The sequence below is a fragment of the Eulemur rufifrons genome, chromosome 1 (genome assembly GCF_041146395.1).
Source record: "Eulemur rufifrons isolate Redbay chromosome 1, OSU_ERuf_1, whole genome shotgun sequence".
In the NCBI taxonomy this organism is placed as follows: Eukaryota; Metazoa; Chordata; class Mammalia; order Primates; family Lemuridae; genus Eulemur; species Eulemur rufifrons.
This window is the reverse complement of record NC_090983.1, coordinates 71176122-71234288: the sequence shown is the minus strand read 5'-3', so window position 1 is coordinate 71234288 and position 58167 is coordinate 71176122. Positions and strand designations below refer to the sequence as shown.

The following is a 58167-nucleotide window of genomic DNA, read 5'->3' as shown; positions in this document are numbered from 1 at the left end:
CCGAACTTCCTGGTCCAATAATCAAACATCACCACCTCACTTCTGGGCACTCACCACTTCATTTCTCCAACTTGATCTCTCTATACAAACCTTCCAGCAAGCTGGCAGATCTACTCATTAATACCCAAACATACCAAATGCAATCCCACCTCAACACCTCTGCCTCAGAATGCCTTCTTGGAATATTCCCTCCCCGAAACCTGCCTGCACACCCAGCAGAATCCTACTCTTCCTCCAAACCGGCTCAGCTCACTCCTCCTCCACAGAAATCCTCCCTGACCACTCCAGCCCTGGATAAGTTCTTGTGCTCCTGAAAAACTGGAGCATTTATTCTCTGGGCACTTAACATAGGCTGCATTGGTTTATTAGTTCTCTTTTTGTGAAAATCTTCTAATTTTCAGAATATATTTTTAGCATTTTATCTTCTATTCTTGTATCTTACATATAGTAGATACTCCATGGAGTGTATGGGTAATGGTGTGTCTAAAAATCCAGAAGTCCCTGCTTTAGTTCCCATTCATATTTAGTTCTGAGCCATTTTCATAGTTGATACTTAATAGGCATATATAGAATGAATTATTATGTGGGCACTGGAATTTGAATTGTCTGGTTTTCTATTGCCCACAGTCTCAGTGACTTTTGTTTATCGAAACAGAATTTACAGAGGCACAATAGCACAAGGAGCTCTAAACACCTGCTCCACAGTCAAACTGGTGAAAATTATTAAAATATACACACACAATCAGTTAAACCTCTGGAAATGGTCCTAAGGGTACACAGCAAATGAAGAAACATTTATTCAAGAAAATCTATCAAAACTCAGTAAGAAAAAGGAGTCTGGTATTTGAATCAAAACCTGCTCCCTCCTGCCCAGCTCCCAGCTCAGAGAGGGAAACTGCCCTCCACACTGGTGCAGCCAAGAACACAGGGCTCCCTCTCCCCTCAGCTCCCAGTTGGAGAGTTATCTTCCTGGAAGGGACAGGACATCAGCATTTATCATCCTGTTTCCCAGCCCCTGGCTACTTAATGCTGGGGCTAAGTTTTAAGCAAGTATGGCAGAGAGGTGAGGGCTCCCTTCTTCTGCCTAGCCACTAGCCCCGTGGGATGGAGGCTGTACCTTGGCCATAGCACCATTTAGAATACTGTGGCCCTGATTGCCCTTGATCCTGGCTCACGGAGACAGGGGACTGCAAACCAAGAGACCCGGGACTGCTTGCCCCTCCCTACTCAGCATCTAAAGTGGTGATGTTACTCAGAGAGATTGTCCCCACTCCCAGCCCCAGAGCAGAAAAATGAAGTTGGATCCTTACCTCACACCATATACAAAAAATAAACTGAATCAAAGACCTAAGTGAAAGAACTAAAAAGATAAAATATTAGAAGAAAACATAAGGGTAAATCTTCATAACCTAAGATTTGGCATGGATTCTTAGACATGACACCAAAAGCACAAGAAAAGAAAAAATAAATTAGACTTCATCAAAGTTAAAAACTTTTGTGCTTCAAAAGGCACTAACAAGAAAGTGAGAAGACGACGCATAGAATGGAAGAAAATATTTGCAAATCATATATCTGATAATGGACTTGTATCTAGAATATATAAAGAATTCTTACACTTCAAAAAGACAACCCAATTTTTACAACAAGCAAAAGATCTCAATAGACATTTCTCCAAAGAAGACATACCAACAAGCACATTAAAAAGTGTTCAACATCATTAGTAATCAGTCAGGATAATTATAGTGAAAATCAAAACTAGCATATGAGTTAATGCTATGGTTTGAATGTCCTCTCCAAAACTCATGTTGAAATTTAATTGCTATTGTAATAGTATTAAGAGGTGGGACCGTGAAGAGGTGAGTAGACCATGAAGGCTCTATCCTCATGGATGGGGTTGGTGCCCATTTGAAAGGGTGAGTTCAGCCACCTGTGGCTCTCTCTTGGCCCTTTTGCCTTCTGCTATGTGATGATGGAGCAAAAAGGGCCTGGCCAGATGCTGTCACCTTGATCTTAGATTTCCCAGACTCCAGCACTGTGAGAAAATAAATTTCTGTTCCTTATAAATTACCTAGTCTCAGGTATTCTATTATAGTTTCACAAAACAAAGTGAGACAGCTACCACTTTACATCCACTAGGACAACTATAATTTTAAAAATCAGATAATAACAAGTGTTGGCAAGAATGTGGAAAAGCCACAATACACCACTGAAAGGAACGTGAAACAGTGCAGCCACTTTGAAAAACAATCTGGTAGTTATTCAAATGGTTAAATTACCATATGACGCGGCAATTCCACTCCTAGGTATATACTTAAGATAAACAAAGGCATATGTCCACACAAAAACTTGTACAATTCCATAATAATTAAAAATAAAAATAATTAAAAATAAATTTAAAAAAACCCAAAAAAACTTGTACAAGAATACTCATAGTAGCATTATTTATAATAGCCAAAAGGTGGAAACAACCCAATTGTCCACTAATGAATAAACAAAATATAATATATCCACACAATGGAATATTATTCCTCTATAAAAAGGAATGAAGTACTGATAATGCTACAACATGGATGAACCTTAAAAACATGCTAAGTGAAAGAAGTCAGTCACAAAAGGTCACATGTTATATGATACCATTTATCTGGAATGTCCAGAATAGGCAAATCTATAAAGACAGAAAATAGATTAGTGGTTGCTTAGGGTCGGGGAGTCTGGGGGATATTGAGATGATAGGTAAAGGGTAAAGGACTTATTTTTGAGGTGAAGAAAAATGTTCTAAAAATGATTATAATGGTGGTTGCACACATTTGTGAATATACTTGAAAACCAACGAATTGTATATTTTAAATGGATGAATTATATGGTATGTGAATTATATGTCAATAAAGCTGTTAATTTTTTTTAAATCCTTTAGACCTTACAGAAAAATTAACTCCAAATGGATCACAGACCTAAATATAAATACAAAACTATAAAAATTCTAGGAGAAAATATACATGACTCTGAAGAGGTTTTAAATAATACCACCACCAAAAGCATGATCCAAGAAAGTAAAAATTGATGTTGGGCTTAATTAAAATTAAAATTTTCTGCTCTGTGAAAGACTCTGTTATGAGAATAAAAAGATAAGCCACATACTAAGAGAAATTATTTACAATTCACAAATCTGAAAAAGAACTTGTAAGCAAAATACTGTATATACATAAAAACTCAACAATAAGACAATAAGCAACCCAATTAAAAAATGAACAAAAGATCTGAACAGACACCTTACCAAAGGTGATACATAGATAGCAAATAAGCATATGATAAGATGCTCAACATCATTTATCATTGGGAAATGCAAATTAAAACAAGAATGCAATGCCACTACGCACCTATTAGAATGACTGGAGAAAAAAAAATGACACCACCAATCTCTAGTAAGGATAAGGAGCAACAGGAACTCTCATTCATTGCTGAGGGGAATGCTAATGGTATAGCCACTTCGGAACACAGTGTGGCAGTTTCTTAATAAGCTGAACTGTCCTACCACACAATCCAGCAATCGGGCACCTAAGTATTTATGCAACTGATCCACTGTTGGATAAGCAAGGGGAGGAGGCTAGAATAATCCATGTGGTAATGGATTAGAGTCAGAGACATCTGTATCAATTCAGGTGTAGCTTAATATAGATACAGAAGGGTATATAGAAATATTTATAGATATATGTATATACATGAGTTAGTATACTCCCATATATTTTCTTGCTTTTAGCTGAGGGTCTTGAAGCAATGACCCTTAGTAGCAACAAACACATCTAGTACGAACATCTTGGTTTCTACTACCATCCTCTAATAAAAGAAACCAGGGCAACCTTGGAGAAATGGCTGCTTCCAGGACTTGGGCAGGAAACATAAGAGATGGACCTGGAGCAGGTTATATTTCCAGAAAGTAACGAAGTGCTTTAAAAACCACCACCCAAAAAACAAAACCACAATGACGGGGGTATGTTAAAGAGACATTGGAGCAAACTGAAAGAACTCCCAATGGCTAAACCTGGGATAATTTGAGCAATAATAGTAGTATTGAAATACAACCCAAAGTATAAAATAAATATCCATGAGTCCATAGTGATAAAAATAAATGGCTAAATATGTAAATGGGGGAGAAGAGACAAATCTCCCATTCCGAAGAATTCCAAATAATTTATGTAGACACTCTACCCTCAAAGAAGGGAGGAGTAAGTTCTCCCCGCTTAAGTGGAGGCTGCACATAGTGACTTCCTTCCAAAGAGTACAGTATGGGAAGGGGAAGTAGAGAAACCTGACCAACACTACCTGAGCCAGGTGATCAAGATCAACATCCACAGTAAAGTCAGGTTGATACTATGTTCCCTTGATATAACGTGATGAGAATGGCACTTTTCCTCTGTCTTCTTTCCAAAACCCACAACCTCAGTCTAATCATGAGAAAAATGTCAGACAAATCTCAAATGAGGGACATTCTACAAAATATGTGACAAGTACTCCTCAGAACTGCCAAGGTCATCAAAAACAAGGAAAGCCTGAGAAACTGTCAGAGCCAAAAGGAACCTAAAGGGATGACTAAATGTAATTATATCCTGGATGGGATCCTGGAACAGAAAAAGAACACAAGATAAAAACTGAGCAAATCTGAATGATGTATGAAATTTAATTAATAGTAACGTATCACTATTGGCTCATTGATTGTGACAAATGTACCACAGTAAGGTGTAGGGAACTAGGTGTGGAATGCTCTGTACTATCTTTCACACTTTTTGTATATATAAAACTATTTCAAATAAAAATTTTTAAAAATCCCGAAATTTTAGAGCTGGAAGGGAATTCAGTAACCATTTAGAACAAATTCCACATTTAGAAAATTAGGAAACTGAGCTCAAGAGAATGAATTGCTCAAGAGCAAGTGACTGCTGTCATACTCTGCCTTCTTTGCTAAAACTTTGAACACTGCTCAATCACTTTGTCAGCTACAAATACCCTCTTCATAAACTTTATTGTTACTTAATAAATACATTTTTAAACTATTTTCTACAAAGTCTTGTCCAAAGTGATTTTTTTTTAAAAGGCATGATTTGCAAAAGTCACAGAGCTCAGGATCATAAAATGACAGTATCTTTCTTAATTAAAAATCAACACATTTTGTCTAGCATCCATGCATCTAGAATACTGTTTGTATTTTTAACCTAGAAGCAAACAAAATCACAATAATGGCATGTGTGTTTAATTGCCTATTATGGGTTTGTTAATTGACCTTTTATGTTTGTGTCCAAACAATTGTGGCATAAATTTCTGAGTTTTCAACTTAGATGTTCTATTTTCTCTTGTTCTAAGGAATTTCTCCAGAATTACCTCTCCCCCATCCCCAGTGTTCTGTTCCAAACATTGAAAATCTGTTCAAAAGGCATATAAGCCATGAACCTTCAGGATATTAAAGATTAAATTTTCAGAAATTGGATAAAAAAACTGTTTACTTTCTTCACCCTACAAAACTTACATTCTGGCTGGGCACGGTGGCTCACACCTGTAATCCTAGCACGCTGGGAGGCTGAGGTGGGAGGATTGCTTGAGCTCAGGAGTTGAAACCAGCCTGAGCAAGAGCGAGACCCGCTCTCTACTAAAAACAGAAAAATCAGCCGTGAGTGGTGTGGTGTGCACCTGTAGTCCCAGCTACTCGGTAGGCTGAGTCGGGAGGATCCCCTGAGCCCAGGAGTTTGAGGTTGGAGTGAGCTATGATGGACGCCACTGCACTCTACCCTGGGCAACAGAGCAAGACTCTGTCTCAAAGAAACAAAAAACAAACAAACAAAAAAAACACCCTTACGTTCTATAGAACCCAGTGAAAATGCTATTCTCTCAGTATACTTTTGAAAGGTACAAATGATTCAGATGGTAATGGAAATAAAATCCAAAATCTATCTTGTAAGTATAATCACTGTGAAGATGAATCACACTTACACATCTTTTAAATAGTGAATTATATTGAGATGCTACCAACTAGTTAATTTAAATTTAAAATCTACATTTCTTTTCCCAGGCATATTTGCCATCTTTGCTATGGCAACAAATAACTCTAAAATCTCAATGGATTCCAACACCATGTAGCCTAGTGTTCTGGTCCAGGCTGTGGCTCTGTTCTCCTTGTCTTCCCATTCCCAGGCCCAGGTTGAGAAAAAGCAGCCCCAATCTGGAACACACTGGCCCTGAATAGAGCAGAAGCCAGAGAGCTACAGGAAGTTCATGATGTCTCTTAGGCTTCTGCTCAGATCTCTTTGCCCAACACATAAGACCAATCCCCAAAGCACTGAATGAGGACATAATACTCCAGGAGTCAAGAACGTGGGCAGACACATACAATCCTCTTACAGGAAAAGAGGGGAGTAAAAAACTGCAAGAGACAAAACGATCCTCCACATAAAGGAAAACTTGCTTAGACAGTCATAAAATCTGATCACCTCTACCCTTCCTCATCTTCATTCTGCCATTTTGGGTGGTTATCATAAATTATGCAAATTCTTTCTACAATGTTTAAAGGAAGTAGTCTTCTAAAAATTCAAATTAAGGTGCTGAAATATGTGAATTCCAGATATTAAAATTCCTAATTTTCTATCTTTCTGAGATATATTGTGTCCTGACATACAGAAAGAAATGTTCACTGTGCTTCTGCCTCTGCTGCAATCTCTGGACCAGTGCAGAAAGGAGCATGCTGTTTTGGAAACCATCCATGAACACTGGAGATGCTAAGATATTTAAAAGACAAACAAAACAAAACAGAGCCATTGTCCTTTTCGACACTTAGACCAGACCCCTAGCCCCCTTTTGTCTCTTGTTAAAAGGAAAACCATATGCCTTTGATTCTAAGACAGCTTGGATTTTCAGATGTATCAATGATTATAGAGCTTTAAGAGAATAAAATGAAATCCTACAATACATGTTCATCTACTATCAAATACATCCTGATTTCAGAAATGTTAGAATGGAATTATTATAAACAAGCACAAGGGTAAGAAAAATCACATATTTATTGAATACCAGGCACTGTGAGGTGCTAAATCCATTTTCATTCTTTATTCAACAAACATTTTATGTGCCTATGCTGTGCTCTAAGAATACAAGAATGAATAAAAAGCAGCTCCAAGATCTGAAAAATTCTATAGACCTAGTAGAGGTAGAAATGCAGATACAAATAGCAAACCCTATTAACAGTAGTTTTGACAAATAAATGTAACAGATAAGAGCTTTTCTTACATATGAAGACAGTCTAGAACTGGTACAGCCCCACAAAGATGTCACCAAGGAACCAGAGACATCTTTACCTTCCTGAGCCATCGTATCTTTCTACCTCATGGTCACAACATGGTTGCTGTATCTCCTGGCATTCCATCTGCTTTCTAAGCCAGAAGAAATGGAAAGTCTTTTCTTTCAAAGTTTTTCCTTTCATCCTAGGAAGTCCTCCCCAGGAACTTCTTCCTAAATCTCAGTGGCCAAAACCCTGCCACATGGGCACCCCTGGCTACAATAGGAGCCCAGGAAGGCAAGTACTATTATCTTGTTTACTGATTTCCATAGAGAGAAATCTAAACAAGGAGAGAGTTTGAAATGCATGTTGAATGAGCCAAACTATAGAGTCCAAAGCAGAGGCCGTCTGTAAACAGATCATTCCAATGCAGCAACAAGGTAACCACTAATGATAACATAGTTGTAAGATGTTTCACAGCATAGCATGGTTTGGGGGCCAGGGAAATTTGGGCTAACACTTGAAAGGATAATTTATTAGGTGAACAAAAGCATTCCAGGGAAAAAAATAAATAAATAAAAAACAGGGCCAAACAGGTACCAAAATGCCAAATTGGCACTTGAGGAACTTTGGGTTTGGAGGTAGGGTCTAGAGTGTGTATGAGAGAGTAGAACAGAGTAGCAGAGGTAAGATCACGAAGACTCCAGTATGTGATTCTAAAGTGTTTGGCTCTCACCCACAATGTGACAGAACCCCAAGCTCAAGGTGGATACTTTTTCTCGCCAAACTTGGTTCTTGGAGAAACCAGGCTATGTGTGTGGGCCCTAAGTCCTCAGGCTTCGCTCAGAACTACTCTTCCTCACAACCAAATGAGCCTCAACTAGGTGTCACCTGCTTTTTCCTCACAGAAATTCCTTGAATTTAGCTCTTTTATGTTTAGAAAACACAGTTCTCCATGTTTCCTTGAGCTCCTGTTTCCCCCATGTTTGGCCCATCTTGTGTGAAAGAAACACAGACTCGAAGGCAGGAGGACTGCTTAAGTCCAGGAGTTCGAGACCAGCCTGGATAACATAGTGACACCCTGTCTCAAAACAAAAAAAAAAAAATGCAAAATGGAGTTAGATATTTTTCTAAAAAAAGATATACAAGTGGCCAATAAACACATGAAAAGATGCTCAACGTCACTGCTCATTAGGAAAATGCAAATAAAAGCCATGATAAGGTATTAACTTCACACCCACTAGGATGGCTAAAACCAAAAAAAACCCAGAAATTACCAAGTATTGGTGAGGATGTGGAGAAATTGGAACCCTCGTGCGTTGTTGGTGGGAATGTAATATAGTTCAACTGTGGAAAAGTCTGGTAGATCCTCAATAAGCTAAATGTAAGGCGGGGCATAGTGGCTCACGCCTGTAATCCTAGCACTCTGGGAGGCGGACGAGGGAGGGTTACTTGAGGTCAGGAGTTTGAGACCAGCCTGAGCAAGAGTGAGATCGTCTCTATTTTTAAATTAATAAATAAAAATAAAGTTAAATGTAGAATACGTCCCAGCACTTCCACTCTTAGGTATATATCCAAAAGAACTGAAAACTGGTACTCATATACATGTACACACGTTCATACCAGCATTATTCATAACCACCAAGGTGAAAACAGCCCAAGTATCCATCAACAGATAAATAAATTGTGATATGTACGTATAATGGAATATTATTCAGCCACGAAAAGAAATGAAGTACTGATACATGCTACAATAGAAGTGAACTGCAAAAACATTTTGGTAAGTGAAAGAAGCCAGACACAAAAAGGTCTAGTCTTGGAACTAGAGGTGGTGACTGCACAACATTGTGCAGGTACTAAAATGTCACTGAATTGTTCAGTTTGAAATGGTGAGTTTTATGTTACGTGAATTTCACCTCAATCTAAAAAAAAAAAAAAAAAGGCAGCTGGTTCCCTAAACCAAAATAGAATAGGTCACTAACTTACTATGAAGATACTGGGAAGCCTTTATTTTTCTCATTAGGATATTAAACGGTGTAAAATAAGAACAAAACCAAATGCCCTTTCTTCAGGAACATTTGTAGGGGAATATCCATCTAGTTTTCTTGTTTCTTCTTTGTTCTTGTTTGCCTTTGCACATTTCTCCTGTCATTCAATATTCACTACTCAAGTAGAGGAGTGGATAAAAATAACACCTCTGGCATAAAGAAATCAATTATTGAAATGTAGATGTGGTATTTAAAAAATCAATAAAATAGGATGATGGGATTAACAAGGGTCTTAGTTTCATCTATCCATGCAATTCATTAGTTTAGCAAAGATAAAGACTGCTACTAGACTATAGAAAAATTTGTCAGAATTCCCATGCCAATTTTAAGCAATCATATAAAAAATTCTGATGCCTGGTACTCAGATTTTGCTGTACACTTTTACCCATGGGTATTAGTTTCCTAAAAAGACATTTATTCTCTCACAGTTCTGGAAGCTAAAAGTCTGAAATCAAGGTGTTATCAGGGCAGGGCTCTGGGGAAGAATCCTTTGCCTCTTCCAGCTTCTGGTGGCCCCGAGTAGTCCTTGTCTTATGGCAGCATAGCTCCAACTTCTGCTGCCATGTTGGCATGGCCTCTTCCACTGTGTCTCAGTGTCTTCTCTTCTTCTAAGGACACCAGTCATTGGACTTAAATCCAGGATGATTTCACCTTGAATCCTTAACTAAGAATGGCTGCAAAGACCCCATGTTCAAACGTAGTAGTCTCCCCTTATCTGTGGCTTCCCTTTCTGCAGTATCAGTTACCCACGCTAAACCCTGGTCCAAAAATATTAAATGGAAAATTCCAGAAAGAAACAATTCATAAGTTTTAAATAACTTTATGACAGTATATTGTTATAACTATTCTACTTTATTATTAGTTCTTATTGTTAATCTCTTACTGTGCCTAATTTACAAATTAAATTTACCACAGGACTCTCTATGCAGAGGAAAAAACATAGTATACATAAGGTTCAGTACTATCTGTGGTTCCAGGCATCCGCTGGAGATCTTGGAAGGTATCCCTGCAGATAAGGAGAGACTGCTACAAGGTCACGTTCTGACATTCCAAGTGGACATGAAGTTTGGGGGGACACTACACCATGTAAGCAACATAATTTCTCTTTTGACAAAGTATGGTTTTTTAAAAAACTCTCAAAATCAAAATTAGCTTGATAAAATTAGAATAATTCTTTTTCCGGGGAAAACTTATAAACTTTAATTTTCAAAAGAAAACTAAACCAAACCAAACAAAAAAAAATATAAATCCCTAAAATGGAGTCTTCCTCTTTATTTATTGGCTAAAACTGATGTAAGATAAAAAATATGTTTTGACTAAAACAAAGCATGATAGATCAGTGCTATATCATTTATAATTTATTACTTATAAAAATAACTTTAGCTTTCTCATCATAATAATTCAATAAACCCTCTTCCTAGAACTCAGGAGCCTTAAAATTTATGTTTTTACTAATGAAAACTTTGTAAGAAAAAATTCCTAAGCCATATATTTTTAAAACATTTACAATCAATTTTTTTAATTTGAAAGGTGAAACTTTATAACCATCTTCAAAACACACAATAAAATTTATTACATGGTCAAGTAGCAACTACTTGAAACAGCATAAGATAATGTATCTGCAAATAATTTCAAATCCTAAATAATACATGTTTTAATTACTTAACAACCACGGGTATTTTTCTACATTAATAAAATTAATTCTATTATAAACTTTCAGGAAATCTTTCTAATGTATGAAGATTTCATATAAAAAATTATTTATTATTTTTGATATAAAACAGTATGAACCCAACACAGAAATCTGAAGTTAGACTATTCCTTTGGCAGAAAATATTTAATTATAAACAGGTCTTAAAATAAATACAATCCATAAGATCATAGAAAGGAAAAAAAAAATAACAACCCTGTATTTCTTAACACTAACAAAAAATCAGTACACGGATTTAATACCATTTTTATACTATCAACCTGCAACACAAAATTTATTACATATGGCAAAAATAAAATTACTTTTAATTTAAGAGAAAGTAACTTCTGCATGTATAAAATTTCAGAGATAAATGCCAATATACACTATTTATATATATATATGTCATGTTTTATTATTCCAAAACTACATGAGTTGAACTTAATTGGCTGATCCCAATTTAGTGGGTGTGCAGTATCTATACTGGCTCAAAGATTTATGCTGAATTAAGTTTTTACAATTAAGATCACAATTATACATGAAATATTTACACAAACATTAAAATAAATTTATTAAATATAGTTTGGGAGAAAAAATGTAAGATTTTCCATATATATGTGAACACTGAACATTAATTACCATCAAGAACAGCTTTGGATTCTTTTTACCTTTTTTTGTTTTTTTCTTTTAAAGAACAGAAGCTTTGTTTCTAAAAAATAAGGTGCCATTTTAGAATACTTTTTGTAAGTATATAGTTGAATTCACATGAATGGAAAATACTGGATGAAAAACAGAAAAAGAGACATTAAAGGTTAAAACTTTCTTTTCAGTTACCCATATCTGAAGAAGACAATGACAGAAATTGGGCTTTCCAATACTGCTTGTTTTCCTTTTTAAATGTAGACCAAGTATTATATAGACTATTTTGTTTTAGGATAAAGTCTCTTCGAAAAAGGAACATACTTATAATCAAATTTCTGTAGATAAATGACAAAATTTCCAGAACTGTCTTCAAATGGATTCTTAGTAGAAAGAGTGTTTTCTTTAAAAAACAAATATAGAAATCTTGCTTCCGTGCAAGTAACTTTTTGAAAACTATGGTCATTGTTTTTCCCAGGCTAAATATCATGTATCCATATGCATATGTATTTGCATTTTTTATTTTGTGTTATATACAAAGTTGGTAGATGATGAAGTAGTGTGCAAATTTTAAGGAGAGAAAACAATCCTTATTGGTTTACTACCAAACTCCCACAGTGTGTGGAATCTATTAGCACTATAAACTAATTAAAATGTAGGCTTCAGAAAAACTGCCTCCATAGCCTTCCTATGAATCCACAGACTTCTATCAAGTCATCACTCACTATTATTCCATAGGCTAAGCATTACCTCTGAAAGAAATGGCCAATTTTTTCAACAGCTTGATATATGCTGACAGCTTTGCAATGATACTTGGATCACTTCTTTAAAGAAATAACACATTCTCAAAACAAACACAAAAAACCAAACACATCACTAAAAACACACTTACTCATGCTTGGTATATATCACATTAAATTATTAGGAATGGTTCAGAGTGACATAAAATCCATAAAAAGGAAATGCCGCATCTCTGCAAACACCACAGTGCAGGAAGAAAAACAAATGGACCATATCGCCATTAGAGAATGTCCAAAGTCACTTGAAAAGGTCATTAATGGCAATTCTAAATACCAGGAAAGGAAATGTTTTTCCCCAGGGAATGAAAATGTGGGACACTCCTTAGCCCACTGTTGGCATGACTGTTTGGGGGGACTGGCTAAATGCTTTATCACACATCTGCATTTACATGGTCTTCACTGCTAATAACAGAAAACATTTTTGCTCCTTCCAAATTGCTTTTGCTTCTTCTGTAGACAATTACATGCTAATTATTACTCAACATAACACCGAGAGCAAAACTGACAATACTGCAAACACAACTGCAATTTAAGGAGCCAAAAGGAAATATGTTGGCAAGCTAAACGCTTACACAAAAAGATGTTTGCCTTTTAAAAGAATAGTGTGTGGGAAACTCTGAAAAAAGTTATCTAAAGTTCTTCAGCGCTGTTATCGTGACATTTTAGGGGGAAACAGTGGTTGCTTTAAGGTAAAATTTTTACCTCCTATCTCATACTGTTTAGTATCATAAGGCTACTTTTTGGGTGTCCAGAATTATGTAGAGAGATTTGAAAGCCAGACACAACTTACTGGAAGCATCTTTAAGCTGCCTCTGATTAAAAGATTGACTTCAAACAAACTGGACTAAAAAAAACCTTTTACGGCCTTGTAGAGTAAGATAGGTTTTTGTGCTTTATTTATTCATGGTCCTTTGGAGTTGAGAAGAAAAAAGTTTTACTTTCAATATTTTCTGGTTAGAATCACAAGGGTTGATTAATACACTTATGAAGGCTTTCAAGAAAATGCTTGGTTTATTTCTACAGGAGAGGCTGCTGATGGTAATTTGTTTGCTGCTGTGCAACTGAATGAGCTGGAACTGCCACAGGAAAACTTGCCACGTGTGGCAAATTGGAAGTAGTGTTCTGGTAAGATGACATATCCATCGACATCCCCATTTGCTGTGTGTAAGCAGCTGTACCAGTAGCTGATTGAAGGTTAGAGTTCTGGTTCATATAGGTAGGATTGGAAACAGTGTCTTGTCCAGTGCTACAAACAAAATTAAAAACAAAACGTATTTACTTTGCATTATCTAGGTTACGATCAGAGATCAATCATCAGGACAAAAATGTCTCTTCCATCTTAAGTTTATGTAGCTCCGCTCCTCTATGATTTAATCCCTCTAGCTATCAAATACTGTTAATGTAATTTTTGTATTTGCTGAGAATTGGCAAGTACTCTAAAAGAAACAAAATGTAAGATTGTAAGGCCTTCTTAACTTGCTTTCTCCAATATCTCTCACTCACCAAAAACATTTAAAAACCATCTGAGGAGATACGAACTGTTCCTGATGAAGCCCTGGCTCCAGATGCACTGTCAGCCCATATTCTACCTTCCCTACCTCATAACCTAGCACAAAGAAGCCCATCTCATCTCCCCACACACCTTTCAAGCTTTCCTTTGGTGGCGACTTTTCACTTTGAAAGGGAGAACAGCGTAATCTGCACAGGACCCTGAATCTACCCTCAGAATAGTCCTGAACTATAGTTTCCTTATTAACACTTCACAAACTAAGCTGAAAAAGCACACCAAATTGCAGGATGTCTGTTTGTTCCTGCAACTACTATGGAATACATTTCTTTTAAAATATATATAATTTTAAATTATACCAAATACATCGCTTGCAATATAGGAGGATTAATGTCAACATTATACCAGTTTTTCCTGCATAATTCCTAGTTTCACCGAGCGTAACAAAATTTTGTGTTTTAATTTAAATAAACACCAATATGAACAGGTTTATTTAATTTTCAGATAATATCTAAGACTCATACTCATGGAATTTACGAGTGGGAGGAGACTTTAGAGATCATTTACACATTATTATACTGAAAAGAATATTTTGTATGGTTCAGTAAAGTGAATAGAAGGAAAGATTTAAACATGATTCTCAGAGTAGAAGTATTATTATAAAAAAATTAAACTACAAATTCCACAGCTCAAACACACTTCCTTTTAAAGGTCAAAGTAACAACAGTTTTCTAATTTTTAGAAGTACATGCAGATAAATACGTCTGGGACTATTTCACTAGGCTGATTATAGCACAGTGCTAAGCACATCATGGGCTTAGTCCCCATAAAGTACAGTTAGCTTTATTTTGTCCCAGGGACCCAGATTAGAAGCTTAAACCTAGGCAACCATCTCAATATGGGCAGCAAAGCTAAGGGCAGCACTAGTTTACTTCATGGGATTATGAATGGGCAATTCTGTACCTTCATCTTAATAAGGGTCTATATATTCTCATTCTAAAAGTCTATAAAAATTAACAAATATAAATATGAAATAAACACCGCTTCTAAAAACTTACCTTAAATATGGAGTTTGAGCAGGCTGTGTTGTCACAGAGGAATTCACATTTGGAGGCAGAGATCTCAGTGGACCAATTTGATCTGGTCCTAGGCTATAGCTCTGGGCAACAGTTACTTGGTGAATGCTTTGACCCATATAGTTTGCACCATGTGGTTGAACTGGATATGTCTATTAACCAAAAAGAAAAAGTGGACTCACTGATCTTGCAAACATCTCCCTAACAATATATTTAAAACTTTAAAATACTTAAAGGAAAGAAAATGTTATAGTTCTCCGGGAGTAATCTGATTCCACCAATCCATCCACCTTAGAACTAAAAGTGGGGATCTTCCAAATCACAGTGCCAAATCTACAGAAATTTATGATTTGCTTGGTTCTTTTATTTTACAAGGGGTTGGGAGGCAGACAGGTGGTGTGTTTTTAAGTAGTGGGTTGGAATCTATCCAGGTTGCCTATTACTCAGTAAGTGTGTCTTGGTATAGAGCCACAGAAAACTATACACTCCCCTGAAGGAAAACCCACTATCCCTTCAAGTCGCTTTAAGAATGCTGAACTTCTTCACCCCATCCTAGGATGACTCATCCTTCTCCATCCTAAGAATGAAACTTAGAAGAAAAAGTTGAAAAAGAAATGGTATCAGGGTGCCAGGCCCTCTCTGATAATGACTACTTTTCCTTCCTTCCTTTAGGATAAACAGGACAAAAATAAAAAAGAGTTGTGGGTAAAAGAGAACATGTATCCTCAGGAAATAGCAAAAATGGTCTAAATCTCTTTGGACACTTACTTATATGTGCCTTATTTAATTTTCAGGGTAGCAGCTCTTTAAAGACAAGGTCTACTAACTGCCTACTATATATAGCATCAAAACAATGCACATGCTTAATAAATGTCATATAATAATGATCATTGCTCCAGTTTTAAATTAAGTTATTTTTAAAGTGAAGACTATTCAAATGAAAATTTAGAATACTAGAAATGTCAAATAAACTACATTAAGTGTAATCACATTACCTTCTCAGCAGACATGTAACAATTCACTGACAAGGTCTCATGCATGGCCTACACTGATACAACTAATGGTGTGTTACCCCAGCTGCTTCTAGTAGAGATGTATTTTTGTCCAATTAGCATAGGAATTTTGAATACTTCAAATACTGTTATGTGTGAATAGTGTAGATAGAGGTTATGTGAAGAATCAAACTGATAAAAAGGTAACATTTTAAAGCAATGAAGTGTGCTTAGCAAAACTCAGATTACAAATAGAATGTAACTAAAGCTGACACAGGAATGACAACCCTTTAGAGACACACAAAGAAGCAAATATTAAGTAGTTTTATCATACAATGGCAGACATTTCTATTTTGTTCCTCTTTCAGTGGCAGCAAACAACTCTTTGACAACAGAAGCAGTACTGAATAAACTCCAGCTGTCTTTTGCACCCAGAAATCCTTCCTACCCTTATATGTAATTTTCAAAGTTTAAGGCATGGCATATTTGATAAATGCATCTTGTCTGATGTGACAGTTACCATAGTAACTATTCTTTTTTTACTTAACAATTATGTTGTGTCAAGTCATCTAAATTATGCACCCACATTCTACCTTTTCTCCTTGGTGTCTCCTTCACACACACCTTTACATACCAGTTTTCATAAGTTAACATGAATTTGCTCATCCAAGCTTATTCTCAATTCAATTGCTAATTGGCTAAAATTTGAAAATAGCTTTGGAATGGAGATACTAATATTATTCACTTCAGCTGGCAAGTACAAAAAGGTGAAAAGTACTGGAAAAAGACACTGTTCATGAGTGGCTATAGAATCTGCACCTCATAAGTCTGCATTATATCTTTATTATGCATAAATTTTTTATAATTTAAGTCACGCATCTAAGAAAAGTAAATATAAAGCATACTCTGAGAACAAAAGAAGTCCATTAACTAAGCCTTTTAATAATCATGCAAGTAAAAAAATCTTGACAGAAATTTTTAAAGAGATGTTAAATCTTGTTGAGCAGCAGAAACAGCATCAATACCTCACCCAGAAGACTTCTGACATGTCAGGCACTATCCTAAATCAAAGGATTTATACTCTATACTTATACTTACATAAAAGATTTATACTTTGTACTTACAAAAGCATATGAAGAACCAGAACACCCCTCACATATTCAATGGTCTTTTCACTCATGTTAAAACTCAACTAAAATGTATTTGTGAAATATCAGTATCTGATTTGCTCTGGTGAACATTAATTGCTTAGCCAATAGTTCTTGAAACTATCAAAGATAAGCTTTATAATTTTATTCACAGACCACAGAAATTTTAATATTATGCTTTAAAATATTTCCTTTTAAGTTCAAACTTGTTTATAATTTAGAAAATTGTTCTCAAAAAACACGCTCACCTGCATTGGAACCCCAGATGATGTAGGTGGGTAATGTGCTGGAGGGTGGAGCTTTGAATAGACTGAATATACTGGTGCTTCATTCATCAATTTGTTATATAGTTCCAGAGCTTCCAAGACTTTTACATTCAATTCAGACAGTTCTGAATGCTTCCTGATGTAGAAGAAAAAATTTTAACACTCTTCTAGTTTTTAAGCATGTATTTATCAACATAAATTACTTCTGAACTTTAGTAAATTTTCTATGCATATTTTTAAAGGTTCTTTTTGTACATATATATAATGAAAGAATATTCACAAAGGGAAATTGAGAGGAGGAATTAATTCTTGTAATAGCCAGGCTGACATGACTTCATAATAGTAGGGAAAAGTCTTTCCATGCCTCATAAAATGCAATCAATTCATAATTTTGGTGCTAAGAGACTTTAGTTTCGTATGTTGTAGGTTTCTGTTGAGAACTCAATTAAAAAATAATAATTTCCCAATTTAGGTAAGAGTCCAAGCCTTAAATATAAATCTCAGTAAAAGAAAGTAGTTGGGCAGCTGTGCATGGTGGCTCATGCCTGTAATCCTAGCACTCAAAGAGGCCGAGGCAGGAGGATTGCTTGAGCTCACGAGTTTGAGACCAGCCTGAGCAAGAGTGAGACCCCATCTCTACTAAAAACAGAGAAATTAGCTGGGTGTCATGGCTTGCGCTGTAGTCCCAGCCACTCGGTAGGCTGAGGCAAGAGGATCACCTGAGCCCAGGAGTTGGAGGTTGTTGCACTGAGTTTCGATGACGCCACCACACTCAACCCAGGGCGACAGAGTGAGAGAGACTCTGTTGCAACCAAAAAAAAAAATAAAAAAAAGAAAGCTGGGCATGGCCCAGAGCCTCTGTGAAGTACAGTATGACTGAAATTTAAAAATTCATTAAAAAACCCACACGTACATTTTCATTTGTTTATATCCACTAAAGTATCAACTAGAAAAAAAATTACTTAAATAATTATCCTTGAAAATCTAAGTAAAAACAATGTTTATATAAAACTAGTCTCTACGCTGTTTGTTGGTTTGAAAAAGTAAGTGAAACCAGATACCTTATTGTGTAATAACAACAAATTCAGCTAAGAGCATTTTCAAATTTGCCCAAGGGACGCCAGAGAAAATTCTTCTGACTTAATACAATTTTGTCTGTTTCCCTAGCAGTAATAAAGAATTCTCTTTGCAATTGACAAATTTATAGAACTTAAGTAGCCACTTTGTATCTATTCTAAAGCATCCACAGCCCTTTTTATTTATTTATTTTTAAGAGACAGGGTCTTGCTTGGTCACCCAGGGTGGAATGCAGTGGCATGATCATATTAATGGCTTGCTGCAACCTTGAACTCCTCAGCTCAAGTGATCCTCCTGCTTTGGTCTCCCAAAATGCTATTAATAGGATTACAGGCACGGGGCACCACACTCAGCCCACAAGTCTTTTCATTCAATGTGGTTCTTTCTATACAAACACAGAGAGGCAAAAGCAGAGGCAGACAAAGGGATACCAAGTAAAAGACCTGGACTGAGTCTTATCAAGATTTGTCACCTTTCTTCTATTAGAATCTGTTATGTCTGAACCAGGAAAAAAAAAGTGTTGTTTCTCTTGTAGGAATGACTATATAAAGAAAGTCAAATTCTATTTTCAAAAACATCAGCTGCAAACCACCCAGGAAGCTATAGAAATTAAGTGTCCGAGCTAAAAAATGTGTGACTAAGAATTAAAACATAGGAATTTGGTCCACAAAGCCTAGAATGCTGTTGAAACACCAGGAGAATACAGTAGAAAGGCATGATCACTGTGTTTGAAATCACCTTAAAGATTTGAGGCATAATCCCAAAGCAATAAGGCAAAAGAGCAACTTGATCAAGGTGGTAGAAAATTATCTTTGGAGGACAGTAGGAAATAAGATTAGAACAGTCTGGAACATAGTTAAGTCTAGACTATGAATCTCTCTTCAATAAATCTATCTAAACTTCTTTGGAGTCAATTTACGTGTTTACCCAATATTATTCCTTAGTGTGTTAAATGCTACAAAATTTCATTCTGCACAATGACAGATAGAAATGAAATATATAATTTAACTTTCTGTCAGTGGAGTTGTTTTTCTTAGTTGGAACAAACTGATATGATCCATTTAAGGGAAGAAATGACATTTTATTCATCACTGAATACTTGACAAGAGTAAATAGTAAGAATTTGTTGAAGAACAGCAAGCATATTCCAGAACAGGAGCTGCATCTGCAGTCAGTGGCCATGGAACAAGAAAATGCCAGTTGGCCTACTCAAACACTGAAGTTGATAAATTGGTCAATGGTTGAGTTCTCACTTAAAAATTAACTCATTCAGAAATGGTCACTCTGATTTTTAATTCTTTTAAACTTTTTCCTTTAACAATATTCTTTTTTATCAACATGAAATAAGATCTGCTTTTTTCCAATACATATTATGACATCTTTTTGTATCAACAGATATTTATCAATGACAATGACTTTCACTGTAGAACATGTGGACCTACAGTCAGCCCTCTGTATCCATGGGTTCTGCATCCATGGATTCAACCAATCTCAGACAGAAAATATTTTTAAAAAATTATGTCTTTACTGAATATGTACAGACTTTTTTTCTTGTCATTATTACCTAAACAATATAATATAACAACTCTTCACATAGCATTTACAACGTCTTAGGTATTATAAGTAACCTAGAGATGATTTAAGTGTATAGGAGGATGTGCATAGTTTATATGCAAACTTTACGCCATTTCATATAAGGGACTTAAGTATCTGCAGATTTTGGTAACCTCTCCCAAGGGCTAATTTTTCAAAACTAATCTCATAATGAAAGCCGTTTTAATTATTTCAGATTTTGATGTCATAAGCAACATTCTGACAAGTACCCTAAGAGCTAAATCTTTGCATATATCCCTATGTACTTAGTATGGGCTTGAAATTGCAGAGTTAAAGGACATGGACTATTTTTTTTTTTTTTTGAGACAGTGTTTCACTCTGTCCCTAGGCTCAAAGGATCCTCCTACTTCAGCTTCCCAAGTAGCTGTGACTACAGGCATGCACCACCATGCCCCATCTAATTTTTTCTATTTTTAGTTGAGACTGGGTCTCACTCTTGCTCAGGCTGGTCTCTAACTCCTGACTGCATGCAATCCTCCTGCCTCAGCCTCCCAGCGTGCTAGGATTACAGGCATGAGCCACCCGACCTGACAATGGACTATTTTTAAGCTCCAGAAAAGTTTACAATAATTGTAGTTCTAACCACATCTATGATAATACCAACCATTTTTCCTTTTAAACTTTTCCAGTTTGATTATTCACTAACCATTAACATCCCTGCATTGAAACAAAGTAGTAGATGTGTAAGTATATATTTAATGCTTTCTCTAAAATATAATGAAACTACCACCACTATTTCATTAATTTCCACATGATTTATTTTTCATTTCTATAAGAAAATAGAAAAAATTTGTCAAAAATGCCCCTGGAGCAAAGATTACAGTCTTCAGTGACTGGGAAAAGTCTTGCTACTACAGCATTTCTCTGGTAGAGGCAGAAAAGAAGTAAAGTAGTTCCTGTTCTCCTTACTCCTTTGGTCCTACCTAATCCCTTCTTCTTGTGTTGTTTATGTTGTAGTTCAAAAACAGGGCATAAGAAGGGATGATGATGATGAATAGGAAGGGATGATGATTAAATATTAATACTCAGGCCTATCCCTTGTCTTCCATTCATTATAGTTTCTGCCTCTGACTTCAGATAGAAAGCTGAAAATGAGAGAAGAGGACAGAACCAAGTCAAAATCCTGACAGTCTACCCTTCAGTACAGCTGCTTTTTCTAAAGAATAAAATAGGTAAGATAACAAAATTAAAAGGGCCACAGAAATATAGGAAATACAAGGAAGAGAAATGAGAAGAGAAGGTGTGCTGCACTGGATTTACCTTCACGAACACTACAGAAGTTTGATTTGAAATTTTTATAAATACCACTTCTCAATGCATAACACGTCAATTCTTGCCTACCATCCCTGTTCCCACTTCGTTCTCTATTCACTTTATTCTTCATTACTCATTATCCCCTCAATTCCAGCCCAAGTAAGAAAATAAAGATTGGTGCGATCAGAGCAAGAGTCCATGATTCTATGTATACTACTAACATATAGCCATGAAAAAAATAAATTGCTACCAAAATAAAAAACACCACCTTGCCATTAGTTAGTAAGAGTTTGGGAAACTGAGAACCAATTTCAACAGATAGTACAGTTTTACAAAAACATTCCCTAGTTTAAAGTTTGCCAAAAACAAGAAACCTAATAAAACTATACTTTCATTCTTTGCATGAAAAATCTCACCTATCAATCTCTTCAAGTTTTTCATCTATCATCGGACCCATCTGCTGGCAGATATCTGTAAATACAAAAACACAATTCTAGAAACTTAATCTAGTTTAAGCCAATTTCAACAATATTTAACAAGAGAACACCAATATACAACATCATGCATAATACATAGAGATTAGGTATATGCTAGAGAAATGACTATAAAATACCTAATTTTACTACTATTTAGTACCATTATTACTACATATTACTATCAGGTGACCAAAGGAAGGTCAACTTTAAAATAAAAATTTTACCATAATCTCCTTGGAACTATTAACTAAGTTTACAGACTGTGAAATCTGGAGTTATCTCAAAGTCTTAAAGACATCTAGAAAACTACTATTAGCTAAGTAAAACGAACTTGAACCACGGTATATATGTAATCATACGCAGATTAGAAATGGACATTTTTCATTTAAGACATCTCAAAATAAAACATTTTGTGTATTTACAAATATGAACACTGTTACAATGAACAGCACAATATTATATTCTGTATTCATAACCAGCTTTTCTTCTATAAAGTTTTGAGAAGAATTATCCATTTACCAGAGATTTTTCTTCCAAAGAATTTTTTAAAAAGCATAAAAACATGTTTTAATTTTTAGAGACTAAAAGACACATCAGCATGCATCAAATGGATCCCATTACAAACACTGATCAAGTGTAATTTTAACCTTTAAAGTCATGATACGAGAGAATTAAACAGGAATAAGCATTTTTAACATTTTTTACTCAATATAATATGCTATTACTTCCAATTATATCCTTTTTTGGACTGCAAATATTTCCAGCCAATTTCACTAGTGAGCTTACAGAAATACAGACTTCCTTCTTGAAAAGGATATACAGGTTTATAACAACACCTAACAAGTTATACTTTTACTATTTTTACTGTATTAGTCTGCTTTCCATCAAGAGATTTCTAACCTCTAGAAGCAAACACAAGGCAGAAGAAACTCAAGACATGAAATAGCTAAAATATTAAATAACATTAAAATAATCTCTAATATTCACTAAGTACCTTCTAAGTCCAAGAGGTCTTGGGAGTCTGGTTTTGAATCTGCTGGATCTATACTCTGGAGTACCTGCAGGGCTCTATCCATCTTATCCTAAAAAAGTGATAGAACACTTTAAAAACTCAAAGTAGCTTTAAACAGGAAAGTTGAATAATAAAATAAAAATATAAAAACTCAAAGGAGTTTTAACTTAGTGAATATAAAATTATTCTTTCCAAGCATTCTCAAGGATAGTAACATTTTAAAAGTCTTGATAGTTCAACTATTAAGCAAAAGAAGGACTCTACCTCATCTATATAAACAGGCTCAGGCTCTGATTTCTTAATTTCCTCCACATCATCATCAATTACATTCAATTTGTCCACAGCTGCTATAGAAACAAAGTAAACTTTAAGTTCCTCAGCATTTACTTTGGTAATTTTAGTCATTAATTTATAAGTGGTCCATGATTGTCCATAAGAAAAAAACTGGAAGCCCTTTAAATAGTCATCACATTTCATATAATCAATATATTTTGTTACAAATGTTCATTCATTAGTGTCACAAATTTTTTTCAGAACTTATTATGTGACAGACATTATTCTAGGCATTTATACATACACCAGTGAATAAAACAGACAAGAATTCTTACCCTCCTGGAACCTACATTCTAGTTGAACAAGTGAGAAATATTAATGCACGCTGTCATTAATGGCATTTTCCTGAAAACTGAGGGTTACCACTGGAGTGAATAAATATACAAGAATAGATTATTATCTACTTAGCTAATTTCATAGTTACATTTATGAGTTCCTTCTATACTCTTCCTTCTAGATAAAAAAAATTACTAGGCCAGACATGGTAGCTCTTGCCTGTAATCTTAGCCTTTTGGGAGGCTGAGACAGGAGGATTGCTTGAGGCCAGCAGTTCAAGACCAGCCTGGGTAACACACAAGACCTCATTTCTACAAAAAAAATAAAAAAAATTAGCCAGGCATGGTGGGGCACACCTGTAGTCCCAGCTACTTGGGAGGCTGAGACAGGAGGCTTGCTTGAGCCCAGGAGTTCTAGGTTACAATGGGCTACATTTGTGCCACTGAATTCCAGCTTGGGAAACAGAGCAAGACCATGTCTCAAAAAAAAGAAAGAAAATACTCTATTTCCTACATGAACAAAAAATACACCTGATTTTAACCTAACTTTGATAATAGTTAAAATAACACTAAACAAAAAAGTCTTTCAAGAAGAGAAGTAGCTTACAAATATACAAAACTATTTAACTCTTTCCTGGAGTATTGTTAAAATGGACTATATTTTAATAAAGTGAACTTTGGTAAAAATAAAATTACAATAAAAATCTATGTAACCAAAGGATTTTTAAATCCCAATAGTTAGCCATTTATTTAAAACATGGTGGCTAACTTTCAATTATGTCCTAAAGAACAGAGGTCAGCATAACACAAGGATAAACTGAAAATCCAAAATACTTTTTCCTCTCCAGCCTATGTCCAGTGGAAATCACACTTTAGGATCCCCTGAGCATGGTCTATCGGGTTATTAAAAAAGGTGTCTCTAATATTCCCATCTACTTAGAGAGTCAGACTAGAAGAATGAAAGTATAAATAGTGACAAAGTACTCAGCATTCAAATCAGTTGAGTAGCCACTTCTCACAACTTCATGTTTCTGAATGTATCACCCTACACATACAAAGATAATGTTATATATGATGTTTACAGCTTTCATTTTAAGTTCTTTTTCCAGAACTGGTTAAGGATTAGCATTAATATATCCCTCAGCGAGTCAGTGTAGGTACAATCTAAGCTGAGACTGACTGACTTTAGAATCCTGGCTCTATCATTTACTAGACACATAATGCCTCAACCCCAGTTTCCTTATCTGTAAAACAGGGTGACAAATGCAACACTCTCACAGAATTACTAGAATTAAATGAAATAGTATGGAGAATTTAGCACAATGTCTGACATGTAATGAGTGCTTGAAAACCATTAACTATTTTATTTCTGATTATCATCATTAGTATTATCATGAGTTGTTCCTTTATTCTCAGATGCCCCCAATCTCTACTTGCAAAACAAATGGAATGCTTTCTCAGCATGGTTGACAGTGGCTGAGGGGAGCTGTCTGTGGCCGCAGAACAGACTGAAGTTCAGAAGATCTGAACCAGGAACCTTAGTGCCTTGATTATAGAATTAGGTTATTAAGTATGAAATGTCCGATTTCCTTAAGTACTAAGTTTGACAGTTATCTCTGACATTTCACTTTGACACTTCTTGTTTTATTTTTATTGTGAAGGTACTTCCTCAGTCTTTCAAATGCACCGTTTGGCTTGTGATTATCTTTCAAAAAATTTTTTAGAGCAATTTTTGTGAAACCATGGATAAGTCAAAATTTCATGTTATTTTTGAATACGAGTTCCGTCATGGAACCAATGCCGCACAGACAGCTCAAAATATCAACGAAGCATTTGGGAAGGATGTGGCTAATGAATGCACAGTACATCCATGGTTTGAGAAGTTCCATTCTGATAATTTTAATCTTGAAAATGAGCCACGTGGATGACCTGAGACCAAGGTGGGTGATGATGAGCTGAAAGCTGTAGTGGAAACGAATCCATCTCAACCTACGTGTGAATTATTACAGCAGCAAGGTCTGACGTTACTATTCCAACAATATTAGACCATTTGAAATAAATGGGCAAGGTAAAAAAGCTGGATAGATGGGTACTGTATGAATTAAACAAGCATCAGAAAACAAATCATCTCAAAGCTTGCCTTTCTTTTCTGTCACAACATAAAGATGAACCATTTCTATACCATATTGTTAGGTGTGATGAAAAATTGAATTTTTTTTTTTTGAGACAGAGTCTCACTCTATTGCCTGGGCTAGAGTGCTGTAGGCATCAGCCTAGCTCACAGCAACCTCAAACTCCTGGGCTCAAGCAATCCTACTGCCTCAGCCTCCCAAGTAGCTGAGACTACAGGCATGCACCACCATGCCCGGTTAATTTTTTCTATATATTTTTAGTTGTCCAGCTAATTTCTTTCTATTTTTTTAGTAGAGACGAGGTCTCGCTCTTGCTCAGGCTGGTCTTGAACTCCTGAGCTCAAATGATCCTTCGGCCTCCCAGCGTGCTAGGATTACAGGCATGAGCCACCACGACCAGCCGAAAAATTCATTCTTTTTGACAATTGCAAGATGAAGTGCCAAAACACAGTCCAAAACCGAATATTCATCAAAAAATCCTAATGGTATCTGTTTGGTGGTCTAGCACTGGTATTATCCACTACAGCTGCATGAAATCTGGTCAACTGATTACAGCAGATGTCTACTGCAACCAATTGGACGAAATGATGAGGAAGCTTACAATTAAGCAGTCGATAGAGACAGGCCAATCCTCTTGCAAGCCAATGCTCAACCACATGTCACACAAACAACACTGTTCAAACTACAGAGGCTGGACTCTCTGTCATCTACTGTATTCACCAGACCTGGCATCAACTGACTACCGCTTCTTCCAGGCTTTGGACTACTTCTTGTAACGAAAAGTAGTCACTTCTCAACAAGCTATGGAAAACACCTTTTGTGATTTCACCACCACTGGCTTTCCAGGCTTCTTTGCTGCTGGCATGAGCAAGCTACCACTAAGATGGCAACACTGTGTCAATACTTTAGGTGCATACTTTAAATTAATTGTACCGCTTTTTGTTTGAGATATAATAAACTAAACTTCTGATTCAAAATCGGACATCACATATTTAATGACCTAATACTTTATTATTGTCTCAATTTCCCTAAGATCAAATTAAGGTGAAGAGAAGTCTACAATTTAGGAGTGCTCTTATCCTGAGTGTGTACTCACACTAGGCACTTGCCATCCAGCTGCCCCCGATTTCTTCCCCCTTCACCACCTTGGTTCAGTGAAGAATAAAAACAATACTCTTTGTACAGAACAGATACAAACTGCCCCTTACACTATACAGTTAGTTTGATTTAAATATTTACATGGTCACAGATGACTTTATGCCTGATATTTACGTACGTTAACTCTCAGAGGATTCAAAATATGAAGAGATAGTTCTTAGGATTGACATGGGATAAATTAACCCCTTAATCTGGTTAAAATGTAGGTTAATCATAATGCGTATAAATAAATGATTTAAAGCAAAAGTTAAAAGCCAATCTACTTTATACTCAAAACTGAATCATAAAATTCAAGTGAAAAAAAAGTCAACAGATTTAACATTTTCTAAGATTTAACTTACCTGCCTCAGATTCTATGTTTAAATTAGTTGTTACAAAATTGGACGGGAAGAGTCCTATTCCTCTGTGATTTTCTCCTTTCCACCAATTGGCATCACTAAGAATACAGTGCAAAAAATATAATTTGTTCCTCCACATTTTAGTATATCAGTGTCAACAGGAATCGAAACAAAAATTAAATTTAGCCTCCTTTGAAAATATTAGTTCACATCCAGCTGTACTTGTCATTTTTCTTAAGGTTAATAAAAGATAGTGAAAAGTACAAACAAAATATCCATATCCTCATATCTAAATTTAGAACCCATTAGCAACTGGTCATATTTGATTCTGGGCTTTAAAAAAAAAAAACATAGATAACACAGAAGTCCCCTGTACTAATGACCCCAAGTCCCAAGCCCATATGGATCTTACCACAACACCATAAAACTGGTAGCCCTCCTGCCAGTCTGTTTTTCACTCTTTTACATACATCTATAGCCAACTCCACATAGAAACTGATAAACAGACATTATCCCCTTTAAATTTAAGTTCTATGATACAAATATGCCACATTTATCCATCCCTGTACAGACAGACATTTAGGTTGTTTCCAGTCTTTCACCATTATAAAGACTGAAGTATGATCATCCTAGATTAGAGGGCACATATGCAACAATTTCTCTAGGCTTATTCAGACATGAACTTGCTATGCCACAGGATTAGAAGCATTTTCATTTTACTAGACATTTGCCAAATGTTCCTTAGAGTGGCTGTGAAAATTCACCCTCCTCCTTTCTCTAGTAGCATGTGAGAATGTCATTTTCCTCCATATTTGGATAATTGTCCAAGCAAATACATGATATCAGATGGGAGGGAAATTATACTTTATTATATTCATTTGCATTTCCCAAGCACCCAAGTAAGTGTTCTGTTTTTCTTTTTCCCCCTGGGTCATTTGTCTTTTTTCATGGATCTGCAAAAGTTCTTTACATAGGAATTGTCTGAATTATGCAAATACCTTCTTCTAGGCAGTCACTGTGTTTTCGCACGTTTATGGTTTCTTTTAAGGTGGTTCTCTTCCCTCATACAATCAAATTTAGCAATCTTTTCTTTTATGGCTTATACTTTTACCCTTCTCAACCCTTGAACTCCTGAATCTATTCTCCTACATACTTGTCTACAGTTTTAGGTTTTCTTTTTTATCCCTTTCTCATGTTTAGGTCTTTAATTCATCTGGAATGAAATTTTATGTACTGTGGGAAACAGAACCAAATTTTATTTGTACTATAAAAAGAACCATCCATCCAGCAAAACTTATTAAATACTCCATCATTTTTTCAAACTTATGATACCCTATCTTTCAAATAGTAAGCTGCTATCTGTTCCAAAAGGCTGTTTCTGGATTCCATTCTGTTGCAATAGTCTATGTATCTATTTACCACAACTTGTTAATGTGCCTTGATACTTGGCAGGAAAAGTACCTTCTCTATGTTATCCTTTCTCATTTATTGCACACATTCACATTTCCATATTACTATTAAAATGTTTCTCGAGTTCTCTGGGAAAAAACTGCTGTTGGAATTTTAATTGGAAATGTACAGAATTTATATAACAAGAAAAATTAAATCTTTACAATATTAAGGTTTCTTCAGCATGAACATGGCATCTCTATTTATATTTATATAAACATGTGATATATATTTATATTCTTTTATGTCTTTCAAAGAATTTTATAATTTTCTCCATAAAGGCCTCATATATTTTTGTTAGGTTTATTCATTCCTAGATCATTCATATAATTTTTACTATTGAAAATGATATTTTGTTCTATTATATTTTCTAAATAGTTGTTATTAAACGCATACTCTCATTTTTGTATATTGAGCTTATCTCCAACAACTTTGATGAATTCTTACCAGTTTTAATATTAATAGTTTGTCTACTGGACTCTTGAACTTTTTATATGGATAATCAAAATATCTGGAAATGATAACTTTGTCTATTCCTTTCTAAAAATTTGACTTATTAAGCAGGCATTCTTAAGGATGAGTCTTAAGGAAAAATTAACTTCTATAATTCTGAAACATTTCATCCAGTAAGTACCACAAAGATATGAAAGAGGTATATTTCATTCACATTCTTAAAGCCTTAGAAAATAACTGATGTACTGACAGTTTTAAGATATCATATCTGCTAATGCCTATGTAGAACAGGAGAAATTCTCTCACATATTTTTTTAAACTGAACTTTCCATTTTAGAAAAGAAAGCTGAACTTTGAACAATTTTTACATAAAACCAGAGAATCCAAACCTGTGAAACGGATCCATGGATTTTTATTTGAACCTATCAACACTTGTGTGTGTAGCCTTTCATGGTGGCCCTACTAATGTAGAATAATTCCCCTCCCAAACACTACTGCAAACTCCTCAATGAAGCATAAAAGTAGGCAAAACAACCAAATCGACAACTCCTTTCCCAGCCCTAATCCAGCTCTATGTTCTCTCCACTATGAGTTGCTTCTATGGAATGTTACAGCACAAAATATTGTTCAATTTTCAGTTCCTAAATTAAGACAATTAGCACTATAATTTTACACAAACCATTTGCTAATTATGGAAAATTTTAAATGTGGCATTTATATTTAGAGCTTTTTATATTAAAAAAAGAACAAATTACAACTGAGTGAAAAACAAAAAATTATGTAAGTGTAAGGGATATAAACTTAACCTTGAACAAATTGCTTATTCAACTAACATTTATGAAAACCTGCCATAGAGAAAATAATACCTTCAGGCTAAGCACTGAAGTTACAAAGATAAGACACAGTTTCTGCCCTCAAGAAATTTAGAATCTAGTACAAAGCCGGGTATGGTGGTGCACACCAGTAGTCTCAACTACTCAGGAGGTTTAGACAGAAGGATTGCTTGAGCCCAGAAGTTCAAGGCTGTAGCATGCTATGATTACAACCGGTGAAAAGTCACTGCACTGCAGCCTGGGCAACACAGCGAGACCCCATCTCTTAAAAAAAAAATTTAGCAGTGTTTTACAACCTCCCCTACCAACTAAGAACCTTCCTTTATACTTTCTAGAATTTATTTTCTCCTTACCCTTCCTCCCACCCAGGGAAGTGCTGACCCTCTTCAGAATCAACTGATCTAGATGGAGAGACATATGTAAAGAAGTATAGTCAGCCTTTCGTATCTGTGGGTTCCACATCTGCAGACTCAATCAACCCCGAATCAAAAAAGATTTGGGAAAAATAAAAAATAACAATACAATGATAAATATATAAAATTTTAAAAATACAGTATAACACCTATTTACATTGAGTTTACATTGTATTAGGTATTATAAGTAATCTACAGATGATTCAAAGTTTACAGGAGGATGTGTGTAGGTTATATGTAAATACTATACCATTTTATATCAGGGACAAACATCTGTGGATTTTGGTATTCACAGGGTCCTGGAACCAATACCCACAGAGACTGAGGGACAACTGGACTTACAATACAGTTGGAGAAACTCTGTTGTGTATGTTTAGGGAGCTATAGCAGCACAGAGAAGGGAACTCTCAACTCTACTGGGATCTAAAAGCCAGGAAGAGTTTAAAAGCTTCTCAGACGATATAAAATCTGACAGAGGTTTTGAAGGTTAAATAGGCACTCACCAGGAGGAAAAGGAAATTAAAGCTGTAGAAATAAAAATGACATTTTACCCTGCAGCCATAAGCAAGAAAATAAAGCACAAAGAAATAAAAAAAACTTTGTATACTGAGATGAAACACAAGGTTATCCTATCTAGTTTTAGGTCTCAAAATAAATGAAAACTTGAGCCTTTTCTTTAAGGTACTGACTCCATAGGAACTACTCACCTGCTGGCTTTTGCTATGGCAATAGCTGAAAGTAAGTGATGTCCTTTATGGATATAATAATCTATTTCTACCATGAACATACAAACTGTAAACTCAGAAAACTTGGTAATCTTGTAGGAGACTTTTCCTTAAAATACCTGTTTTATTTTTTAAAATGAGGAGCCAACCCTTCTAAAGCCTGGACTCTCTTCCAAACCTTCCTTGCAAGCAAAGTTCCTTTTCTTTTCTAAATGCTTTTGTCTCCTTCAACAGGGCTTTCCAGGCAGAGAGAACGAAATGTGCAACGCTGCAGAGGTCTAATCAGAACATGGCATTTTTGGAACTACAAGAATTCCACTTGATTATTTGAAATAGTATGTAGAGAACAAACAAGGAGTGGTAAGATAAAGCTAATAATGTAGAAAGTGAAAGGCTTTTTCTTTTTTTTTTGGTATATTCTGTTAATAAGAAATATGTGCCTTTTCTATCAGCTCAGTGTTTCTTAAACTAAGATCTGAGAACAATGTATTTTCAAGGGACTTAATGTTTTGTATGTGAAAATTTTAATTTCAATCCCCCAACAATATAAAAACAATGAATAGAGTCATTTTCTGGATCATTTGAATGACTTCCTTTTAACCTAAGATTGCCATTTAACTTTAGCACCCAAATTTGCAGCATTTGTGTTTAAAATCTTGCCAGTGATTACCAATCACTCAGATTGACAATATTTTACCCTAATGTGCTGAGAAGCACAACTATAGCAACTCTAAGATCGGAGTGTCCTATTATAAAAATGACAGCAATTGACCTACATATTCCATCATGTTCACAATGAATTCTCTTAGCAGTTACAAAGAAAAAAATTCTTTTTTGCAGTGATAAGTCGTAACTCATTTGCTATGATTCTAAGTTATTTAATGAATTTTTGCTTTAAAGGGACATCAGTGAAAAGACATGGTACAGCACAATAATGTAACCCTTCATTTGCTGTAGTCCAATAGCCTATAACAGGTATATACACGCCACATGAATGCCAGTAACACCACGGGATACTATATGAAAGACTCACAGCAGTTACACCGGAAAAAGTCAGGAGAGAACTGAGTTATGATATAGCACAAGGTAGTACAGACCTGGTAAAGTACCAGTGCTGTGAATCAGTACTATATTTACCTTCTAAGCAGCAATTTATTTTAGAAAATTTTGTTATGTAAAAATAATGCTCTATGGCCTGGTACAGTGGCTCATGCCTATAATCCTAGCACTTTGAGAGGCCAAGGCGAGAGGATCGCTTGAGGTCAGGAGCTCAAGATCAGCCTGAGCAACATAGTGAGACCCCCTCTGTACAAAAATATAGAAAAATTAGCCAGGTGCAGTGGCACACACCTATGGGCCCAGCTACTTAAGAAGCTAAAGTTGAGGCAAGGGCATCGCTTGAGCCCAGAAGTTTGAGGCTGCAGTGAGCTATGATGATGCCACTGCACTCTAACCTAAGCAGCAGAGCTAGACTGTGTCTCAAAAAAAAAAAAAAAAAAACAAACAAAAGAAAAAAACCCTCTAAATTTGAATCCTAGAGCAAAAACTACTCATTTTGTTATTTTGTTTGTTTTTTTACAAATATCTTTAATTTTAGAGTTGTATAAAAGTATTAAAAGTGTAAACCTAAGTTCTTTTTAAACTACTCTAAAAGACACCCACAAGCCTGATGTTTCCGACTGTCAGTGTTCAGAGCCCAAACTACCTCTCCACCTTTACGGACAGTCCCCCCTTACGATGGCTGGACTTACAATGGTGAGAAAACAATACACATTCAGCAGAAACCATACTTCAGACACCCATAAACCATTCTGTTTTTCACTTTCACTACAGTATTCAATAAATTACATGAGATAATCAACACTTTATTATAAAATAGGCTTTTTTGTTAGATGATTTTGCCCAACTGTAGGCTAAGGTAAGTGTTCTGAGTGTGTTTCAGGTAGACTAGCCTAAGCTCTGATGTTTGGCAGGTTAAGTATATGAAATGCATTTTTGACTTACAACAGCTTTAGCTTAAAGTGGGTTTATCAGAACATAACCCCATCTTAAGTTGAGCAGCATCTATAATTCTATTTACTCTCCTTCAAGGATCATGTGTTCCACTCCAAACGATTATTTCCAAAAAAGAAAATTTAAGAAAAAAAAATTATTTTTTAAGTAAATATAGTGCTATCTTGATTGCCTAAAAGACCATCCTTTTCCTAGCCTCAATTTCTTGCAAAATTTTTTCTCTTATCAAAATTAATCAAAGTTCACCTTAAATGGAGCCCCAGGATAGCCTTCTTTCCCAGATGCTTGCACGAAGTGTGAGTCTGCACTCTTCTGGCCTCCAACAGTACTCTCTTACGTCACTCACCACATTCTGCCTTCCATACAATTGTCTGTATAGCAATTCCCTTACTTTACGTTACGTTTTATGAAGACAGAACTGTAACCTCATTCATTTATTATAAATGGAATCTATCACGTAACATTTTCTCAATAAATATTTACCACAGCAAAGTAAGACCACTGTGTATCTATCCTTTATTTAAAAATACATCAGACTAGCATGTCCTTACTAAGTTATTTATAATGGAAACCAAAAACAGTTGCAATCTCTCTTCAGAGCAACAAGCTGTCATGTCTCACTCTTGCTAAATTTCATCAACTTCTTTTAAAAGTACACAACAGAATTAGGCTCAATATAGATTGATCTTTTTTTTAAAAAACTTTTAAAAATAGAGAAACTGTGAAGAGAGTACAGTAGTAGATTAAGAATTGGGTTGGGAGGCTGAGGCACACGACTGCTTGAGGCTAGGAGTTCAAGACCAGCCGGGAAACATAGCAAGACCTGCCTCTAAAAAAATTTTTTTAAATTAGCTCAACATGGTGATGCATACCTGTAGGCTCAGCTATTTGGGTGGCTAGGGTGGGAGGATCGCTTGAGCCTAGGAGTTTGAAGTTACAATGAGATATGATTGTGCCACTGTACTCCACCCTGGGCGACAGAGCAAGACCCTATCTTTAAAAAAAGAAGAACTGGGGAGAAGCCAAGCATGGTTTTGGTTGCTTTAATCAAGGTAATTTAGTGATTTCTTCCTAAAGTTTTACTGTCAGTAATTTTGGTATACACAAATACCAACGTAAATGCATTCAGATTACTGAATATTTATGTTTCCCAATTGCGGTTATCACAATATTATCTAATACATCTTTCATTCAAGATATAAAGGATATTTTACTATCAAATTTAACAAAAAAATAAGAAACACATTATCTAGTCTAACCTTTATTTTAGAAAATAATAATTAAGGTACAGAAAGGTTCTATTATGATTTAAATGCACTAAAGGTCAAAAAACTGAATATTCTAGATTTTAAATTAAGGATACTGTACTTTAAAACTTCAGAATACTCCATGAAGATTTAAAAACATACCTGTCATCCAAAACAATAATAATTTCACCATGTTTGAAGGTGAGTTCATTGTCCTCAACGGCTTCAAAATCGTATAAAGCTCTCACTTTCCGTGCAACCTTATTATTTAACTGAATTTCTGCAGATGGATATAAGGATTTTGTTTCTGTGTGCTGCTGTTTCTGTTCTTGCAATGATAATTCAATAGCTAGTTTCAGAAATTGAAATGCAAAAAGACAGCCAGAATTAATTTTTTTAAAAAAAGCTTAGATATTAGAAGATAGCATAATATTTAATAAGAATAAATCAAGTGACTATTTTATTTGTCCAATTAACTGCCACACAGTTAACAGGGATAGGTTAGGGCAGGGAACCATGACATTTTTTAAATACAGTTTTTTGCTCCTTCCTTATTATCACAGTCTGTCATATACAGCAGCTATTATTTTTATAGCAAACAGATTGTGACATTATAATATGGGTAGCTTTCCATATAGGACAAGCCATGAACACATTTCTATGCTTGACTCATAACTTTGGCATAAAAGAAAGGTGAAACATAATCTCTCCAAAGGTAGGCATTAAATATGTATTATTGAAAAGGATAATGAATTAAATTCATCTTACAGTAGTACGTCATTTGCTCTCCTAACTTTTTGGACCCTACTAGCTTTTACATTTGAGGTAGAACTGAAAATATACCCAGTCTTTATCACTTTTATTTTAATAAAATGTTCTGGCAAGGATATTTTAAGCAACACTAAATTACACGTGCTTGATCATTTACCTTTAGCTATGTCTTCATCTTCTTTGTTTTTGTTCAGTGATGTACCATTCTTGGCAGCAGCTGAGACAGTCTGTAAATGTATAAAATGAACACAACTCTACTTTCAAAAAAAAACACAAGCTCTATAATTACTTGCAGATGCTAATTAAAAAAAAATACTGATATAACTGAGTTTCCTTTAAAAGTGAAGTTCTTCATGATAATTTTAAGTAGTTGTTTTCAAATACTAAAACATCAGAATTTTCAAGAAAACGTTATAAACTCACAATGGGCTCAAACTGGCTTACGTTTTGCATAAATCTAAGTATCTGACACAGAGCTTGGCTGGAGAAAGTATTTAAGTATTTACAGAATGAATAAATGACTCTGATCTCACCTGTCCCAGGTCAGAGAGGTACTCTGTTGCTACAGGAGTATAGCTACATGAGAAGTGCCAGCAAGAGGTCATGATAATGACTGAAGAGAGGAGGAGGGAGGACAGCAACAAGAGACGCAGTTCTAGGAATACATGTGAAGTCCTTTACTCATTGTAACTGTATGGCAGTGGCTTTTCAGGCAGAGCAGAGGACTAAAGAAGGTCATGCTTAAACTTAACGGCATGTAAAACCGTTGTCCTGGACTCTGATGCATCAACCAGTTCTTTAACGCAGATTTTTGAAGAAAATATGCAGAAAGGTTCTATGCTTGCTTTTTATTACTTGTAAGACTTTTGTCTCAAAACTCTACCTTGTACTGTAGGTCTGGTTGCTGTAAAGAATCTTTTTGTCTCTTTATTCTATAGTGTAAAATAAAAGAAACTATAGTATTCCCCTTAAGTCCATTGTCCTAGACCACATCCTAATATTAATTGGAGGGCAAAAGGCACTGAGAGCAAAACCCAAGAAATAGTATTTTTCTCCCATAGACCTAAAAAAACAGCCCACTCCATAAGTCATTATCCCTGCGCCTCCACCCCTCTCCTACTAAAGCTATCCTCTATCTCCCCAAATAAATTTAGTCTTATAGCTCTACCCATCTTATATGTAAACCATTCACTCTAGGCATATTCAAAACAAGTCTTGACCTTTCTCAATTCCATGGACTTATTCATTTTACTCCTCTCCTGATATGACCTCTTCACTCCTCTATACCTAATATAATAAATTCAAGTCTCAAAATTCTACCTCTTCACTTTCTTTACCATCCCAATCTGTAGTTACCTCTCTCTCCCTGGTACTAAGATAGACAGCATCTAGTCTTTGTACCGCCCTTCCCATATTTGTCACTTACAATTTAAATTAGTTGTTTTTCGCAAAGGCTCCCCTTCAAGCTTACGACAAATTTCTTGAATATTAAGGGCTATCTCATACATCTATGCCTTTGCATGACTCCAGACTTAAAGTATTAAACACATTGTTTATGTCTGATTCACTTCTCAAAGTTCTGATACGTAGAAGAAATAGTCATAAAAATTGAATGTCTACTAAATGTAAGGCTCTACGATAGACAGGCACTTGGGGAGTAGAGGTGGGAAATGATGATCAAGACACATTTTGCCTAGCTTTCACATAAGATACATACCTTTAAAATAGTATAGGGTCAACCATGAGTCTGAATGAAACTCTCACCTGAGAACCTACTGGAGGAAAAGTAATTCCTTCTTCTTTCATAGATTTAATAGTTGCAGATATTAGACTAAACTGAGGGTCCTTCTGAAATTCTTCTGACCACTCCACCATTAAAGCTTTCAGTTTTTCACATACTTTAGGATGAGCCTTTTAAAGAAAAGGCAAAGCAAAAAAATCAAAAACCTATGGTTTAAATAAGTACTTAAATTATTTAACTAACAGGAAGAATTAACACCAAAATTCTCTTTAATTATATGAACATCAACAAAAGTACAGCAATTCCTAGCCTAGTTGAGTAACTGACAAGATACCTATTTATTACATGTTAAGATATAGTTGCTTCATATAAAATGACCCTTTTTGAACATCAATTTCTAAGTCTTACTTCTTTTACATTCCAAGGTTATCTTCTGTTTTCTCAACAGTCTCAATATTAGATTAAGATTTTTATATCAACTTAAATAAAATTCTGGGATTTCTGCCACAAATAGCATGAGAATAATGCTTCAGAGTTTCTGTCTCAAGGAAATCAGTAACAACCCACGATGAAGACCCCCTCCACTCTGCTCTAAAATAAAGGCTCCCTTTGCTCACCATCTCTAATAGGAGTCAGTAGAGAATGGTGGTTAGAGTTTGGAGTCTGGAGTCACGGACACCTGGATCTGAATCTTGGCTATGTCACTTATTAGCTGCATGACCTTAGACAAGTTACTAACTTCTCTCTAAGCCTCAGTCTCTGCGTTTATAAAATAAGAATAAGAAGGGAATCTAACTTCCAAGAATCTAATGCTCCAAGGGTGATTAAGAGCATTAAATAAAACAGTGTATGTAAAATGCTTAAAGCAGTGACTACTTACTAACCCTCAATAAAGATTCGTTACTATCAATAGTATACATACTTCGGGGAAGAAAACAGATTTTGGTGCTACAAATAAAAAAATCAAATTACGGGAAGTTTATTTCACTTCACTTTATCTAAAAATGATTTCATGTGTAATACAACTTTATTAATACTATACAGTTAAAATAACACACAATATATGTGTTTTTTAATGACTTCAATTTCTTCTCTTTTTAAAATTTACCTTATTTTTAATCACAGCACGTACTTCTGTTGCAAAATCACGGGAACATACTTCTAAATGAAATGTCTTTCCACAGTTTGCCACACAAGTCCCAAGAAGCTATTAATTAAAATAAAAATTAATATACAAATGTTGAAATATTAATTTACTGAAATAATACACATTTAAAATTTGGGTCAAATAATAACATGACTTTTACTTACAGTTAATGCCTGCAGAGCAACATGAGGAACCTTATGATTTACCCTTTTCATTATAGCTTTGAGGCAATCTTTTGCTCTAAAAACAAGAATAGAGAGACAATTAAGTATTTATTGAGAATTTCAGTTCAAACATTAAAAATACAAGGTATTCTATTACCAAATAACTTTATATGTAAAAATAAAATCCTGGAAACTTCACTTTGTTAAAGGAATAAATCTATAAAATGATTTTACACAATCTTTTGTTCACAGACTCATAGAACTTAAAAAAAAAAGCATGTTACAAACATTACATATTCCAAAATCAAGAGACAAATCACTTCACAAAGTCAGTCAACACAAGAGAACCATATCATATAAGTTATCTTTTAACTTCTTCAAGACAAACTAAGCTTTCAGACAGCAAATTCTTATCTTGAAAAAAACTAACAAGATATAGACTTAAAAGTTTCAGGTATAAACATATTTGAATTTACTATGAAAAGCTGTAATGTTAAAACAAATGCTTTCATCACTCTTCTAAACTTCTAAAGTATAACCAGTTCAGCTTAATTGCAGTATGCCCCCAAAAAGCACACTTGAACTCTATTCCATTTGTTCTGTCAGGATAAGGTTAATCCCATAAATTTAGCCTCCAGGCTCTTTTTACTTATTTCCCAAAAGTAAATACAGTTGACTTTTAAACAACATGGAGGTTAGGGGAGCCAACTCCCAGCACAGTCAAAAATTTGTGTGTAACTTTTGACTACCCCCAAACTTAACTACTAATAACCTACTGTTCACCAAAAGCCTTATACTGATAATATAAACAGTCAATTAAGGCTGTGTGTGATGGCTCACCCCTATAATCCTAGCACTTTCGGAGGATCGCTTGAGTCCAGGAGTTCAAGATCAGCCTGAGCAACAGCAAGACCCCGTCTCTACAAAAAATCAGCTGGGTGTGGTGGCACATGCCTATAGTTCCAGCTACTCAGGAGGCTGAGGCAGCAGGACAGGTTGAGCCCAGCAGTTTGAGGTTGCTGTGAGCTAGGCTGACACCACGGCACTATAGCCTGGGCAACAGAGCAAGGCTCTGTCTCAAAAAACGAAAAAAAGAAACCAGTCAATTAACACATTTTGTATGTTATATGCATTATATACTGTATTCTCACAATAAAGTAAACTAGAGGGAAAAAATATTATTAAGAAAATCTTAAGGAGTAGGGGAGGAGTTAAAGGTGGGGGTTGGTCTTGCTATCTCAGGGACAGCAGAGGTGGAAGAAAATCTGCATGTAAATGGACCCACACAGTTCAAACCCATGTTGTTCAAGAGTCAACTACAGTAAAATCCTATACTCCTTCCAAAGTTACTCGTGAAAAGAGACATAGGTTATAAAGTTCCTAGACATTCAGTGACCATGACTGGGCATCTTACCCATTAGGAGTGCTTCCAACTTTGTCACATATGTCCATAATAAGACTCCAATCTTCTGTAGTGTTGTACTCATTTGTGGCTTTTTCTATAAGATATATCAGCATACATGGAAATTAGGACGTGTGTCTAATATAACATTAAAATACCAATAAAGACACAACAGTTAAGCCCTACCTTTTCTCCTGCCGAAGATAAAAGAACATATGGGTGTCGGGCAGATGTGGGAGGGGAGGGGATGGGTGTACACATACATAATGAGTGCGATGCGCACCATCTAGGGGATGGACACGCTTGAAGCTCTGATGGGGGGAGTGGGGGCAAGGGCAATATACGTAACCTAAACTTTTGTATCCTCATAATATGCTGAAATAAAAAAAAATAAAAATAAAAATAAAAAAGAACTTATGGATGAACTTCAGAAGACAGGGTACTTCTACTAATTTCAATTATAAATTCTAGGCCGGGCGCGGTGGCTCACGCCTGTAATCCTAGCACTCTGGGAGGCCGAGGCGGGTGGATCGCTCAAGGTCAGGAGTTCGAGACCAGCCTGAGCAAGAGCGAGACCCCGTCTCTACTAAAAATAGAAAGAAATTATATGGCCAACTAAAAATATATAGAGAAAAAATTAGCCGGGCATGGTGGTGCATGTCTGTAGTCCCAGCCACTCGGGAGGCTGAGGCAGTAGGATCGCTTAAGCCCAGGAGTTTGAGGTTGCTGTGAGCTAGGCTGACGCCACGGCACTCACTCTAGCCCGGGCAACAAAGTGAGACTCTGTCTCAAAAAAAAAAAAAAAAAAAAAAAAAAAAAAATTATAAATTCTATAATTAAATGAACTAAATATTCCGAGGTATAGCAATAAAATACCTTCTAAATAAATAAAAATTACAAATGATTAGTAATCTCATCAAATTCTAATTTCAAAGAAAGCTTTTAAAATGTATCATCATATAAGGAAATATGCATTAAACCGTCCACTAACGCTGCAGCCCCCAACCTGCCAACTGCAGACTGGTTAGCAATCTGAGTGTGGCCTGTTAGGAACCTAGGAACCAGGCCATACAGCAGGTGTGTGGCAAGCAGAGCAAAGCTTCACCTGTATTTACAGCCACTCCCCATCACTGCCTGGCTCCCAGAACTGCCTGAGCTCCGCCTCCAGTCAGAGCAGCAATGGAATTGGATTTTCCATTATAGTGAGCTGCATTATTATTTCATTATATATTACAATGTAATAAAAATAGAAATAAAGTGTATAATAAATCCCAACCCCCCTTGCCCCCGTCAATGAAAAAATTGTCTTCCACGAAACCAATTCCTGGTGCCTAAAAGGTTGGGGGACCACTGCACTGAAGCATTGCTTTCAATAGCAAAAAAGGAAAACTGATTAATACAGTAAATTCACAGTGAACTTTTCATATAAATAAAATAACATACGTTCTTTTGTGACTGGCTTCTGTTACTTAGCATAATGTTTTCAAGATTCATCCATGCTATAGCATATATCAGTACTTCATTTCTTTTTATTACTGAATAATATTCCATTGTATAGATATACCACATTTTATTTATCCATTCACCAGTTTATCAACATTTGGGGTTTTTTTAAAACTTTTGGCTAATATAAATAATGTACTGTTGCTACAAACATTCATGTACAAGCTTTTTTTTTTTTTTGAGACAGAGTCTTACTCTGTTGCCGGGGCTAGAGTGAGTGCCATGGTGTCAGCCTAGCTCACAGCAACCTCAAACTCCTGGGCTCAAGTGATCCTCCTGCCTCAGCCTCCGGAGTAGCTGGGACTGCAGGCATGCATCACCGATGCCCGGCTAATTTTTTCTACATATATTTTTTTAGCTGTCCATATAATTTGTTTCTATTTTTAGTAGAGACGGGGGTCTCGCTCTTGCTCAGGCTGGTCTCGAACTCCTGAGCTCAAACAATCCGCCCGCCTCAGCCTCCCATAGTGCTAGGATTACAAGCGTGAGCCACCGCGCTCGGCCTTCATGTACAAGTTTTTGTTGAGTACATTATATTTTCATTTCTCTTTTGGTATATACCTAGAATTGCTGGATTATATAACTCTATAATTTTTTTAGGAGTTGACAGTTTCCAAAGCAGTTGTACTATTGTACATTCCCACCAGAAATATATGAATATTTCACCTAAATTTTAAAACATCCCCAAAATACACTATATTCTTTAAGGATACGTAGATAGGTAGTTAAAATATTAACATGCATAAGAAAATAAACATCAGGCCAGGCACAGTGGCTCACACCTGTAATCCTAGCACTTTGGGAGACCAAGGCGGGAGGATTGTTTGAGCTCAGGAGTTCGAGACCAACCTGAACAAGAGTGAGACTTCATCTCTACTAAAGATAGAAATATTAGCCAGGTGTTGTGGCATGTACCTGTAGTTCCAGCTACTCGGGAGGGTGAGGCAGGAGGATCACTTGAGCCCAAGAGTTGGAGGTTTGCAGTGAGCTATGATAAAGCCACTGCACTCTAGCCCAGGGCAACACAGTGAGACTTTGTCTCAATAAAAAGAAAAAAGAAAAAAAAAAAAAAAGAAATTGAACCTCAGTCCCCCACTTCATATATTAAAAAAAAAGAAAAAACAGCAAAAAAGAATGATAAACATCAAACTGGCGGTGTGTCAAAACAAAGTACACAAGAGTTTAATTGTATTTATAAAGGTTTGTTTATTAAGTTGTACAATGTATATCCAGAAGTTTTTTATTGTATTCTCAATATCTTTTCTGTGATCTGAAATATTTCATGATCACAGCAAAAATTAAAAAATTAATTATTATAAAGCATGATCACAGTATGACTCAGTTATATAGCATTTTCACTTTATTAACTTTTGTAAAATTTCCACATGAAGGGATACATACAATTTTCTTCCGCTAGTTATACAGAGGTGGAGATATATTAATAAAAAGAACCACTTTAGAAGCATTTTATACCCTTTCCCCTTTTAATAAATATATCCTATAATTTCAAATACAGTAAACCTATATAGCAAAACATATATATACACACACACACGAATGACAGGTGATATTTCAGTTATAAGCAAGAAAGGTAAGATGGTACAAATCTAGAGTATTTTCATTTTTTATAGCAAGGAATAATCAAAAGAAGCCAAAAAAATTAACAGGCTTAGCAAACAGTTATATTTTGTGGGGCTAAGAGAAATATACCAGATACAGTTAAACTCAATGAAATGCTGGAACTTTCTTTTAAAAAACCACATAAAGTGCTTAACACTATTTATGGATGGAAAGCAATTATTTTCATATATATGATGAAATGACAAACCAGGGATTTTAGAATAGTAATATATTTTTGCCTACCATAAGTTCTAGATCCAAACACCAAACTACGCAGGTAGAAACAGATCTACTCAGGTCCAGCTTCTTCCCTGTACGAAGAATATTTCTTCTACGTGCAAAGTCAGACTAGACTGAAATTTTTAGAGGTTTAAAATGCTTAACTATTTCTTAATTATAACAAACATATCATAAATTCAGTGAATTCAAAAGTACAGATAAGGAAAAAAAAACCTCTTAATTCTATCAGTCCCTTTTAAAACTATGATACATATCTTTCCAGACGTTTTTCTATATATGTATATGCAAAAACGATAAAAATCTATGTAAAACTAAACAAAATAGAATCATAGATAGTATAAGGTGTACAAAGAGAGCACCCAAAAACTGACAACTCCTTTCCTGGCTAAGTTACGAACAAGATGAAAAACAAAACAAAGAATAAAATATCATTGTTCTTACTAATAGAAACCTTAGGTGTACTGGCCAAATGGTCTTGCTAATAGCACTAGACAGGGACATGCCTCTCCCTGCAGGAGCAAGCCTCGGCACAACTTATTCCATAGAGTAGTAAATGAAAAAAATCACTCAATGGTGGTGGAAAGAACAGTTAGTCCTGCAAAGAAAAAGAGCATAAGGCCTCAAATTTACCAATCAGGTAAGTCATTACATCAGGAAGTGAATCAAGAGGCAAGGGCAGGGTCAGGATGACCCTAATAGAACTCCATTCTCAGGAAGGAAACCTTGGGGATAGAGAAAAAATATTCCCCACTAATACTGTGATCATACTAATTGTACCATTTCCTGTGTTTCTACTTATCACAAACAGCCCTCCATGTTCATAAATATACATCTATTCTATACCAATATTTTTAATAGCTGCATAATGTACCATTACCTACAGAGTGGCCACAAAATCCCTAAACAAGGCAGTAAGAAGTTATCAGCAAATTGGTTTTAAATCCACTAAGTATTCAGTCCCTCTTCTTTGTCATACTCACTGGTATCATTGATATTGATGCCTCACGTAGACTAAACATAAAATAATTAAGAGGGCAAGATTTTGAGCATAGGCTTTCTGAAGATGTTTCACAGCATAAATACTTTATCTTGTTTATCATCTGTCTCTGTCATCATCTCTCACAATCCCCCACTCCCATAAGCTCCATCATGGCAGAAATTTTTTTTTTTCACTAGTATTATTCCTAATGCATAAAATAGTATCTAGGGCACATTAGATGCTCAATAAATATTTGTTCACTAAATGAATGAATGATGCTGGTTGCTCCTCGAAATCCTATTAACCTGGTACGATGCGTAACATGGGAAACCACAGCAGAGCTTCTGAGTATATGAACAAAAAGAGCTTTAACTATAATGTCCAATGTGGCCCCAGTGACAATGGTGCAAAGTTCTGGACCAGTCAGAGCTTCACTGCTGAGCAGGCAAACATCCAAGGGGCTGTGCAAGATCAAACTTCAATAGCAACACCATGTGGTAACAAAAAGCAACAGCACCAGTGGGCTTTTGAGGTTCCAGTTATTCTCAAAGATAGAGTAACTCTATCTTTGTGAGTCTCAACTACGAGACAGGGTAAGTGGGGAAGGCAGTACTTCAAGAGGGAAGTAAAGGACTTCTTGTACGCATGGCTGACTAACTTTATATGCTCAGTCTGAAGAGCAAATCTACATATTACAGCTTCATGCTGATCTTTCCTATTTGCTTATAACAGATTCTATCATTCTTTTTGCTTGTAACAGATTCTATCATTCTTTCTTTTTATAGTATCATTTGGCACACTGTTTGAACTATCTGAAGATTAAATATTCACCCATATTCCCTTTTATATTAATATTATTCCCCTTTTGCATGTAAATCTTTAGTATATCTGGAATTTCATTTAGTATATCTGGAACCTCACACGTGGTGTGAGGCAGGAATAGAAAAATATTTTTATAAATTTTTTGTCAGTCCCAACATTTAAGAATCTATCCTTTCCTCACTGATCTGAGAAGCCAGAATCATCGATTACCAAATTTTCTGAGTACACATGTGTATGAGTACAAATACACACAATCAGTTGAGTCTGATTTTTTAGACCACCTAATACCTACTTAGCCTGGCTAGAATTCAACTTTTCATGATTATTTTTTCAATTTTGGCCATGTGATACAACTAAATATGAAGCCTATGTGATACCCTCAAAAGCCTTCCAATAATTTAAAAGATATTCAAATATTGTTTACTTGATTTAATTTTCATAGAAAACAGAAAAATTCCAGATTTGTATATGCTAACAAGCATAGTCTACTCCCTGTAAATATAGGACTCACAATTACTCTTTTTTTAAAAAAATTATAAAATCTGAAGACTTTATAATGGCCTGCCAAAAAGGACTTCATTTTTCAAGTGAACTAAATAACACTTAAATTATGTACTTAGGAGTATTTTAAACTCCTGGAAAATTTTAAATATTATAATTAAGAAACCATTCTTTTACAGCATGTCACTTTGCCCAGTGTTGGGGCCATATCTCACATTATCCTGTGTCAAATGCATAGAGAGAAAAAAAGTTAAAAGAGCCCTCCTGGGGCCTAAATGCTAAATTGCCAGGGTTTGGTGGGTGTAAGTCACAACATTCATCACCAGGCTTTGATTGCTGTATATAGAGAGCCTCAAATACACACTGAAATAGTTCAGAAAGATTCTAACAATATCATAAAGAATCATTCCATCGATACCTACCTACAAGGAACAAAAAGGCTCCCTCCCCCTCTATGTAGTCTATTATGTTCAAAATACAGCTTTAAAAAGAATTCAAGTCTACCCATAAAACTTTTAATAAAATAGGCTCTATCAGCAATAAAAAAATTTAACTATATAAAACAAGAATGCCTGCAAGAAATCTTCAAAGCTTCTATTATGTTTGGAAATAAAATCTCATGACTAGTCTTCTGCTTCCAAGCATGATAGAGTATCTGTAACCAGACTTGCTATCCTACCAAAAACAACTGTAAAACAGGCCAAAAGAGATGACACAACTGTTTTCAGGAAATGAGTAACAGACCAGGTCTGAGATTTTCGAGGGAAGAGAAATATGTAGTGAACCTTACAACAGGCCCAGCTTTCTGCCTGGGAACACTACCCTGTCCCAGCAGGAGGACTAGCCCAAGTAGAGCACCCGGGAGAGAGAGACCAGGTTTCTAAGCATAGGGATTGACTGCAGGCCCTTGGCACAAAGACACACATGTGCACCCATAGTGAGGTCTAGCAGAGATCACCTACTAAAGGGCTAAAAGGTTGTGCAGCACTGGGAGTCGTCCTGCCTATTACGAATTGAATGTACGTTTGTGTTCTTCCCAAAATTCACACGTTGAAGTCCTAATCCTCAATGTGGCTGTAGGTTCCTTGGAGATGGAACCTCTAAGGAAGTAATTAAGGTTAAACGAGGTTATAAGGATAGAGCCCTGATCTAATAAAATTAGTGCCCTTTTAAGAAGATATACCAGAGAGCTAGCTTGCTCTCTTTCTCTGAGTGCACACACCAAGGAAAGGCAGTATGAGGACACAGAAAGAAGGGGGCTGTCCACAACCCAAGGGGAGAGCCCTCACCAGACACCAAACCTGCTGGCACTTTGATCTTGGACTTTTTGGCCTCAGAACTGCGAGAAAGTAAATTTCTATTGTGTAAGCCACCTGGTCTATGGTATTTTGTTATGGCAGCCCCTGCAGGCTAATAAACTGCCCAACCAAAGCAAAAAGAACACTCATGCACTCAGTTGAAACACCAAAAAGGCCACACCTAGAAGTAAAAGCCCTCTAGAATTTAGTTCAATATCAAAACAGGCCTGCCTCACAAAGAATAAAACCAAGCCTGACAAAACCTTAAGGATCCTCCAATACCATAACTACCTGAGAGAACAAAACTCAACACCTTTTAGAGGAAGATAATGTAATCTAGAGTCCGTACAAAGAATAATCACAAAGTCCACCATAATATAAAAAATTGCTAGTAAGCAAAACAGTGTTCCACAATCAAGATAACAGTCAATAAAAACAGATGTCAGTATAACCAAATGTTAGTATTAGCAAAAAAGAACTTTGAAGTAGTTATTACATATATTTTCAAGAACTTCAAGCAGAAGACAGTCATAATAAGTGAGCAGATGGTGAATGCTCAGTAGAGAAATTGTAACTATAAAAATGGAATTTCTAAACTGAAAAGTACGACATCACAACTAAAAAATTCATTGAATGAACTTAAAAGCACACTGAGCCAGGCACAGTGGCTCATGCCTGTAATCCCAGCACTTTGGGAGGCTGAAGTGGAAGGACTACTTGAGGCTAGGAGTTTGAAACCAGCCTGAGCAAACATAGTGAAAACCCATTTCTATCAAAAACAGAAAAAAAAATTTAAAAAGCCAGGTGTGGTGGCACATGCCTGTAGTCCTAACTACTTGGGAGGCTGAGACAGGAGGATCAATTTAGCCCAGGAGTTTGAGGCTGCAGTGAGCTATGATCATGCCACTACACTCCAGCATGGGCAACAGAGCGATATCAAGACCTTGTCTCAAAAAAAAAAAAAAAAAAAAAAAAAGGTAGATTGAAGATTGCAGAAACAGAGTTAGTGAGCATGGAGACAGGTCAATTAAGTTATCAAATTTGAAAAACAGAGAGAAAAGAAGACTGAACAATAAGAGAACAGTCTCAGCACGTTAGTTTTTTAAATTTTCGATGTAACAAATTATCACAAAATTAACAGCTTAAAACACCACCCACCCATTGTTAGTTCATAGTTCTGCAGTTCAAACTTCAGGCAGGTTCAGTTTTATGCCCAGTGTCTTACATGGCTTGTTACTGGGAGATTGGTGCTATCGAACTAAACCATGGTAATTAAATTCATTGATATTGGAACTACATAAAGTGAGGACTTGCCTGTACATTAAAGCAGAATTTGAATATTTCTTCAAATGTGCATGGTACTATTAAAAACTGGAAACAATTTAGGGCAATATGCACAGTATCTTCTCCGAATACAATGCATTTAACACTTGTAATACCCAATCACATGGAAATTAACTAACAGGACAGATAGATAACTGAGACTATAACAGAAGGCAATATAAAAATGTATTATGATTAAGATACTACATATCATCATCTTTGGATATGGCTAAAGCAATTCTTAGATCTTTGTCTTAGAGTCTGTTTTATAACAGAATACCTGAGACTGAGTAATTTATAAAGAATAAAAATTTATTTCTCACAGTTCAGGAGGCCAGAAAGTCCAAGATCAAGGCACTAGCATCTGGTGATGGCCTTCTTGCTGTGTCCTCACATGGTGGAAGGTGGAAGGGCAAGAGAGCGAATTCACTTCTGTAAGGTTTTTTTATAGCAGCATTAACCCATTAATGAGGGAGGAGCTCTCATGATCAAAACACCTCCTGAAAGGCCCCATCCCCAAAACTGTTTAAATGGATTAAATGTCTAACACATGAATTTTGGGGGAAACATTCTGACCACAGAAATATTAGAGGAAAAATTTGCTCTTTATGTATAACAGAAAAAAAAAAAAAACAATTATGTGTATGCCTTAAAACTGTAGTATACAAACAGGGAAAAGCTGGCAAAAAAAAATATATTTTTTTCAAACAAAGAAACAAACTAGAAAATAGAAAGCAAATAAATGAGTAACATTAATTTTTGTATCTGGCAAGAAACCACAGCTGATAGCTTTTACTAAAGATAGAAATATATTCTTTCTTTGGGCCAAGTCATTATAAATGAAATAATTCTTCAAAATTGTAAGAGAACGATTTTTTTTTTTTAGTTTACAAATAAATTGTACATGTTTACACTATTAAAATTATATGTGCTTAAGTTTCTAGACCACACAACTCTTATGTCATTAAATTTAGGTTAAATATTTGAATACCCAATACCTCAACCTGATAGATTATAAATATTTCACCTCCTTCTCTGCCTTCAATGACAATGACCCTACTTAGCATTCTATATAGCACTTAGGTTTAACACACATTTTCTCATTTACTCTTCCTCTCTATTTAATGTTCTGATTTGCTTGGGTAAGCTTCTGTTAATATAAATCTTCAGTTTACTTGGGGGAAAGCAGTAATACAAATCCTTCTTTAAAATACATTGTGCATACCTTTTAAAATGAAAATCTACTTACAGCTCTGAGTACTGAATGATAAATAATTAAAAACAGTAAGAGCAATTAAGTAATAGCTTCTAAGCATTTTACATATGCTAAATCACTTGTTCCTCAATCAAATGAAGGATTCCCATTTTATAAATGGGAAAACTGAGATTCAGAAAAGTAACTACCACAAGGTTAATACAGCTAGTAAGTATTAATAGTAAAACAGAGATTTCAATCTGGGCAGACTGGCTCAGGGTATGTGTTCCAAGTTTAAACCACTATGTAAACTGCCTCTTGATTCCAATTTTTATTCATAATTGCCAAATTAACTCTTCCCAACAAGTTAGTTTTCAGTTTCCGTGTGTATGAATATCTTTTTTCAAAAAATTTTTTGTAGGGACAACGTCTTATTATGTTGCTCAGCCTGGTCTCAAACTCCTGGCCTCAAGCAATCCTCCTACCATGCCTGGCCAAAAGTTCCTTTCAGTTCAAATAACTAAAATTCTGAGTCAACAAAATTCTCACACTGCAAATGACAATTATTAATAACAAACAAGTGTTTCATAAGGGAATGTTTATTGACCAAGAAAATAGTTTGTGAGTGATATGGTTTGAAAGTTTGGCCCCTCCAAATGTCATGCTGAAATTCGATCCTCACTGTTGGAGGTTGGGCCTGGTGGGAGATGTCTGGGTCATGGGAGGGGTGAAGATCCCCATGAATAGCTTTGTGCCCTCCCCATGATAATGACTGAGTTCTCCCTTTATTATGGTACTTAGGTATAACATACATTTTCTCATTTATTCTTCCTCTCCATTTAATGTTCTGATTTGCTTGGGTAAACTTCTGTTAATGTAAATCTTTGGTTTACTCTGGGGAAAGCAGTAATACAAATCCTTCTTTAAAATACATTGTGCATACCTTTTAAAATGAAAATCTACTTTATTCTTTCCACCAAGGGGGTTTGACAAATGTTGCTGATTGGTTCACTCCAGAGCTGGTTGTTTAAAGGAGCCTGGCACAACCTCTTCCTTCTCTGGCCAAGTGACACGCCTGCTCCCCCTTCACCTTCTGTCTTGACTGGAAGCTCCCGGAAGCCCTCATCAGAAGCAGATGCTGGCACAACACTTCTTATACAGCCTGCAGAACCGTGAGCTAAAGAAATCTCTTTTCTTTATAAATTACCCAGCCTCAGGTCCTTTATAGCAACGCAAAAATGGACTAATACAGTGAGTTTTCAGATACAATAAAAATTTCACTGAAGAACACATTTTTTATCCAAATGCTATCATTTAAAAATTATACCAAATAAGATGGAGAGTGTGAATAATAAAAATTGTAAAATCCTTTATCATTTCCCTTCATGCTTTTTTATTCTGAGACCTATTAAACACAGTTCTGAGCTTGAATTAAGTCAGTCAGTCAGACTGGAATTACTTTGCAGGATATTTTGTTTTCAGCATTCCTTAACTGAAGGAAACTAAAGAAAGGCCTCCTTGAATGGAATAGTGATAGCTGTAACAGGTCTCCATGGTAAAGAACTGTAAGTATTCCCCAGGGTGTTTGTAGGGACAGAGAGGTGCTTGTCCTTCAAGCATAAGTTGTTATAAGTTCATTAAGAAAATAATGGCAAAGGCATTCTAAAAGATGGGAGCAATATTTACTGTGCCAAAAGAAGAGCTGGAAGATGACAATAAGTCAACACAAAACTCAATCCTAAAAAAGAAAGGAAAGGGGAAAAGAATGTTTAAGCAATACCAAAAGGTCTCAGGTTTCTAGAAATAATATTCTTTCCACCAAAAGGGTTTGACAAATGTTGCTGATTGGTTGATGTTTTCATAACAGGAAAAAGACTGTAAGCAAAAACACTTATAAAAACTTTGTAACTCAGACAAAGTGAAAAATTAAGGGAGGAAGAGAAGGGAGGGGGTCAGATTCAGGGATAGAAGACAACCAAGGAGGAAAAAAATAACAGGAGATAAAGAAATGATATATCCTTAAGTTCTCTTTTGATATCTGGGTGACAGATGGTTAGAACTATCAGTTGTCAAGTAACCGAAGTTTGATATCCTACGCTACATACCTGTAAACAAGGTCTATTCCTAACACGAAGAATACCTCTGAGGTCCTTTATTTAAACAAAAAGCCCTAGAGACACATTCACCCAACTAAGCTGCTGCAGCATTATGCTGTAAATTCTCTTAAATCCTAAAAGCCTACAAAAAAAATTCCCTTTTATAATGATTTTGACAAATCTGTCCTTAAAACCATTGGAAAGAACAAAGGCCCAAAATAGCTAAGACAATAAGAAGAAAAAAAAAAAAAGACAGGGATTTGCATTACTACCTATAAAGGCCACTGATATGAGAATGTGGTTATCAGTGCAGGGACAGAGAAAGAGAACAGTGTAGAAATGAAATCACAAATACAGGCCTCATATAAAGAAACATATGAGGAAAGTGTTGTAAAACAGTGGGGAAAGAATAGACAATTCAATCAAGGGTTATAAGACAATTGATTATTGTCTAATATCAGTGATTATGCAAATAAATCCCTCCTCACACCCTACACAAGGATCAAGTCCTGGTGGATTAAAGATCTATATGTGAAAATCAAAACTTTAATAAAACGTTGAGAAGAAAATATGACAAGATCCTTATAACCTCAGGGTAAAGGAAGCTTTCTTAAACAAGAAAAATAAAATCAAGATGGAATCATAAATATCACTGAATTAAAACTTAACTTTTCTTTACAATAAAAGATACCAGAAACAAATAAAATGAAGCAACAAACTAGAATACAGATAGGCAATTCACATAATCAACCAAAGATTAGTAGAGAATGTATATGGAACTCTAAAAATCAATTTTAAAAAAGTAATCCAACAGAGTAATAAAGTAATGAGCAGGTAATTTATAGAAAAAACAAAACCAAACAGAATGACCAAGAAACATATGAAAAGATGGTCAACTTCACTAGCAATGATGTTGAAATGAAAACAACGTCTTACTTCATACCCATCAAATGGGCATAAATTAGACAATCTGACAATAGCCAACATCAGTGGGGGTGTGGAACAACAGAAACTTCACTTCCACTGCTGGTGGGAAGAAAATCTCCGACAAACACTTGGAAGGGCAATTTTGCACTATCTAATATTTTACAACTTGGAAAGAGCTACAGTTCTACTGAGGAATTCCCCTTCAAGAATCTCTCATACTCATGAACACAAGAAAACATGGATAAGAACGTTCAACATAGAGTTGTCCGTAATAGCAAAAAATTGGAAAACAACTTCATGTCCACCAATAGGAGAATAGATAATGTGGTATATTCCTACAATGGAATATCACATAGGTGTTAAAATTAATGAACTAGAGCTACAAACATCAACCTGAATAGCTCTCACAAAAAAATGCCAAATGACAAAGTTGCCATGACAAAAAAGACACTTTTTATGAAGTTTAAAAACATGCTAAACAATACCTATAGTGTATTTGTCTGTGTAGTATATATAAAATAGAATTTCTATTTGGAGAGTGTTTAACTCTGAGAAGGGAGGAAAAAGAATGGGAGCAGGTAGCCACTAAAAATATTAAAGTATTTCAACTGTATCTTTTTTATTTTATTTTTTTTTTTTACAGACAGGGTCTTGCTCTCACTCAGGCTGGTCTCAAACTCCTGAGCTCAAGCGATCCTCCCGCCTCGGCCTCCCAGAGTGCAGGCGTGAGCCACCGTGCCCAGCCTCAACTGTATCTTGAATGTTCTCTTCTTTAAAAAAAAAAAAAGAATCAAGTATGTCAAAATATTAGGATTTGACAAAATTGGCTGGTAGAAATGGCAGTTTATGTTATATTTTGTATTTTACACTCAAAATATTTCACAGTTTAAAAAAACTACAAAATACATTAAATAAAATTTGCAACTATCTGAAGGTATTAGGACTTTGGGTAGCATGCAAGCAAAATAAGGCACAGGAAAAAATTGGCTATTAAGGCTACAATTCTCACTCACAACCAAAACGTTTTTTTCATTTTAATTTTGTCTTCTATAAGCCAGGATTGATTTTAATTTTTTACAAAGATTATAATAATCTCATTGTGTGTAAAAACTGACTTAAGTAAACGTTATAAATCTGAACACATAAATTTGTGTTATTGTAATGCTATCAATACCTACCTTTATATTGGAGTTTCTTATAAAATTTCACTGGACAAAAAGATTGCATGAAAGTCTCAGGCAAACTCCCGGTCAAGTTCTTCTAACACAATAAAAACCAATGACATAACAAAGAATGTGTCTATACACATTCAAATTTCACTGGGAAAAGTATCCTCTTAAAAGTTCATATTTCAAACTGCTGTGTCAGAAGAGTTTTGTAGAGGTAGAATTTGAGCTCAGCTTTGTGGGGCATAAATATATCTTTAAGGAAGGAGGTACCAAGGTTGTTGAAAACAGCAAACATTTAGCAATGAATGGTAAATAGTACAGAGGCAAAAGCTGGCAAGAAAGACTGCCTGGGTTGAGTAAGGGGAAAGAAGATACGCAAACAGGAACTGGAGTTAGGGCTTACAACAGACAAGTCATCACTTGGGAACCAATGAATAAGGACATGACAACTTCCCTTTTAATACTAACCACTAAATCTTCCTCCCATGGCTCTGGCCCCATGTTTCATTTTCCCCTTGGAATCTCTAGGAATGGCTACCCCAACCAGCCTCCACCTCAGGAGTTCTGTAACCCCTTTAAGACTTTAGCCCCAGTGAGAAGGGAGAGGTGGAATACATGTAGATTATTTTCTATTTTTCCCCTCTGAACAGCTTCAAGGAAATCTTATTAAACAAAACAAAAAATGACTCCAGATTTGAAGAATTCCAATAAAATGTTTAAAGAGCTCTAATACTACCAAACCTAACATACCCTTCAGGGCTTGCAGGTTCTGACTCCAAGGAAAGACAGGAACTTGCCAGAGTTCCTTACTTCCTAACCTTTGGCCTGCCTCCATTCGACAAGTCTCATATCATTAGCAACTCATGAGTGCCTAGACACTTTGACCCATCACACCTTTCCTCAGGGACTGAGAAAAGAATTTTTTCCCCATATGAATGACGTCAAAAAGACTCCTCACCCTCCAGGGAGACTCTGCACCTACCAAAGGAGATTCATCTATAAAGGCCCTTAATCATAAAAGGATCATATCATACATACAGTAAAAGGTGGTTACTCCCTGCTGGGAGAAGTGCTATCAAGAAAGCGGAGAGGGACAGGAGAATGTCAACACCTTTATAGAGAAAGCTCCTATCTAAAGGTCCTTGTCTCCTCTTCAGGGAGGATGGCTGTTTTAAATAAAGGGAGAATGTAGAGCTGCTTGCGTATTCCTAGCACTGTATTTATCACACCATGTTACAATTACCTTTTTATGTGTGTGTACGTCCTCCATTAGACTGAGAGTTCCTTCAGGGCAGGAACTCCCAATCTATTTACTCATTTTTGTGTCCCTAAAACTTAATACTATGCCAGATACTGTAATTATTCAATGCATGTTTGTTGAATGAAGAGTGAAAAAGGGTATCACAGACACACACACAAAAGGTAATAAAAATCTGACTGAATCAAGGAGGACATGTGAAAAAGACAATGAAACTGTAAAGGAACAATCCTATAGATAGATCTCAAGCCAAATAAAGACTTGTTTTGTATTAATGATTTCAAATTAAAAGGAGCTTTATGATCTGAAAAATGCAACATATCATTTTTCCACTATAATATACATTTAAGACTAATTTGAGTTCCTTAGCATTTCATTCCACATTTTCTAATTCCATTACTTGTCCAGAAGTTTTACAGGAGGGCCTCAATCAAAGTCGTTCTCTCACCCTTAAACTGCTTTTTTGGACACTGAATTGTCATACTTGAGCTAGTAGGTACTCAGAGCTTCAGTTGCTGGCATTGCCCATGAAATAATCTATACACAGCAGTGTGTTTTGTCTGAGCAGCAGTGACTCTTTTACTACAGCGCTACTGTAGTAAAACTGTGATCCATCGAACCTTGCAGGGACCGCAGGGGCCACTGAGAACAAAACTGCCAGAGCAACTCAGCCTACTTCCACCAGAGAAGTTTTCAATCAAAGAACAATGGGCTTCCAGGAAAGATTTACCTTGAAGAAACAATTCAGAGTTTTTAGGTTTTAAAATCATTTGTCTTATTCTGTTTTGCACCTTCTGTTTTATTTCACTAGAACAAAAAGAAAGTCTTCACAAAGGCAATAAAAAGTACAGGTCTCATGAATGAAGACATTGTAATTAGGTTCCAAAAGCAGAGACCATGATTCAGTGTGATGTTTCCTAGATTTATGTCAGTCACCTATGTTGATCATCTACCAAGAAAAAAGCTGAATGAAATAATGAAAATATATATTTGAAGACAAAGGGTCAAGATATGATTACAAATATTTACACGTATATTATCTGACTCATGCATATTTGATTTTTCAACATAGTTTTGGGATTACAGAACATACTAAAATACGGCACTTTCTACAGTCTCCTCATAATTACAAAATTTTAGCTATGAAACAGGTGACATACTACTAAGATGTGCAGTATTGTGTGACTGGCAATTTTCAGCCGTGCTTTTTTTTCTTCCATTCTATGTCCTAAAAATCTACCTAGGGTTCTGTTAACTACTAGAACAAACAAACAAACAAACAAAAAAACCAACCCTGTAGTCTCAACTACTTGAGAGGCTAAGGCAGGAGGATTGCTGGAGCCCAGGAGTTCGAGTCCAGCCTGGACAACATAGAGATACCCAGTCTCTCAAAAAAAAAAAAAAAAAAAAAAAAAAGAGAAAGAAAGAAAGAAAAAAAGAAAAAAAAGAATATTTCTTAGCCAGCTTACAGTTATTCTAATTCCCAAAATAAGTCTTATAGCTTGTTCGTCTTTTTCTCATTCTACAGTCACTGAGAGACCAACACTCTTATGACTCCAACAAACAAACTATTCGCTGTTCTGGAGTGTTTCGAGATTCTAGAGTTTTCCTTTTCACACTCGTAGAACAACTCGTAGCATTTGCGCAATCCTTGCAATCTGAGGATAAAGACCAACACCTTCACAACTGTAAACAAATCCTGAAGCTGCGCTATCAGGAATTGAATGCATGTGTAATATACGAAATGAGAAATTCTTCTTAGTCAACTGGGGTAAGTCGAGATCTCCAGTATTGGGCTGCCCTAGACAGCAGATCTCCACTGCTGTATCATTTTCAAAGGGGATGGGGAAGCGGGGTTAACCAGCTCTAAAGAGAGCAGGAAGTTTGTGCCATCAACTCCACAATTACTTCATTAGCCCAGTCTCCAGCGAGCCTCAGGCTCTTTCCTATTCCTACACTTCGCAAGGGGAACGGTCCTTTCGAGAACCCCAGCTTGAGACAGGCAGGAGGCACTCAGACTGGTAGCGACGCGCTGAGGTTGCCCCCAGAAAAATTCCGAAGACTAGGTGGCGGCCCCGCCCCTCCCCTCCCTTTGCTTGGCTTCCCAGTCTCTGGAGTCGCCACTGCCCACTTTCTAGCTGGACAAACAGCAGCCTGGGGCCGGGCACAGCACTCACCCACGTCTTGCTCGAAGGGGTTGGCGGTGAACAGAGGCATCTCGCTGGCGCCCAGACCCAAGTCCCTGCGGCCTGGCTGAAGCTCAGCAGCTGCTCCCCGCTGGGTGACCCGCGGCCGCGGCTTCCTAGACGGCTCCTTTTCGGCTGTCGTCCCTGCACTTCCGCCACCGCTTCTGCCCGTCTTCCGCCTGACAGGCCGCCTCCGAGTCCGCCCTCCGCTCCCAACTCCCTCATCCCCCGGGGCAGGGTCCCTCAGGTCGCGGGCATCCTCCCAGCGCCTTTGTTGCCGCTGCCCTCCAGGAGAAGGCGGCAGACCCTGACGCATAGCGCCGCAGGGGTCAGGCGGCCGCTGCGGCCACCTTTCCATCGCTAGGACCCCGGAGAGACACGGAGCCGGGGACCTTCGGGGCCGGAAGTAGTCGCTCCTGGAACTAGGCGACGCCGGAGGCCAGGAAGCTGCAGTGCAGCCGGCGGCGCGGCAGGGGGCGCGGTCACCCGTGATTTTTCGCCATGGACACCTGGCTCTGACCGTCATCTTCTTACTAGTTTAGTTCATTCCTCGGAGGTAGGTTTAGTCCCTGGCGGCGGTGGGCCCATGGTTGCGTTCGCGTCACAGTCCCGTTGCCCTGGAAACGGAGCCGCCAACACGGAAGTGGCTTTGAGATTCTGCAAAGGGCCTGGCTCTGCTCTCGGAAGCTTGCAGTGTTGCACCCTCCTCAGCGCCCAAACCAAACCCGGCCAGCATAACCACCTGGAAAAGCGGAGACCGAAGTAACAACTGTGGCGCTGTGGTGACTTGTAACTTTTCGCTTTCCATCGTGTCTTCTCCATAAAAAACACTGTTCGGCGCTGGGACTCCAAAGATGAAGGAGACACAGCCCCTGCCTTCGATGTGCTGAGAGTTTTATAGGGGGAGTGCATAATGTACGTGACAGTATATGACAATTCAGATACTAGTAAGAGTCATAAACTCAAATTCCCATAGGATCCAGCCAAGTATTTACATAAACGTAAAAGTGCAAGAACTCTTCCCACCCACACATTCCCTATACCAAATGTAATTATTTTGCCTGTCTCTCCTCCTTAGAATATAAATTCCACGATGAATTTTGTCCACTGCTGTATCTCCAGCGCCTAAAACAGTGCCTGGCAAGTAATAGATGCTCAATAATACTTTTCGATTGAAGCCATGACTTTGAAACTGAACAGCTGCATATCTAAAGATAGCACCTGCTGGAAAACCATCCATTTGTTGAAGTATGGGTGCTACTAGTGTTTCCAATTTTTCAACGATTTTTAAATGTTGAGAATTACTTAAACATTTTAAACAATGGGTTTAACAAAACCATTTTACAATCTCTAGTATAAAGAGTTGATGCGGTAGAAGAAAGAACCCTTACACATGGAATAATTCAAAAAGGTGGCGGTGGTTGCATTTTATAGTATAAAATTAGGTGCACGAGTGAAAAGGAAACATTTACAGGTGAAAGGAGTGGTTTTCAAGACAGGTTTGGAGACTCTCTAGATGGTTTTGTCTAGTGTTAAGGCTTAGAATTGGGATGGAAAACAATACTAGCTAGTAGTAAGAGGAAACAGATTGAGGAGAGT

At 36.2% G+C, this 58167-nt stretch overlaps 1 protein-coding gene across 2 annotated transcripts; it reads right to left on the bottom strand.

Annotated features, from left to right (window-relative positions):
* Positions 1 to 12501: 12501 nt before the first annotated feature.
* STAM2 (signal transducing adaptor molecule 2) lies at positions 12502 to 56670 on the bottom strand. Of its 2 annotated transcripts, none has more exons than XM_069472600.1 (14): positions 56560 to 56670; positions 39464 to 39548; positions 38050 to 38125; positions 37847 to 37945; positions 36762 to 36908; positions 35155 to 35224; positions 34389 to 34575; positions 27097 to 27191; positions 23122 to 23204; positions 22840 to 22927; positions 21786 to 21840; positions 17407 to 17560; positions 15001 to 15170; positions 12502 to 13681 (listed from the first exon to the last, which is right to left on the bottom strand). In XM_069472600.1, exons 1-14 carry the CDS (start codon positions 56597 to 56599, stop codon positions 13453 to 13455), a joined length of 1578 nt encoding a protein of 525 aa, XP_069328701.1. In that variant the 5' UTR covers positions 56600 to 56670; the 3' UTR covers positions 12502 to 13452. The 2 variants fall into 2 exon arrangements, with proteins under 2 accessions (XP_069328701.1, XP_069328711.1); XM_069472610.1 differs by having other exon boundaries at positions 23122 to 23201.
* Positions 56671 to 58167: the final 1497 nt, after the last annotated feature.

Bases quoted from the DNA above. Each gene is read 5' to 3' on its own strand.
- STAM2 (XM_069472600.1), bottom strand. From the start codon at position 56,599: ATGCCTCTGTTCACCGCCAACCCCTTCGAGCAAGACGTGG. The intron at 34,576-35,154 runs GTAAATGATCAA...TTCTGAAACTAG, and splicing joins AGATGAAGACATAGCTAAAG to CTATTGAATTATCATTGCAA. The intron at 27,192-34,388 runs GTATGTTTTTAA...CTGTATTCTTAG, and splicing joins ATTATTGTTTTGGATGACAG to TGATGCCAATTGGTGGAAAG.